This window comes from Melanostigma gelatinosum (assembly GCF_949748355.1).
Source record: "Melanostigma gelatinosum genome assembly, chromosome: 17".
NCBI lineage: Eukaryota > Metazoa > Chordata > Actinopteri > Perciformes > Zoarcidae > Melanostigma > Melanostigma gelatinosum.
The window spans coordinates 5,709,047-5,769,994 of NC_136650.1; the positions used below are offsets into that span (position 1 = coordinate 5,709,047).

Consider the following 60,948-nt stretch of genomic DNA (forward strand, 5'->3'; position numbering starts at 1 on the left):
TTTGTTTAAAAGATGGTCTCCTATAAACTACACGCATCTGGAGACGAAACAACCGTAGAATCCTTCACGTATTGTGCTCATGTAATATATCCATATTTGCGGTCACATCTCACCTCTGTAATCTTCTGAAGTTTCATCCGATCCGCCTGCAAAAAGGCCTGAGATCAAGTCCACATGTGAATGTGAAGACATGTCCACATCTGTCTGCATCCTCAGTCATATTGTCTGATAGAAGTTTGTCTCCAGTCTCATCAACAGCTGGGCTACACGTCTTGTTGCAGTTTGAGTCTTAACTGCAACTTAGTGTCCATCATTACTGTTTATATGTCGTTTTCTTTTCTCTTCAAGTTCATGAAATAAGCTGCTTCCGGTCTTTCCAGCAGCATCAGCGTCTCCACATTGAGAGAGGCGCATTTTACGCACGTGGCACAGCGGCGGCATCTTTATCAATGAATCACCTGACACAACAACAGGACGAGGAGGATCTAAAGCGTCCTTCAGAAAGAAAATAAAACAACTTAGTTTTACCTGCTTAATAAAATGTTCTTCTGTCGAGATCATTGCTTTAATGCTTTAATGTCTTGAAGGTATTTGCATCAGAGACCTCATATTCACCATGTCCACACTGAACACACCCTCTCATAACCTTTACGTTAAATATCACGTTATGTCAACAGTAACAATGAAGATCGTCACGTTTGTTTGTCCAGGAGTCCTGGCTGGTTCATGGGTGTGAGGGGAAATAATGAAGCTGTGTACAGGAATGTAATCCCTGCTCCCATTCAGGTTCTATCTGCATCTCAAATACTCGCTGGTGCTGTAAAAACACGTGTTCAGTCAGTCTGCACACGAACTGACTGAACAAAGGAATAAAGGAGCATGTCAGAGGTACATTCTTCTTCTTCTTTTCAATTGTTTAAAGTGGTAGATGATGCAGGTTTTTACATCATGTATCTGTCAGGGTAACTTGTAGCTGAGAGGGTTATTTAAAGCCATGCACCTCAAAATGATGAAAAATAATGGTCCATTTCAAGGTGGGATTCCCCTGTATATCTACTGTGAATGCGTTATAGTTTTACTTGCATTCATGCATTTATCTTTGTGTTGATATCAAGAAATATGTTCAACATTAACAGAACGGAATTTCTAACTTTTCAATCACAATGAATTCACTTAGTAAACATGAGGAGGCCTTATGAATGTCTCAGCGGCCTTATTTACTCATTTCTCCCGTCGTGGTGACTGTACTCACTGCTGGAGGACCGTAAGCTGAGCGAGCACAAGGTGAATCTGCATCTCATATTGTAGTGAGGTTATTGGCTGCATGTACTAACTCTCCATTTTCATTTTTTTAAAGACACGAAATTTGAAAATATAGTTTTGTAACAGGAATCATCTCAATCATATTTCTAAGTATGTTGTCAAACATTTGTTGTTTTAATATCTTTATTCAGACGTATTGAAAAAAACAAAACACATTTGAATACCTGACACAGAAAAACAAGAACACAACAAATGACAAAAGACATGTTTGTGTCGTGTACCTGCTGCTTGTATCAGTAGTTTACTGACAGATCCTCTCCAGTATTCACAAGTCATTTAGAGCGTTTGCCTTCTTTATATAACAGCAGGATGTCTTATGCAACACACAGGATATCAAAATGAGACGCATATGTTTTCTATGAAACGTATTACTATCAATGTCATGAAAGAGTCACCTCACCAGACATTATGTTTCTTTACAATCAACCTTATTTTCAGACATTAAATTAATAAATGGCTGCGGGGGGTTGGAGAGGAACGTGCAGCACAATCTGTTTACAAAAGTCATCTTAATCAAATGCTGCCTTTTTGCAGATCAGAGAGCCAGGTACGCCAGCGCTGCTGAAACTCATTACAAACTACAGAACCCCTGATTACAGCTGTGCTCCATGCAGGTATGAGAGGGGCCTTTTCTTTCTAACAACATGAGTAAAGAATCGATTTGTTTGCGATATTATTTATTCATCTCTTTGTGTTCATCTCTTCACATGCACATTGTTTACTTTTAAGCATTCCTTTGCTTCTATAATAACAAGACAAAATCAATCACAGTGACGTTAACTTTATAGTACAGACACTGACGCAGAGGTTCCCAGTAATTGGAAAATCAAAAGCAAACAGGTGTGATGTGTGACCGTGGGGTTATATTAAAGAGAAATAGGAGGAAATGAGCGACTTGTTCGAATCCCTTTCCCTGCGGACATGGACTCTAGTAGGAGGGAATCTGCTGAAAACTACGAATGAGAATGTGATGAGCTCGACCTCCTTTCTTTGCCCGTCACCCTTTTTGTCTTTGGAGACATAATGGTTCTTTAAACGCTGCATTATTATTTACATGTACCCTCGTGATCTCTGGTATGGCGCCAACCTACAGTGTGTACCCAGCCTACACCACAAACAATCAGAGTCTGAGCTCACCATGCTCCCATATGGGAAGAGAATGGTGCATTTTGTGTTCGTCATGGCTGTGATGAATTGGCTCAACGGGTAAAATGATTGAATGCATAGGTTTGAGATTGAACAGGTGATTCTTTTGTAAATCTGTCTGTGCTTTGTTTTCCAAAAATGGCTTGTGCTGCGTACTTTCCATGCTTAACCCATGATCCACCTCTGACCCCAAACATATGGTCGATGCTTTGTTGTAGAAAAGCAATGACATTGAACGCTATACATTTGAAAAAGTATGTTTTTGTCTGCCGATCTGAGTCACACTGATGTTGGTGGACGGCATCCTTCTGCGCAGCCCCCCGCTGTCTCTCACGGGACAAGTGCTCGCCACCCGGCACCAGAATACCTGCTTGTAGGAGTTCCGGAAGTTCTCAGACAGGAAAGCGTAGATGATGGGGTTGACGGAGGAGTTGCTGTAGGCCAAGCAGTGAGCCACCATCCTGAAGACGAAGGAGGCCTGGTTCAGGGGGAAGGAGCCGAACTCCACCCACAGGTGGACGACGTGGTGAGGCAACCAGGACAGACAGAAGACCACGACCACCACCAGGACCGTCTGGGCAGTCTGCGGAGGTAAGGATTGGTTGTTGTCATGTTATCGCATGTTACTGTAACAGGACAGTCTGTGGAGGCGGAGCAACACCAGATCACCGCGTCAGCATTTAATCCTAGTCGACATTTTGAGTGAAATTGTCATAATTAGCACATGAATTCTTAAGTTTTTATGAGGTCACAGTGACCTTTGACCTTCCTCCAACAAATTCAAATCACTTCATCCGTGAGTCTATGTGAACAGTTTTTATTTTTTTGATTTGTGAGTCCCTGAAATGTCAAAAGGTAGTAAAAACTGCCCATCGCAGTTTCTCAGAATCAAAGGTTACAACTGTCCAAAACCTGAAGATATTTCATTTACTCTCATAATATGAGACAATAAAGAAGCAAATCCTCATATTTGAGAAGCTCTAGACAGCAAATTCCAGGCATTATTTAAATTAAACTATCGAAACAAAACAATTAAAATAGTTTGAGACTAATTTCGGTTCTATATTCTAAGCCTATTATGTGTGGCTATTGCCCCCCTGTGAGCATTGTGCTCACTTTCCTTCCGAGCATCCCTTGAGAGACACAGACCTGGTCCATCACTAAACCATCAGCCATCAGGGAAACATGCCCACATTCCCTGTACCCACGTTTCCAGTCACAACATTCTAATATAACACGATGAACACATAAATCAGCTCCCACCAACCTTCTTTTTAGACTTCTCTGATTTTTTGGAGACATTCTTCAGCTTTTTATGCAAATAGTTTAAAACCTGCAACAACAAAAGTATCATTAAAGATAAACGTTTTATCTTTCATTCATTTAAAAATATTTACTGTAAATCATCAATCAACGCAGCACCAGAGTTGAGTACAGATCACGTTTCATTTCTCAATTACAAACCACTGCAGCTGAAAGTCAATATTTTTACATTAAAAAAATGAATTGTATGGAGATTGAAGCCACAATGTTTGCATCGTGTTTAACTTTGCAGTCATGCTTGCTCTAAACTGTGCAATCTCTCTGTAATTGTACGCGCACACGGACCCGTGCGCACCCACCTTTGCATAGCAGACCGATATCAAAGTGAGAGGCAGGACGTATCCGAAAACAAAGGTGCACATCACGTAGACTTTCCTCTGGTGGTCCGGCCAGACCTCCCAGCAGAAGGTGTTGTTGTCCTCCCTCTCCACGATGCTCTGGTAGTGCGCAACGGGCGCAGCCATGGCCAGGGACAGGATCCAGATGAGCACCACCCCGAGAACGGCGTGCCTCCCGACCCGGATCGACGAGGACTTCCTGGCGTGGACGATGGCCACGTAGCGGTCCACGGACATCGCCGACAGCGTGAAAATGCTGACCAGCATGGACACGGTGAAGAAGTAGTGGATGAACTTGCAGATGAACGCTCCCAGCACCCACGTGGGCAGCATGTAGATGGTGGACTGGAAGGGGACGCAGAAGAGGAGGTAGGACAGGTCCGCCACGCTCAGGTTGAGGATGAAGATGTTGGTGGTGCTCCTCGGCTGTCCCGGTTTGCTGCGCGCCAGCACCGTGATCACCATGGTGTTCCCGAGCACGCCGAGGATGAAAATAAGTGCAAATATCAGAAGAGAAATAAAGTTATCCACACCCATCTCCAAAACGGGTTTAGCTGGCAGCCGCAGAGTGTTGGTGTTGAAAGGCTGACTTTGGTTCTCCACCTGCAGCTCCATCTTTTTTCTTCTTCACTCTTTTTTCCCCGCTAGTGAAGAGAAGTTACATGTTGATGCGCTGAAGCTCAGGTTTGGAATTTCTCCTGAACAAAGGCTGGATGGAAACTCATGCGCGTGCAGGCTACCTCCCCTGCCTTCCTTAGCAACGTCACCATGCCGCGCGCAACACATCGCGCCAATACCTTTCCACTGTTCCCAGTGAGATGGGAACAAACAGAAACTCTCGTACACGCTGTTTTAAACCATCATCAAGCACTCAGTGTTACTTTATCCAAACAAGTGCATCAACACATGTTGACGGCTGATATTCAGGAATGTGTTACCAACCGTAACGTTCACATTCAGATATTATTGCTATTATTTTATTCATTTTAGAGTATATGAAAAGTGACAATGTCTTCTGCAATATTAGCAAAACAGATTAATTCATTGTATTCCACATTACATGACAGTTATCACATGCACATTATTTTACACAAAAAATGTTCAGAATTCAAGTGTGTGCGTTAAGTGTGCCTTTGTATGATTTAATATGACTAACTTTTTCTGCAGTGTAATTAATCTGCCTACATTCAACAGAATACTTTTTTACTTTTCCCAAAGGGTTCACTTCAGTCTTTACTATAATAAAACCTCTTAAAGGGCCAGTGTGTAGGTTTTGGAGGCATCTAGCGGAGAGGTTGCAGATTGCACACAACCAAAGCTCCCACGTGCCAAACGTGTATTAGAAAGCAGATGAAGCACGAGGGGCCCTATACAGAGCCAGATGTTTATACAGAGTTACGTGATAATCCATCCAGTAGTTGTTAAGATGTGTTGACTGGCCAGCCGGCCGACAGAACAACATCGTCATCCCTAAAGCGATGCCACTAGCATGGCTCAAAGTGCAAAATGAAAGTGGATAAGCTCTTTAATTTCCTGAAATATTTAAGAACATTTTGATAATTATAATACTTCTAGAATGTCCCTTTTCTTAAGGGTTGAATACTATCAGTGAACGTGCTCGTGACTTCGCTAGGAAATACTTTGTAATTTTTCTCAATTTCATCGATCATCCTCAGCCTTCAGCCTGCGCGATTGATCCGCTCTGACCAGGTCTGGGAACAGATTTAATTATCATTATGCAAGCGTGCGAGTTTTTCAGGTGAACCAATGCTGAGAGATCCGTGCGGGGATAACCATCTGACGACAGCGATGATGCACATGCTATGTAATGTGAGAGCAGAGGCTGATGTTATCTTGGGTTCCACTTGTCCTCAGGCGATTGCACACGTTTGGAAGATGTTATTGTACACGTGTGTGGTTCATTTGCTGGTGTTGATCAGGTGAATTAAACACAGATGCAGTACTCTTTCAAAAACCTATAGTGAAGATGATGACGGTAATGATCCGGTGATGGGTTTTTTGAGCTGAACCTTGATAGCAGCCATTATATCACTGACCTATTATACTTTGGGGAGCATGGCTGTTGTTTTGTAATTGGTGCTGAAGCAGCCTGAAGTTTCCATGGCGACTCTGTACTCCAATCGACCAAGATGTTATCCATCTCTCTGCTGGGCAGAAGAAAGGCCGAAGCCTTGAGACAGCATCCAATTTTTTCAAGAAACATATAATTTATCGTGACAATGTCATATTTTTATTTTAGGAAATATCTGTCCGTGGTGCTGAATTATTTCAGCTCATCTGTCGTCAGCTCAGATCACAAAATCGCAGCTGCATGTCAGGGGCACCAGCACGCAGAACGCTTTTTAGCATAGGGCAGCATGTTGCACTGCATCACGTTTTCTCCACTGAAACGGTCCTAGAGGGCATCATGTTTAAGCTACCGTAAGGGCATCCAAGAAGGCACTTTGTGATGGTTTTCTCCACTGGAAAGGAACTATCAAGGGCACTTTATCATGTTTAACCAATAGGGGCATCCAAAAGGGCACGTCATCCTGTTTTCTCTACTGGAAGGGAACTATCGAGGGCACTTTCTCATGTTTTATCAACTGTAGGGGCATCCAAGAAGGCACTTTGTCATATTTTTCTCCACTGGAAGAGCAGCCCCAGAGGAAACTTCATCATTTTAATGTAACACAAAGGCGTCCAAGAGGGCAGTTTTGTTGCGTTTCTTTGTAGCATGAGAGCAACTGCAAGTTTTTGCTTTCTAAAAATGTCTGAAGAATAACTTCTTTACTGTTTTTAGTCTTACTACAATTCATCATACTTAATATTTACTGAATATTATACTTTCTTCCTGTAAATCAAGTGTTTTTTAATTAACTTCTTCAATACACATAAAGACACGATACGACAGAAGAACAGTGAAGAACAAATAGAACAAATGAGGGCAGAGTCCCTGGGAGTAGAGACTGAACCCATTTAGCAAAATCAGGCTTATTTTATCCAATGTTGACTGATGACTGATGTTATCCAACGAGAAAACAAAGAACCTTCCTGGTTTGAATGAAGGAAAGCACCTGCTACACTTTAAAACTTCCAACAATAATTCTCGTTCATTAGTCTCGTTTTGTTTAGCAACACTACATTATTTTCTGAATATTGTCATCAAACGGCACCTTGGGAGTGTTGCACATATTGAGATTTTGTTCCCTGTGAAGAGATCCACTTTTGTCGCGACAGAATAAGACACGAGGCAGAGAAGAAGTCCCCAAATAAACCAGTGAAGCAGACGAATGAAGTCTTAAAGGGCAGAATCACGAGGCTCTCAATTTGTGTTTCAGCTTGAGTACACGGTGATATTATGATGTCACACTACAGTGTCTCTGCATCGTCTCCCGCCTCTGTGATCTTCGGTAGAAACTTATAAGAGGATAAGCTGCTTTGGACCCTGCTGCTCAGACCTGTTGTTACCAAGACACTGAGCCGTGAGAGGAGACCACAGCAACAGCACATCCATTTACGCCAATAATTTGAAATGGACTCGCTCTGTCTGCTAAAAAGCCGGGAGCCTCGGATGGCTATTTGGGTGATTTAGCGCTGTCACACAGTGTTTGTTCTGTTCTGCTTTGGTCAGCCGTACAAAAAGTATGTCTTCAGATAATGATGGTCGTTTGAGTTTCGGGGAAATGCAGAGGGTGATGACATCACTTAAAGTCTGACACTACAAAGACTATTTTCAAAATATTACACATTTTTCATTTTAATTTACTGGTTATTTTTCATATTGAGGCATTTGTAATGAATACATTGAATTTATTTCTCAAATGTATTATGATAATACAAGACGACCTTCTTTTTACAAGATCTCACTCTCTCTCTCTCTGTATATATATATATATATATATATATATATATATATATATATATATATATATATATATATATATATATATGAGAAAGTATCAGAAATCAGAGGAGAGGTAACAAAATAAAACAGAAAACACTGAGCATGTATTATCTAAATATTAAATAAAACAGTGAGCAGGGCAGATATGACAATATCATATTATTAAAATGCTGCATTTTAATTTAATGGTGGAGGTGGAACATATTTGAAGTACTTTATGTAGGATAGGTTATTTAACATGATAAAGTACAGTTTCACATCTTATAAATTGATTGTATGTTTTGTCTGTAAAATCTTAATCTGTAAAGTAAATAACTGATAGATCTCAGATAAATGTCGAGTAACAATGACAATATTTCCCTCTGCAGATGTCATGGAGTAGAAGTATGACGTGGCATGAAATGGAAATACGTAAGTAAAGTAGAAGTACCTTAAAAAAAATGGTATACTTCAGTAAATGTACTGAGTTACTTTCAACCACTGGACAATCTGCTGTCAAGACAAATCTCGCCAAGCATTTATATTTGACACTGTAAGTCAGAGAGACGTTGATTACCATCGAGTCGAGTCAACACAGTGCCAGTGCTTTTAATTGCATGCTTTTGAAGTGAGTATTAAACCATCAGGCACAGTTCCTCGCACCAGCAGCAGAGGGAGTGAGGGAGGTTTGCCTCCACACTCCAGTCATTGCAACGGCCATTCATCTTCCCAAAGTGCAGTGACGGGCATGCATTTTATACCTGGGCCTTCATTGCTGTGCTGCAGCTGAAACACCTCATTATGACGCCACAGCTACGGTTATTATCTGTTTTGTGTAAAAATGAAGCTCAACACCTATAAATACACTAACTGCAGAGTGCAGATACATGAATACGCAGAGAGTGCGTCTCCTCTCTGCTCTGACTGCAGCTGGGACTGCTGCACGAGGCTGCTGTGAGAGTAGCCGCCTGTGAGTGCTTTGGGGCGGCAGAGCGGCAGCACCCGCTGCTCGTTCACGACAGTAAAACCCTCATGGCGACTTTTTTTGTCAAAAGCTACTAGCGACAAATCTAGCGACTTCTTGCTTCGAGCAAGCACTCACAAGCGGCTACTCTCACAGTAGCCTCGCAGGAGCAGTCCCAGCTGCAGTTAGAGAAGAGTGGCGACACACTCTCTGCGTATTCATGTATCTGCTCGTGTATTTATAGGTGTTGAGCTTCACTTTTAGACAAAACAAATAACCGTAGCATCATAATGAGGTGTTTCAGCTGCAGGACAGCAGTGAAGGCCCAGGTATCAAATGCACAGCCCATCACTGACTTCACATGAGTCTAGAAAATCATCGCCAGCACAGTGAGTTGAAAATATTGCAAAATTGTGTTATTACAGAAACAATGAGACCGCACTTCGTTTCAGAGCATGCCAATCTCACGGATCTGTTCAAATGAACCAGACATGAAAATGATCTTGCAGTGAGTGTGTATGTGACTGGGGTTTAGATAGTGGCTGCAGTGGAGTGAGCAGGTGAGAGAAATGAACTGACGAGGTGGGAGTGACTGGCAGGTGCGCTGAATAAACTGATTTTGGTGAGAGATGGAAAAAACAGGATAATGGTGGCAGAGCTGTGACAGTTAGTCTACTTCTGTGAATCATCTTGTTGTATTCAGTGACTTTGGTTGCCCACCAACACGTTGCAGTCAGCGGGGTTGTACCACGAGGATGCGGTCGGCCTCCAATCCCGGGAGAGATTTACTGTTTTCACATATGACAGGAAGCTGTGATATTTAAGCCATCATGGCCACAAAGATTTACTTAACATCCCCCCTGCGGCACCTACTGTCTGCGGGTGCACCAGGTGCAAAAGTGTGGCCATTTTTTAGACCCAGCGCAGGAGATTTGTGAGAACACATCTGTGTGTCAGGATCCAGGATTCCCCTGTCTGTTGTGGTGGGCCATGTGCTCTGTTTGTCCTCTGCCTTCAGACACCTCCCAGGGCCGCACCCTTAATCGTGCACGGCTGAGGACACTCAAGCTGATCACCTCCTGCAGCCTGACACACCAGACTCAGGGCCCCTTAATGAGTAGCCTGCCACTATATAAACTCTGGTCCTGCAGTCTGGGAGTGTCAGGTCGTACCGTCTTCAACCCGCTGAAACCCTGTGGATTACACTCCACGGCTCTGCCCTCCTTGTGTTTGTGGATGCGCTCCGCCGCTCTGCTCTTGTTGTGGTCTACGGATTACACTCTGTCGACTCCAGTATCGAGCCACGGGACTTCACGCCGTCAACTCACCAGCCCTCCAGTGTCGAGCCACGGGACTCACACCATCGATCTGTCAACTCTCCAGTGTCGAGCCACGGGACATCACACTGTCGATCTGCCACTCGGGTGTCGGACCACGGGCTCCACACCTGCACCCACCTGTCTATAAATAAAGCCTGTTTAACATTCACTTCTGTCTCCTGTGGTCTTGCGTTTGGGTCCTATCTGTGAACTCCCGTGACACTGTGGATCTGATGAATAGGAAGCAGTGGCTGTCGGGTGATAATCAAAGGACGCTGTGAACTACTGTATGCATGAGAAAATCTCATTTGCACATTATTTCACAGGTGTGAGGCAGAAGACTGAGGAAAGAGATTTGATGATGAGTTGACTACACACATTTTGATGCACCAGAGACACGTAAAATTATCTTTTAGGAATTAGTGCCAATTGATAAAATAAGTCTTTAGTTTATAGACGCTAAATTTAATCAGCAGAGAATATCTATGATTGCGGAATTGGCTCAATGCGGCTCTCAACATGGTGACGGCTGTGCCTTTAATTTGCCGCTAATGGTGCAAACAATGAGAGAAAGAGAGAAGGAGCTGAGAGTGTTTATCTGGAGGGGAACTGGAGGAAAAGAAGAATTTATCTCAATAAACTATCTATGTCAAAATGACATATTATATTATAGAGAAAATGATGATCATTTTTCAGATGCCCTGCAAAGATCACGGACTATGAAAACCATAATTCCCCAAAAGACCTGAAATTACATCCATTCATAGTGTGTCATGCTTTTCTTTGCCAAATCTGATGGTGAAGTGAAAATCTCAAGGTGAATGCAAATAATTGGAATTGGAAAATGCCTAAAAGAAAAGCAAATTGATTAAAGATCATCATTGTCGAACTTCTCTTCTTTTCTGACATTTAACATCAGAAGAAGTCTCCTGTTTGCATCATTCCCTCGTTTACAGCAGCTGGCCCTCCGTTTGAAGCCAGAGAGAATGATATTGTTGAGATGCTAAACAAATGATAGCATTATGCCCGAGCGCTGTGCGGCGGCTCCTGCCAAGTGTTGATGGAATCGCTTGGCTTCTGACCACCAAGACATTTGCATTGAGTTGTTTACCGGCCAAAAGGCTTCGCTGTGAGGACGCACTGTGGGAAAAGAAAACCATTCACAACTTAGGGCTGATCCTATTAGTTCAAACAATGGGAATTTTCTGAGACAATAGAGACACAAAATGCGTCAGAAAATCAGCAGCACATCAAGTTTTAAAGGCTTTAAAGGCAATCGTTCTTTGTTTTATCGAACACAAAAGGTAAAGTTAGATACAATGATGTTGGAGGAAGTGAGACTTTTCTTGGCCTGAGCATCCAATGAATGGTGACATCAGCTCCCGAGCGTCATAGTCATGTTGTCATCTATAGACGGCAGGGGCTGGATGTGATAGGAAGAGGTCATCCAGGGTGACAAAGACACACAGCAACACAAAGGCCTTTCACTCAAAGCCAGTTAGTTGACCGTGGTTTCACATAGAATCCTGCTTTTACCTTGAGTCACTATCAATACGTGCTGGATTTGAGAAGAATAAGCAATTCGACACTTCAACAATCAACTTGTGTAAGAACGTCTGATCTTCTCTACAGACTTCAAGGCTATAAAGCTTTTATGAGACAGATCTTCAGTGACAAAAAATCTGTCAATGAGTGACGGAAAACAATCCTTTGTTGTTGTTTAACGGCAGCTTTTATGGTCAGACTGATTCATTCTGACTGAAAAACAAGTTTGACGCATTTCAACACTTTTGACATATCGTCAAGTCAGCATGAAAGGAGTCTAAAGCCATGCTAGCGGCTCTGTGTAGTTGTACTTCGAGCTAAATGCTAAAGTCAACACGCTAACATGCTGACAATGACAATGCTAACATGCTGTTAACAGGTTTTCTGTGTTCCGTGTAGTTTTGCATGTTAGCATCCTAACATTTGCCTGCTAAACAGCACTACACATTAAAGTCCAGTTCACACTACACAACTTTAGCACGTGTTCAGTTTGGAGACCAGACATACACATCAAGGATTCCTCCTGTCACCGGTCAGTCATGTAGCGTGAAAACCACAACAACTTCAAGACTCCCGACGACAGCGCAGCAAGGTCATTAGTTGGTCATTAGGTTATAAACCAAAGCATTGAATGAAGCACAATTTCGACCTCATGACACGATGTAAAGTTAAGAGATCAACAAAGTTGTGGGGGATATGAACGTTGGCAAATTTCATGGCAATTCATCCAATATCTATCGACGCATTTCACTCAAAAACACAGATATCAACCTCACGGTGGCGCTAGAAAAGTCGGAACATCTCCAAAGCCTCTGTGATTCTTCATCTGGGCACCATAAATGTCCGTAGCAAGTTTTATGCAAATCCATCCCGTAGATGTAGAGATATTTGACATGATAAGTGAAAATAATCTGCTCGTGGCGCTGGAGAAACAGTCTGGGGTTCTCCAAAGTTGATAAGATCCATTCTCAGGGCACAATGAATATATGTGCAGAGCTTCATGGCAATCTATCTAATAGCTATCGTCACCTTTCGTGCAAGACCAGAAGTTTTAACTTCATAGTGCCGTTAGAAAAGTCATAACATCACCAAACCCTCTGTGATTCTTCATCTGGGCACCATGAATGTCAGTGCCATGTTTTATCCTAATCCGTTGTGTAGATATTGAGATATTTGACAAGGTATGTGAAAACCGACCTGCTTGTGGCGCTGGAGAAAGAGTCTCTAAAGTTGATAAGATCCATCCTCTGGCGATCATGAATATATCTAAAGAGTTTCATAGCAACCCATCCAATTAATGTTGAGACATTTCAATTTGGACCAAAGTGGTGACCAACACGCATCTGCATCTCTACAGTAGAAACGCTAGTTGCTAGTTTTAAATCAGGTCATTAAAAGAGTTTTAATCAATTCACTAACACGGACCACAACAATAACAGGATGAGTTTCGAGAGTTTTTATTGCGTAATGGAATGATAGTTAGGTTTAGGAAGCAGAAGGGGTCGAGTGATGAAGGGATGTAGGGTAGGGGTAGAGGGATGAAGGGATGTAGGGTTAGGGTAGAGGTAGAGGGATGTAGGGATGTAGGGTAAGGGTAGAGGGATGTAGGGTAGGGGTAGGGGTAGAGAGATGAAGGGATGTAGGGTAGAGGGATGAAGGGATGTAGGGTAGAGGGATGAAGGTATGTAGGGTAGGGATCGAGGTAGAGAGATGAAAGGAGGTAGGGATAGAGGTAGAGGGATGAAGGGAAGTGATGGAGGACAGTTGGTGTCCGGCGGCTGGTGGGAACGGAGACTGTTGAGTGGGGCCATCTCTGGGGAGCTCCGGCGGTGCAGAGTCCCCTGTCATTCCTGTAATACTGCAAGAGAGAAAAAATAGGAAAACAAAAAATGGGGTTGGGGGGAGGGATGAGAGAACGGAGTCGAAGAGGAAGTGAACAGGTGCGTTGAGCTTAAATGCTTGTGCAGGGGAAATGAGCGTGGTCCCGTTCCTGAACTAAGTTGATGAAACTAAATTTACTGGAAAAGCCCAAACTGTGTGTGCACATGTGATGGAACAGAGGAGGGCTTTCTTTCTCCCTCTCCCTCCAGCAGCAGATAGATATTCAGCTGCCTTTCTGAGTGGGCGTCTTTGGTCTAGATCGACATTCCTGCCAGGGTTCAAGGATATCTCCCGTTTGTGTCCCACAGCTCTATGGCAATGGCCACTATTGTTTGCCCCGCGCTCGGCCTCAGCCTTCCAGCCCCGGGGACAAATCCAAGACTCTTCTGGACGCAAGGGCACAAGCAGCGTGGTCAGCCCACTCTCTGCATTCCTGTACCCTACCTCTGTCAGGACCCGTGGGTGCTGCGCAGACGCTCGGCCCTGCGGGACGAACAGATGGAGCACTGTGTGCGAGGCAGAGTGGACAAACATGGCCCCCCTCTGAGTCCATCCCCATTTGAATGTGTTTGTACAGGAAACTATGCAACTATGATGCCTCCATAGACTTCAATGATATTGTAAGAAATTTGAGCGTAGAACTGTGTGTTTAGAAGTTATAATAAAAGTGTTTAATGATTCATATTTAAGAATTCATAATTGGTCATAATCATAAGTGTTTTGGAAATGCATAATTAAGATAAGCATAAAGTGTTTTAGGATTGGTAGCTAGAAGTAGAATTTGAGACATGAAGCTTATGCCAAAGTTGCAAAGTCTTATCTATTATATGGAATGTTTATCATAGAGGGATTAAACAATAACTGACAGTCATTGAATGTGTTAGAGAACTCAGGGACAGACAGACAGGAGAATACACTCCTGGAAGTTAGCCAATAGGAATTGGGATAAACGGAAGGGGAGGAGTTTCGAACGGCTATGAGGGCGGGGATAGGAAGTGTTTTTCTCTGTCTCTTTTAGCGTGTGGTTCCCAGGGACGGCTCACGGCTGTGTCTCATGGGACCAGAGGAGAGTTTTTTCCAAAGTGGGTTAATATTGTAATATTTCATAGGAGTAATATACTCCATTGTATAACTGTAATTGTACTTGCATCAGTGGGATTAAATTCCTTTTAATTGTAAACCAGTTTTGGTAGATTTATTATCGCAGCGCGTCCACTGTGAACGGCAGCCGGACACGTGCTCTGGCCTCCTCGCTGTGGAACAGACTCAAACTTCCACAATATGGGCACTCGTGTTTAGATGAAAGCTTCCCCCGCTTTCATATTAAGGATCGAGTTTCTCCCTTTTTACGAGGACTTTCTTTTACGAGGACTTTCTTCTGAATTATCCGGTTTCAGAGGAAATGATGTGGCTTTTAACAAACTGGAATGCAACCACTAATATCAGCTCATAATAAATGCACTTATAAGAAACCCATCTTCATGTGAAGGGAGAGAAATGTCCATCTCCTCTGCCCCGTGTAGACATCAGCAGGGAGGACTGGAAAAGAGAGAAACCACGATTAGACCCTACCAGCATTATCCTGCAATGAAGCTTGGTGACACCGCGGCACGAGCACGATATTGTCCAATTTCTATCTCATTCCGAGGGTTTAGCGCACGCGGTCGGCCTCCCTCTGTGAGAGTCCATAAGCCGGTCAAGTATTACTCGTTATGTGTCTCACGTTGTACGGCCGTTCACGCGCTTCATCCAAAGAAACAAACAGTCTGTCGGTCAGGAATCTAGTCTCCGCACACCCTGTTTTATAGAGAAGGCATGCCGCGTGTTTTCATTTAAATTGAGTATTTTGGGGACTGATATTTCCTGAGTTTATTTCAGTCCAATACACCTCTGACTGCTTGGTTGCCACTCAAATGCAGTCAAAACTTAAATCACTTTTTTCAGTTTGTCATTGTTATTTTTTTCTCTTCTTATTTTGCTCATCTGGATTTTTGCTTCATTATAAAAGCAGCAGGATATGAGAATGAAAACTAATTTCCGAAATTCTGCAGCTGCTCTTCTAAAGTGCTGCTTTCATGTGTCATATGAACTGTTAAATGAAAACAGATCCATCTGTTTGCCACACAGTTTTGTTTTGGATTGCTACAAGTTACTTTCTGACTTGAAATAAGAATCAGCCACAACAACAAGTCGTCTGTTTCCGAAATATTAATATTCGATGCTGCATGGGTGTTTTCTGACACAACTCACCGTGCAACAGATCCCGCTTTGTTCGCTGGCTGCCGCGGCCACTGCGGGCGAACCAACACACCCAGGACCTCATGTAGTGATGAAATGTGGTACAATGGCAAATCAACGCTTAAGCTACACAGTCTAACATTAAAGGATCATTCGAAATCAAAATCTGACAAACCTACTTGATGTTGGACACAGTGGTGTACAAAACAGTCTTCGCTCAAGGTCCTCTCACTCACTTCTTTGTTCAGTTGCAAATGGCCATTTTGATTCTGAAACCCCTCCAAAATACAACATTAGGACACGATTACCTAAAGGAACACCAGAGAAAAGAAGTCCATGCTGTGATTTGGTATCAAAACCTTTCCTTCTGTAAGAATTGTTTGTTTCGACAATTGGATGGAGAACACTTCAGTTCTGGAAGCTGCTCAGAAACCCCAAACATCCTCTGAATCCACTGGTTCTCTAGTTTGTGGTTGTGAAGTTTCTTGAGGCTGTGGTTATCCTGGAGGTCACAACAGGTCATTTGTATCCCTTCGTGCCGGCATCCGTCCATGCCTTTTTTTTATTTTAATTTTTTTTAAATGACGAAAAGACAATGAAGTCTAAGCTTTGCAGTCATACCCAATTTATGCAATTTCTTGTCTGTTGGTATTATCATAAAGTAGGCATGTCCGTAAAGGGAAGATTCATGGGTATCCAGAGAATACCCACCACCATGTAGCATAGCTTTGGAGAGTTATTTAGCCTTTTTTCCCGACAAGCTAGCGTGACATGGTTGGTACCAACATTGACCTGCTAGCCTCTTAAAGACAGCAATGTCGGGCCGGCGGCCCCGGGTCTCAGAGGGTAGGCCGTTGCATTCCAGTTTGGTAAAATCTTTTAAAAATGTTAAGTTAGATATTTCACCTGTAAAGCTCCATTAGCCATAAACCTCTGTCATAGCTGGAACTGTTTGGATTTTAATGGTTTCAACATGAAAACACAAACATTTAGAAAATCCAAACATGCAAAGTCACCACGACTTTATTGTATCAGACACAGATACTCGGCCCGTGTCCACAGGTTTCCACACAAGAAGCTTTTCTTGTCTTCTGGCCTCTCCTTATGTTAAACTGGGTGACTGTACATCCAATTTAAACACCATCCATTGAGAGGATATATGAGGCTGATTCAACAATGGCCCCACAGAGTTGCGGCGCTGCTTTGCATCAGGGTGTGAGTGCAGACTCAGAGATAACCCTTGTTGTCCCTGAGGCCGGGGTGAAGCAGATGGGGGGGGGGAACAATGGCCCTGGCCCATGCGGAGGGCGGCAGTGACTGACACAGCCACTGAAGCCCCGAAGAATGCCTGGAGCCGAGCCAGAGCCATGGACCTCACTGGCTCAGCAGCATCCCCCCCCCCCCCCCCCCCACCACCACCACCACACCTGACCCTCCTCATGTCCCATGGTGCCCTGCGACCGGAGGGGGCGACGCCTTCAAAGACGGCCCCCGGCACGTCAGAGGACCAGCGAGCCACCCTGAAGGAGCAGCAGAGCCGAGTGTTTGGCACTGTGGGCTGAGGACCGGCTTGGAAGAGGACTACTGAGTAGACAGAGACAGGACGACCCGACCCAACCTCAGCAACCACCGGCATGGCGACGGCAAGCACCTCAGGGCTCGGCAGGAAAAAGAAGAACCCTGGTCTCATGGATCAGATTACAAAGTTCTTTGGAGGAGACAAAAAGAAAAGGAGCAAGGTGAGCGGCCATGCATCTGATGGTTCTGGGTGTTTCTTCTTCCAGAACTTCTCTGTTTCTTAAAACTTTAACTTAATGTCAGAGCCTCATTGCACTGCAATGCTGCGCTGTATTGTACTTGTTTTTGCTAGTTTGTTAGTAATTCAAGAGTGAATCATTTATTTTGGCCCATATAGTCATCCACAATATTCATGAATTAGGAAAAGCAATGAAAAAATACATATCTAAAGATTATCCACTGGGTTTGTAGACATTTAAGCAGTAGGGAAATAAATGTTCACAATCCATTAAGAAATAGACACAAAACAAATCTAAATCAGGGTTTGCAGTACATCTCTTATCTCCTTCAGCTCGACTCCAAAGCTTCCAGGAGACTTTTAATACAACTCAATGAAAGATGTTGACAGTACTTGCTTGAAGGGCGAAGAGCCCTGATGGCTCACTGACCAGACGCTCCTTAATTGACATTTGTATCGGTGATTGCCTGATCTTGGGCCTGTGTTTTAATATAGAGGCAGAAGTCAACCAGGCCTGCACTATATTTAGTGAGAAAGATGAAAAATGTATTCATGTTCAGAGCAGTTTTTTTTTTTTATGGCTGGAAGATTTATTTCCTTTTGCCAACCGAGCTCACCTGTGCTGTTGTCTTGTTCTCTTCCAATTTGTAAGTAAACGTACACAGTACACTACGTTAAAGAAATAATGCAGTTTGTAATGTCAGCCTGGCCCTGAGCTGCAAATAGAGAAAAAAACCTCTTTCAACTTGAAGACTGGACTCTGTGATGGGAGGGGCCCAGACCTCATGCAGCACCGCACTCCTTTTCATCTGACATCCAAGTGTCTCCGGTGTTGTGGATTTGTTGCGCGCTTATTGTCTGAGCTTGGATCCTTTCCCTCATATGGTGCAGGCTTTCTTTCCTGCACCAAAATGAAGCCACAAAGATGGGTATCTATGAAAGGTATCTCGTTAGGCTGAAACTGAACATAGCAAAACAAATACACGGGAATTAGAGGAAGAGACATTCATGTATTTGTTTGTGAGACTGCACAGAGACAGATGTGTGAGACTGTTCTGGAGGTTGTGTGTCAGCCAGCTACGAACTGATGGACCTGATATCACACGATAGTCGACTACTCTCCTTCACTCTGTAAACCTTTCGTACTTTTTCCTTCTAGTATTTGAATTGCCTCTAATTGATTCAATTTGCAGATCTCCTGTCATCTCACATGATCGCAATCCTGTTTTTCTGTATATCGTGAGATGTGAAATTGCTATAATTACTGTAATTATAACATTAGGAGGTACGGTGCACCCGGTACCGATTTATGGCAAGATGACTGACGTCTTTTCAAGCTCACGCCACACTACTCCCTCATGATTCATAAAAGAATACTTGACAATGCTGTTGAGTATACATGGCGCTTAAAAGTCGAGATGAAATGAAAAATGCCTATTTTGACCCTTTTAGATCACATCCCCAGGGCAATTTCTTTGTAATTTCATCATCTTTCACTTCTAAATAAATAAAAAAATATGACGTACGCTTACGTAACAAGTGAGGTGTGCTTGGATCCACAGTCCTCTGTCGCTCCGTATCACACAAGAGTCTAATCACGCCTACTTTTTAACGCTCCAATCAAATGCACAGGATTTGATTTAAATCCCTCATGTAATTGTACACCGCTCAAATATTCTGTTTCGCTTTGATTTTGTTACCAAACTGATGCAGTTACTTGACCTCTGTTGATCCCCACAGGGTTCGTTCCGGGGTCACCTGGCCACCTCACCCCAGCAATCCTCCGCTCGCCGCCGGACCAATGAAAATGCTGTGGTGCATTTCTTCAGGAGCTTTGTGAGTTTCTTTGATTAAATGGTTTCATGTTGTACATGCAGTCAGCTTTGTTGCGCCACGCTAACATCCTCGCGTTTAGTCAAATTTAGTATTCAGTTTTAAGATGTTCATGTATTACTCTGAGACTGCTATGCATTCTCAGAGGCATTTTCCTCCAACTTCTACCGCACGAGTGTTTTCTTTTAACTTACTTTGGCTCAGACTCTTGGCATCAATCACGCGGCAGCGTTTTCAAAGCTAAACTGCTCCCTCACTGATTACATAGCTGCAGGACTCCTTCATTTACATACTGATGAAGATGAAAAATAAGAACAGGAAGTGGGGGAAGTTTCAATCAGTCACTCTGTTGTTGTTGCTTGGTGTCTCTCAGGTGTCCTCTCCTCGTCCTAAATCCAGGGTGAGTCTCATTTTCTTCACAACATCTGTTCTGTTGATGATTCCAGAGGTGCAGGGTGAAGATGCAGAGATGCATTGATCATTCACTTGATCATGACTTTCCTTCTCTGTTTTGCTCACCATCATATTTCTCAACATCCAATTTCAACTGCATTTTTTGAATGACGTTTTGTTTTCAGCATTTTATTCGATATCCACTTTGGGTTTCATTGGATACCTTTGAGCCATCATGTGTGAGAGTTTATAACTTCAGCACCACCCAGTGGGAGCATCACATTAGATGTCACACAGCATCGCAAGCCCGCCCCCGAGTGGATCCGACCCGAACACACTTCAGACAACAAATGAACTTGTGCACTAATGCTCACCGCCATTGTCGTGTCAAAAACTCATGGCATCAAAATCATTTATGCTCGTGGTGCAGTGAGATAAATGGCAATGGCAGCATGCTAACATGTTCACAATGACACTGCTAACATGCTGGTGTTCAGCAAGTTCACAATCTTGTGTGTTAGCATGCTAACATTTGCTAATGAGCACTAAATCCTATAGCCTAACACTGTTATCACAATTACAGCGAGTGATTGGAACGTCATCAGTTTATCTTTGACATAAACCAAAGTATTGGACAAACTGAAATGTTGACCAGATGACGGCGCTAGAAGGAGTTTCCAGGGATCACTGAACTCATCGGGATTCATCCTGTCGGGAAAATTAACTTTAAATGTAAAGACATTTACACACTACGGGGCGGGACGAATAAACTACACAAAAACGAGAAATAATGGTTTGCAAATATTTCGCATCAAAACTATTTATGAACGCACGGCTGCAAAACACTTGAAACCAAGTGTACAAAAGTACAGTAAAATAAGTAAAAGTTGACTTATTTAACTTACTGTTACCGTGTTACGTGTGTTACGTGACTTACGTAGCACTTGTTTGAATCAAAACCACGACCTTTTCTCAACCCTAACCAAGTAATTTTGTTTCCAAAACCTAAAGTCGTTTTGTTTCAATCCACAACTCTTTTCAATCCACACTTTTGGTTGGTGCAGTTTGGCCCGTCTGCAGCACTAGAATGGTAGTATTAGCCACTGGTTCACTTCACCCTGTTGGTGACACGAAATAAAAAGTCAGGAGGCTTTCATCCTCCGGGGACCATGAATGTCTTTACCAAATTTCATTTACAATACATTCCAGTTGTTGAGGTATTTCACACTGCTAGCGTGGCAAAAAGTTCGACACACTCTTAAGTTGTAGATGGAGGGGAGCGTTAGGGGGGACGTCACTCTTTCTGTGCAACCACTCACGCTTCATTTTAAGGGGTCACAAACCAAAATGTTGGGGACCACTGGGGTCGACTCCAGAGCGAGTTGGCTAAATGTATTTAAAAAAGAAAAGAAAGTGTCAACCAGTGATCACCCATCTTTTACTCTAATATACCACCACATCGCTGCTAATCTTGCCATTTAATATCTTTCACTGGATGATTCTCAGATGAGGCGGACGCAGGTTCCACTACAGTCCGCTCACTGTATCTCATCTCATCATGTCACTGTCTGTTTCTTTTTCATGTCCAGTGGAGAGACGTCCTGGGCTTGGTACGTCAAAACTTCCCTTCTCGAATCGAACAAAAGCCCCATTTCTGACCTCACCTCTTTGTGTGTGTGTGTGTGATTGTGTAGGCGCGCAATGATCCCATTTCAGTCCGTCTGTAGAGAGCTCTTTGTCTGCAGCGCACCCGTTAACTAACCTCCACGCTCGTCCTGTCTCTCTCCCCACTGTGTGCTTTTTCCTCCTTGGAGAGAAATATCTTTGAAAGCCGAGCGCATCGATTCAAGACGTGTACAAAAAAAGCTGAAGGCCAATCTCACTCTTGACGGTTGCCGCGGGAAAATCCCTCTCATTCGGTTGATCAGTCAAAGAGAGTATTGGCTCGTTGGTAAATTCATGACGTTGCAATAAATTCTTCTTTGCTTCAATCCAGAGCGAATCGCTGCTTCTGGATGACTTTGAAACTGCTCGACTATTTATGAACCACAACCGGTAAACATTTTCTCTCAGGACCTCTTGGCCTGCATCCTCCTCCTCCTCCTCCTCCTCCTCCCTCACGCCTCTATTTCTCTGTAACACCTCCACCCCCTCTGTGCCAAGAGATGACTCACCGATCCATCTGTTGTGGCTTCCCACCTTCTTTGTGTCCTCCCATCTGTCAGGCGACCCTGGGACAGCCATGTCATATGTGTGTGTGTGATTGGACGGTGATTAAGGACCCGTGTCCTCTGTGTGGGTCAGTTCAACGCTGACCTCACCTCGTCCTTGTCGTCCATTTTCTTTCCCCCCTGAAGGTTGCCGTTATCCGAGTCTAGTTCCTGTCACGTCTTCCTGTCCCCCCCCCCCCCCCCGCTCCACGACTCGAACATATTATTCAATAGCAGATGGAAGAACAGGGACCACTGAGTCTTTTCTTCATTTTTGAAAATTTGTGGATATATGTTTTTTTTAGTTCAACAGCAATAATTGTGCCCCCTGTAAGATTCTTAGCCTTTGGTCAAACAGTAGTGGGACGTCTCCGATTGCTCTGATGAGACAAAATGTGTCCCATCTTGAAAGAGAAGAAGGCCATCAGTGTAAAGTGAATTAAAACGTCCGGTTAATTAAAGGTTACGCAATGACAGAGCAGCAAACGTGCTTTCAGGCCCTGCTTCCAGGTCTCCACCCGTGCTTACAGAGCATCTTTTTCTAGGCCTCGTCACCGCGTCCCGAGAGCGCAAAGTCGCCGGTCAGGAGACGCAAAGACCAAAGCACACTGTCCAAGATCTTCAACCTGGTGAGCTTACTGCATGTTCGCCGCCCCTTGTTTCACTCAAATATACTTCCTGTTTCTACCTGTAAGACTGGGCTTCATAAAACACTGTTTCCTGTCTGTGTTTGCCCTAAAATGCAACAGTGATGCTCTCACCAGAAACCAGTGAGTAATGAATAACTACAGTATAATGATTCACCATTTCAGTTTCATTCATCAGCACGCGTTCACAGCAGCCTGTCATCATAATAAACTAACCAGCTTAAGGTGCGGCATTTCTCATTTTCTCAGTGACACCGACACATAAACCCAGATATTGCATTTCTCACACAACTGTTCATTCATTTCTGCAAATACCCTCCACTTCGACTTATGTGAGGGGTTCATTTTCAGTGTGGATGATCTCCTAGAAATCCCAATAAATGTGAAGTACTCGACAATCAAATCTCTCGTGATGTTTCCACACAGCTCTAAGTGAAAATGACTTCTCTTATCGATGCTCTTATAGAATGCTCTTATAGATGCCATCTTTAGGGATGGAAAACACACTTTTCTCTCAGCCACCTCACCCTCCTCCTCCTCCTCCTCCTCCCCTTCCTTCTTCTCTCCAGGGAGAAACCAAGTCCCGTCCACCCCCAAAACGCTGGAGCACCATCTTCTGAGCTCTCCGCCGAGGACCAGGCCGCAGATCCGACGCCGACGGGACAAGATGAAGGAGGGGTCCAAGCGGCGGACTCACAACCTCAAGAAATGCTAACCCACTAACACAAACCCTCCTGTGTGTTTCGACGGTGACATTGACAGAGTGTAAAAAAAATCCACACTCCAGGGTTTGCAAGTGGTCACCAGGCCTGTCTCTGTTCTAATCCTACTTCCACGGATATAGCTCGTCTCGCTGTTTAGAAGAGGTTTGGTCATGCTTTTAGTAAAACACCCCCCATCCCTACATATCTTGGTCCGATGGTGCTCGTGTCCAGCTGTCCCCGGCAGATGTTTGCTTTTTCTATTTGTCTCCCGTCGCGTGCGTTTTGTAGACGAGTGGCACTTTTGTGTGTCTCGCTGCTTTCTAGAAACCCGACTCACACCCCAAATTCCACACGTGAAACCCGAAGCGGAGAGTGGTCTGTTTGTGCTCGAGTGGAACGTTTGTCGCAAAGCATTTGAAAACACAACTGGAAACCTGCAGTGTATGAACTCTAATATGATCTGTATTTGTTTCATTGTGCCTTAGTGTAATTAATGAAGATGTACAGTATACAGTCATTCCAAAAACAAATGAATAAAAATGCCCTTTTGAAATGCACTGTTCCTTAACCAAAGAATGCTCTCTTTTCTATACTGTAACTTTTGCATGGATCTCGTTTATTGTGAGTTATCTGGTTGCATCTTAAATTAGGTTTGAGGTTTTAACGACAGACACCAGTTGGTTTTATCTGATGGTCAGACAGTAAGTGGTTCAAAGGTTGAAGGCAGAAGCACCCGAGGTGGAAGGAGTACTGAATGTTGAATTAAAATGTTCTGACGCGTAGGTTCATTTTGTTCTTGATAAATGACATCGCCACTCTCATTTGTACATGCTCTGTTTGTATGTTCACTTTAACGGGATGGTCAGTACTGTAAAGGTGTTGTTGTTTTCTGCTGATGTGGTGTTGGAGTGTTATGTTTCCTTTGTTCAGCCTAACTAAAAATAAACATGTTACGTCTTCTCTCAGCTATTAAATGTTTTGAAATCTGACAATTTTGCTGTCTTCATTGGATCATACTTACATTTGTTTCCCTTTTTACGGATCTGTTAAGCCAAAATAGAATGAGACACATTTACTGTATGTCTCATTCACTTTTAGTTAGCCTTGGCTGGACACAGAAGACGATTAGCTGAGCTTAGCATTAAGAATACAAACACTGGACAAATCTGCCTACCAGCAACTCACCAAGTATCACGTTAGTAACTTGTTTGTTAGCCGTACAATAACCAAAGTGTAAAAACTAAGACTTGTCGTTGTGCAGGGGGGCTGTGTGCCAAAGTGGAGCCAGGCCCGCTGTCTTTATGCTAAGCTAGCCTAACCCACTGGCTCCAGCCCTTTTATACCGCACAGGCTTGAGGTGTGTCAAGCTTCTCTTAGCAAGAATTTCCCAAAATGTTGAACTATTCCTTTAAAGTTGCAAAGTTAAAAATCTTGACAGAATTTAATTTTCAAACATCCCAAAAAATGAGCAAACAACATGAACAGAATGCGAAGATGTTACAGTCAAGGACGTCAATGTATTGTGTTGCATGAGCATGCTAACCAGTTAGCCCCGGCCCGTCTTGTAATACCACTTGCACCTTGAGAGGCGATAGTGAGTCGCTGTAGAGTCCAACATGTCCTCAGTCCAACATGAGGGGACGAAGAAGTAGAGTTGCCCAGAGGGCTTGTCATTAGTACATCCGTGGTCCAAGTATGTTTCGACAGTTTATTCCGATAAATCCAAAGTGGCAAAAATGAGAAAACAGTTCGCACCCTCGCCTTGTCTTCCCGCTTTAGAATTTCCCCCCATTTTCTTGAACTGATGACTGTACATTTAGTGTATGGACCCATTAGTATTAGAGGTGAAATGCTTTAACATTTCAAGAAATACTCAGTTCGACCCTATAAATCACATGTGTCAAACTCAAGGCCCGCGGGCCGAATCCGGCCCGCCATGTCATTTTATGTGGCCCGCGAATCCGCCAGCAAAAAAAAAAGAAAGAAAAAAACTATTTTTTTTTGTTTTTGGAAAAATAATTAAAAGTTAGACTTGATAATAAGTATCCCCATGGTCGAAATTATGAGATAGAAAGTTGAAGTGATGAGACAGCATGTTGTCTGTGTACCGACATTAAAACTATCATAACAGGTGGACAGGAGAGGCAACAGCCCGAAAAGAGGTTTTCCAACGATTGAAAAAGATCGACAAATAATCCCAAAATGTCCACGAAGAGAACAATTGATGCAGAGGGAAGAAAATGTAATGAAAGATGGGAAAGCGAATACATGTTTGTGCTTCAAGGAGAAAAACGTGTCTGTCTTCTGTGTTATGAGGCGTGTCGGTGATGAAGGCTACAATTCACGTCGGCAATTTGACACCAAACACGGAGCTAAATTTAGCCTCCAAGAAAAACATCAAACTGTCCAAGAATTAAAAGGCAGACTGCAATCACAGCAGAATATATTTACACAGCTACAGCCCAGTGCATGCTGAAGGTATGTGAGCAGAGCTCCGACCAGATACAGACTTTTACAAATGTCAGTTTGTGAAGAAACACCATCGCAGACCGAGTTCATGAACTAGCAGCAATCTAACAACACAGCTAGCTGAGAGACGAGCAGGTACTTGTGTTTCTAATGAACTGTTGATGAAAGCACAGACAACACGGATACATCATCTATCATGTTCATCAGACCTGACTCTCAGTGAGCAGCTCTTGGATGTAGCTGCATGCACAGGACGACGACAGGGAGGAACATTATTGATGCAGAGAGGTGACACAAACAGCTTTGAACAAAGTTATTGGAATAACTTGTGTTTGATATTTGTCTTTGTTATTTTCTTTAATAGTTTGATCTCTGATAGAGTAATGTGGGTTTCTTAACCCTAAATTAAAATGATTTATGTTATAATAACAGAAATGTGTTTAAATATCATTTTTCATTTATATAACTGCATGTACAATATTTTTACACTTGAACAAACAATCATCAAATGCAGAGAGAGTTATTTAACAATAAGTTAGTTATACAGTCTTACAGTTACAACCGGCCCTTTGAGGGCGACCGTGATGCTGATGTGGCCCAGAGTGAAATGAGTTTGACACCCCTGATCTAAATGGTACCTTGATGTTTGTAACCATGACAGCAGAGACTGCAACCGGCTTCAAGGTTTACTGGGCAGCTGAATAACTGAAGAGGGAAACAGAAAGTGTATATGTATCAGCCCCAAACTCAACCCACGATGACTGAACACTCACACACACTCTCGAAAAATCCCCTGGAGGCCAAGCATCCACCTCAGACGGTAATCCCTGTATCAAGGTGTTGTACGAACTTGATACAGCTGTACATTTTGTCCTGCAGTAACACCGAACAAGGATGATGCTCAGAGGTGTCATCATTAGACATAATGCTGAGATCGAACTTTTCGAGGACATCTGCCCCTAAGATCACAATTAGCAAGGAGCTCCATCTGCCCTGCATGCAGTGTTCCTGCGATAATTGGCTCAGTGGCACGAAACCCGCATCACACCGGCAATCTCTCTGTATTTGACGCATTTTAGCATTCACAGCAACAACTAAATATACCGCGAGGCTTCGAGTACGGGTTGCCCCTGCACTGACTCTGGTCACAGAGCCGTCTAGTCGGAACAAATGTATTAAAGCTTTCTTACTTACTTTGATAGAAACAATGTCAACTATCGGTTGTGTAATTCCTCATTCTGTGTCATAATTTAACTGGCTACATATGGAGTGCATTACACTATGTAATACACTTGTTCCTCATGATACAGTTGCTCTTTGGTGATGGTCACAACCTCATGTTTGCCATTGACGGGATTATCTAGATTCTGAGGGCTGCTAAATGCACCCGATTACATTAAATGAGTCCCATTCACTGGCTCGTCATCTTTCAGCGTCTCTGGGTCTTCAATGGAATTAATGGAGGATGCTTCCTTCAAACACAGTGAGGAGCTTTTGTACAGTTTGATCACAGGAAAGGGATTCTGTAGCGTTGAGCAAGAGAGACCTCTGGTGCTTCACCGTCGTGCTGCAAAGGAACCGTTCTGAAATGAGCCAGACTGTTCTAGAATGAGCCACAGTACTTTAGAATAACTTTTGGTATTGTAGAATAGGCCTCACTGATAATAACCAGCAGTGCTCTAAAATCAGCCCCAAGCTCTAAAAGAAATGTCAATGTCCTTGAATAACCCACATTGAGCCTTAGATTTTCTTCCTTTATATTGTTTGAAGACATCAACATGTCGCAGAAATTCTTTTTATGCCCTTGTATTTATTTTCTAATTCAGATCAATGCCAAGTTATTTATGTGCAAAATTCATGGCCCAAGAGGTACATTTACAACACAGATGTACAGTTTACAGCATCACTTAACAAGAACTGAGGCTATGTGGCACTGCACAAATTAAAAAGGGCCACTTGATAAAAGCACAGGATTGTTCCTTTTTGTCATCGTGTGTATTTGTGCGCACACAGTTTACACGTTCACGTTTAATTTCCGCCAAAGCTCTCACTCGCCTCCTCTTTAAAAACATGACTACCGGCGTCCAAGTTTTGCGACTGAGTTCTGAGCTCGTCCACAATCCCAGACACGCTGCCCAGGAGGCCACGCATCCCGTCCTCCATCTCCCTGCCAAAATCCACCTCCTCGACTTTCACCTGTCCTCCCGTCGCGAGAAAAGCCTCGCCGTCCTCAAATCTGTAACCGAAGCTGTCATCGACGGCCGCTGCAGGTGCGCTCTCGTTGTTGCCGTTGGCTGAGGAGCTGGAGGCGAGTCTCTCGCATCGGACCTGATGCCTGAGGAAGCTGTCCCTCCAAATGACTTTCTTCCCACACAGGCCACACTCGTAGGGCCGCAGCCCTCCGTGAGTCTTAAGGTGCTTGGTCAGATGGTGCTTCATCTTGAAGGACTTTGTGCAAACAGGACAGCCGAAGGGCCGTAGGTTGAGGTGCTGCATCTTCACGTGCCGGTCACGCATGCTCTTCAGGGTGTAGGCTTTGCCGCAGTGGCAGAAGTGGACTTTGCCCGTGTAGGGGGCGCCGGCGAGGGACACCGAGGAGGACGAAGACGGCGTCGGGGGCGAAGAGGGCGGTGGAAATGCAGCAGACGATGGAGACAGGAGGCGGCTTGAGGTGGGGGTCGACGAGCTACCCTGTCCCGCGCTGGTGGAGGGCCAACTCACCTCTGACCCCGCCATGGTGAAGTCGGGGGACACGGGCACTAAAGGCCTCTGGGAAACCTGTCCCGTGCCATCTTGGATCTCGTCATATGTGCCTCGGCTAAACGTCCCTTCCGTGAAACATTCAAAGTCTGCGTCCTCCTGCTCGTCACCTTCATCCTCGTCTTTACTGCAGCTGCCGGCCCCTCCGTCCTGAGGCCTCTGCTCTTGTTGAGACCAGGGACCCGTCTGCCACTGTGGCCGGGCTGAGACGGGACAGGCGGGGCCCGGAACAGCTGTTTGGCAAGCATGACTGCCGGTCAGGTCTGAGGAGGGGTCTCTTCCTGCCAAAGTTCTCTGCACTTTGTCCTTGATCTCCTCCACACTCGCCTTCCCTGTGGCTTGTCCTACACCCTCATCTGAAACAGGGCGGAAGTCTGCAGAATAAATATAAATACAAGATCAAAGCCACACACAGCACAAGGAGAAGTAACACGTGTAACGCACATAGGAACAGACACACTATATGGCTGTGTATCTCATCTCAATACCTTTTTAGGTGACACTGGCCTAAATGTGCCTGTCATCATCAAAATCTCTAAACCAATGCCGAAATAATTTCACATTTCTACCACACAAGTGACCTAGTTTGAGGAAGTGACCCTCTTTCCTGCGGCGAAATTCCTCTTAGGTAAATAACTATATATGTATGTTAGAATTATATGTGGTTGAAGTGAAATGAGGTCTTTGAATCCTACCGCAGTGCCCCAGTTGTGCAAAGCCCCCCTTCTTCTGCACCGCTGCTTCTCCGACTCCCTCGTCTGCCTCCATCTCTCTTTTCTCCTTCCTCCTCTTCTCTTGCGTCTCATCACTGTCCCCGCTCTCTCTATTCTTATCAAGCAGCCTGTCGCTGCCCGGCGGCACTCCCCGCTGTTGCAACCTGACCTTCTGCTTTAACGCCTCGCCACTGGGGAACCCCCTGTGGTACCGGCCATTGTAGCCCAGTCCATCGTGAGCAAAGTGGCCGGTTTTGGTGGGACCTGATACCCACGCCTCCTCGTAGTTGGCGTAATCACCCTCCGCATAGCCAGCCAGGGTATCCAGTTGGGAGTCGGCCGAGTGCTGGGCCGACGGGGGCCGTGGTCGCCCCCATCTGGGGAACTGCTGCGGACGTCTCCACGTGGCTAAGGGGGGCAGGGCATCCGGCTTCCTCTCCTTCCTTCTTCCCTCCCTTTCCAGGTACAAGCAGTCGGTGCTGCTTGGGGACTGCTGGCGGGACGCGGTGCCGGGGTGAGCTGCGGCAGCGGCGGCGGCCTCCCCAGGGCTGACTTCTGCTGGGGGCCGGGGCCTCTTCAGGATCTCCGTGCATTTGTCCACGATGTGCCACATCTGGAGGAAACTGGCCACGGTGACGTAGTTCACGATGTCATCGTGCACGATGCTCAGCTGGCCCGTGTAGGCCGAGCTCAGCACACTCTCGAAGGCCACAGGGTCCATAACCGAGGGGAGGGAAACAGTCGTAACATTCTTCAGCAACACCTGTCGAGAGACAGCAGAGAAGACGTACCGACTTTTGAAATATTGGGGCTGAGTGAAAGCATCGACAACCTTATTGTAAATGAATGAACCTGGCCCACCTGGTCGTGGAAGTAAGGCGAGGATGCAGCGAGCACACAGCGGTGGGCCCTGAACACTTGCCCCTGCACCTGGATGGAGAGGTCACACAGTCTTCCTTCCTCTCGCTGCCGGTTCAGATTGTCCAAGACGGCAGCACGGGCACCGGGGAAGCACACCTGGACAGTCAAACCAGCTGGAGCAGCAGAAGCACTGCAGGTGGCATCCATGGTCTCACAAAACTAGAGAGAAGAATAACACTGTACAAAGTGCAAATCGATTATTTCCAATATTTTGTCTCAATGCAGTATTTCAGGGTGCATCTATTCTAGTTTTTATGGTTACTTATCTATACATCTGTTCTTGCACTTCTCTTTGCTGCTGTTACACCTTTCTTGCATGTGGTATGTTTATCTTCAGTGTTTATTTTTGTTGGGTATATTTTGAGGAATGTGTCCTTTGTATCGAGGAACGTTTAAATTACAATCTGTGTTGATGACCACAATGTATGATTTAAAATATGCCGTGGAGTGATTTTATTTATTGATCAGAAAACATTTACAATACAAGTACATGCACAGCATGTTACTAAAGACAACAGGACAACACAAAAGACAGGCATTGAAGGCAGATCCAAGACAGAACTCAACTAAATGGAAAACAATAGCAGTGACATCGACATTTAAACTACAATAAACTGAGTTTCTTCATTGAGGTGAATGTATTTTATCTCGACAGCAATTACATTCCCACAGAGCTGAAATAATTAGTCAACGAATCAATTAGTTGATCAAGAGAAAGTTCTTCTGAAACTATTTTAATGATGGACTAATTGCATTTTCAAGCAAATATAAAACTAAACTGACTGGATTCAGCCTCGCAGAAGTGAATATTTACTGCTTTAGATTGTCTTGTATGAAAGTATGTTGAATCTTTTTGTTATTTGGACAAAACGAGTATCATCAAATTGATGGTTTTCCCAAGTAACACTAACAATACCTAAACATATTCAGCTCACTGTCAAACAAACACAATGCTTTAATTGTGAACTAAAGCATTTTAAAAACGTTTTCATTACTTGTCAATCGACCGTGTAGCTAACGTTTAACATAATTGATCGATCGTTTGAGCCCCGTCCTCAGATGGGCAGGCTGTCGATAAAGATATTGATTTGTGATCAGAAATAGAGGAGCTTCCACCTGATGATCACTACCACATATACTGTTAGCTCGCTAATGTTAGCTACTGAGAGCTCTCACATGGTCCGTCACATAAACGGTTGTCGTTAAAAAGCACTATTACTAACATGTGGTCTGGTCACGGTGTGCATTCGCTCATGTCTGCGTTAGCATGTAAAGTGAGCTGACCAGCATTGGTTAGCTCACACGTTAGCTAGCTAGCAGTTAACGTTAGCTTAGTTACTTTACCTTTGATATGTCGGTATGTCGAACTTTTTTTACTTTTACAGAGAGCGTCGCTGGCTATTTGCAGCACAACATTATTACTCGCGAAAGACACAAAATGACGTTAACGTCGCTCGTTTGTGTAAAAAATAAAAACAAGCTCGTAAATGCTAACAGCAGCTTGCCCGTAGGCGTAACTGATGCTAGCTGGTTGACAAAACAGCATCGGCACTCCTCACACACAACGTGAGTGGGTGTTTGGTGTTAGAGTTGAATTGTTGTGAAATGCCATCACACTGGTCAGCAGCTAAAACCCGCGCTTCAGCTGCATTATTATCTAATTATTATAAAGGCTGAACCCACAACTGCACGGGTAGTTATTGACTGATGCGGCGTTAAATGACCATGTTGACAGAGAGATTAAACATTAGCATAATTAACCCCGCCCACTGGAGCTCAGTTAAAGGGCCAGTTCACCCTAACCAGCAACCACCCCAACTGTTAAAGCCCTTTGTTGCTCATTAAACGCACTATAAACGCTCAGTGAAGCGCCTGCGGTGGCCCCTCGGACAGAGCTAAACTAGGTTCAGTATAAAAACAGCGGGGCATAAGCTCAAACAGTCGTCACATACTGGTTGTGCTCAGCCACGCACGGACTTTGTTGGTTTTTTACCGCAGTGCATCTGCAGCTTCCTGGGATCAGCGACAGAGGTGCCGCTGTGGCGCAGGGAGAAAGGCGCACCGTTAACAGGCACAGGACGCATCTAATAGATTAGCTTCTCTCTTTTATGGGAGGGCTCGCGTCTTTTCATGCACCACATGCAGTTTTATCCGCAATGCATGCAGGAGCGAAGCATCTCTTCTACGAGCGCGGGGGTCAGTAGATAGGCAAAAATACAAAGTGTCTCCGTCGTTCAGCTGCCATCGCAGGGGAGGACAGGATTTTTTTCTTCTTCTTCTTCTTCTTCTTCTCCGAGGAGACGACTCGAGGAGAGGATGCCTCTATTTCAGGACAGTAGGCTCTGATTTCGGTGATCCGATTAAGGATAAGAATTGGCCATTAGATCGGTCTGTATTTATAGGCCTTTTGGTAGCGCGTAGCCTGTAAAAGGTAGATCACAGAGCATGCAAAGCCATTATATATGCACTGGCGTGTGAGTGTATTCCAGTCAGTAGTTTGCGTGTGGCACATTATATAAACACACCTAATCTGTGTGCATACCCTGCAGTTGTGCAAACACAAGAGAAGCAGAGCATGTGGCCCCAGGCAGGTCTAATGGTTGCTCTGTGCAGCTCACGTTAAGACCTCAGGGGAAAATAAGACAATCAAATCTCAGGCTGTTGATCTGGGTAAACACAGAGTCAGATATCCGGATTGTTTCATATGCTGCTGGATAATTAAAAGCAGAAAGGAAACCACCACTGGAATGCACCAGTTATAGAGAGACAGTAGGGGGCTGTGTCTGAAGGATCAATAATTTGTTGGCAAAAACAAAAATTCTGCAGCCAATATTGTGTAACTGTTGCTGGCTTTACAATGCATGTTTAGCTGATGCAGTAACTGCCTCCGTTCAACAACAACAAAATCTGAGGTCAGTTTACGAGTGTCCTGACAATCATCTGAATTTCCAACAAGTCTTTTGGAGCTCCACACAAGGAGTGCTGCTGTTAAAGTTGGTACTTTTTCTGAGGCTCCTCGTCACATAAAACAGCTCCTCCAACATCCGGTTGACATGGCAGTATCAAACCTCCTGCTCCTTGCTCTCCTCTGCAGCATGTTTGGTGAGTTGAGCCGATTACCTGTGGCCTTCGTGATGTGTTGCTGCATCGTGTTGTAGCCAAAGTAGTGAGTGTTTGTCCCTTCTTTGTTTTTGCAGCATACTGCCGTGGGGCCTGTGCAGAGCCGGACTCTGACACGGAGGCGGTCGCGGGCAAGGGCTTCAAACTGGGCTGCCTCTCCTGCAAGAGGAGGAGTGAGGTGACGGGGACCGCCACCGTCCAATGGTACTTCAGGGGGAAAGGAGAGGCCGACTTTTATCACGTGAGTGTGCAAATCATCCGCCGAAGAATTTCGTAGTCTGGTGTCGGCACAAAATCGAACTGACGCAGCACATTGTGGAGTAGAGGAAGTATTTGTCCTTCCAACAGAGTTTAAGTTGTGCGAGCATCCTTAAAATCCCACTTGTCCTCGGCCCCTTTCCTTAAGACAAAGGCTTTTTATATATGCATGCATATACAGTCCACACCCAAGCTTCCCCCTCTCACACACACACACGCCCTCCATCGCATCATAGCGCCCAGTGCCGAGGTCATGATGAGAGTCAGAGGCAGTCGATCGTTGGATGTTACACCACAGGGATCATTAAAGCTCCAGAGATGACACGCGGCTGCGTTGACCTCGTCCTCTGTTTGCCACCGGAGTGCATAGCTGCGCTGATGTCGCTTCATATATAAATCCATGGTTGTTGTCCAACAAAATATATCATCAAGCTTGAGGATCTGGATTTTTGTGACCTTTTTTTTGTCTTAATGCTCCTTTATGTGGCAACAAAACACATGTGTATAATGTATCAATATAGATAGATACATAAAGACAGATACGGAAGAAAGTAAGGAAATGACACTGAAAAACTATTATATATATATATATATATATATATATATATATAGTGCATTACAATACCCAAAGGCCTCATATATGTATTTATATGTCACAGCAGCATTTCTGACTAACCCCGATGTCTCTGTGGACCAGATCTACACATACAACGAGGGGGGCCCAACCATCGAGAGCGACAACTTCATGGATCGCGTGGATTGGAACGGAAGTAAGAGGAGCCCCGACATCCAAGACGCGTCCATATACCTGCTCAACGTCACCTTCAACGACTCGGGCACCTACCAATGCTTCTTCAACCGCATCCTCTTCTACGACAACTACGAGTACAGCACCACCGTCAACAAGGTGGTCCACCTCACCGTGGTCGCTAAAGGTAGGCCGTCAGCTGTCAGCGCTCTACTGGACGACGGTTTGGTCTGCGGTATGAGAGCAGATTGCATCACCAGCAGGATATCTGTGTGCAATGCCCTCGATCCCGTCTCTGCACCACAAGCAGGAAACATCGTGTGTTTGTCTGATTTCATGATTTCCTGGCTTCCATGTGTGCAGCCACCAGAGGGACGGCGTCCATCGTGTCCGAGGTCATGATGTACGTGACCATCATTGGCCTGCAGGTCTGGCTCCTCATAGAGATGATATACTGCTACAAGAAAATATCAGCAGCCGGGGAAGAAGCATTACGAGAAGCAGCGTAAGTGTTTTTTTCACTGCGTCCATCTGTGTGCACATATCAAACGCACACGCATGTGAAAACCTTGTAACTCCAGTTTTGGCGATTTTAGTTCTATTGAAGGATTTTACAGTGCTTTTTTAAAATAGATTTTGGTATAGATGAGGCGATTCTTTCTTTGAGTAATGCAAATGACTTTACCCAAACATTTGTGGTCAAGCTAAACCCTTACACGCAATTGTCAGTTCTTGAAAAGCAGACACTTTGGAGATACAAGGTTTTTATCCAAATAACATTATATAAGTATGTGTGTTGTTGAGCCCAAACAAAGTGCTGGATTTTTAAGGCAAATGCCTGCATAGATATTTAAGAGTCAAAAAAAATCCAGTTACGATATATCACGACATAAACACAAAACATAAGCAAATGTTTTTTTGAAGCTAAGGTAGGCCTACTGAGCGCTTCAGTTTACTCTTAGCTATGTAATGGAAGCACTGTTAAATGAAATCAAATATATCTTAAGCACTTCCATACTGCAATATATTCTTACTTAGTGGCCAGCATGTATGCTGATCCTGATATATCGGTCGGGCTCTAAAGCGTGCAAAGCTTGAAACAACACACAACTGGAGTAAGACCCGGCTATATGAGCATTTAAGACGCTGACATCTTGGCCCCAAAATCACTTAATTCCAATAGAACCACCGTGATCTGTAAATTTACTCTCAGGGTCGATGTAAATCTCCTCCATTTTTTCGTGAAGACTTTGATTTTGTGGACGTTAACTTGCAAAATTTGCGTGAACAGGGTCGGAGAGGAAGTTTTGCTGGCGTATTAGCTTAACAGAGTGCTGTAGGAATACACGCTTAAACGTCAATGGGTTTTTTGAATGAGCTTTTGGTAAGTTGCCTGAAATAAGGTCTGTGGTTAACACAAGCTTCAGCGATTTTAACATTTTTAAAGGTTTTATGTGTCTTTAAAAATGGCAGTTGCTAACAAGTGGCTAAATGAGAACAAAACGGCATTACGCCGTTGAGTACACCTTCACAGTATCATTGCGCGCACTCATGCAACCCTGGTGTAGTTCTTTTAGCCCATCTTCAGCTTTTTGACAAGAGAACCAGTGCGATGCTAACTTCCTGGTTGGCCCACAACCCATCCAAGCAGCACTCCAGCTTTACTTTTCTTTAACCCTCAGTCTGTCTATTCCACGAAAGAGTAATGGTTTGTTGACAGTTTTGAGGAGTCGATGGTACAAATATGTCTCTTGAGTACGTGTTCATTTATTGTCCTGTTAGCGGGTGAGCTAACGAGATAACCGACATCTTGCTTAACTGACAGCTAGCAAGCTTGTTGGCAGGAATTTTTTTTGTTTTTTTTCACCACTTCAATAACTTCGGTGAATGAAATCCAAAATAATAATAATATTGACAGAAAAATAGAAAAAAGCTTGATGAGTTATTGTTTGTGACTAGCAGTAGTGATTTGCTAGCTTGTTAGCAGTTAGCTCACCTTTTAGCGGCAAGCTTTGAAGGAAATATTTCTTTCTGGTGTGACTGGGCCTTTACTCTAAAAACTAACTCCATAACTTGCTAATATGTTCAAAATAACAATAAATGAGGCTTTGAAAAGTGTGTATTTCCCCATGAATACTGCCATATGTTATTCATGCTGTATTGCTGAAGTCACACTTATAATTTGAAACTTTTACCTTGTTTCATCCTCTCTTTGATTCATGTTCCTCTCCTCTACTTTATACCCGTTATCTTCCAGCACTTATTTTGAAGATTATCAATGTTTCCATCTTGTTTGTGTCTTATTACTTGTGTGTCTCTTTGTCTCACGCTCCCTCTGTCTATTTGTCATGTTTCTGTCTTGTCCGTCCCATCCTGTCATCCTCCTCCCTAGTAAAAACCAAAACCTTCCTCCTGTAAGTCAAAAAAAGGAACAGAAATCTGTCATAGCTGTGATATTTTTTTGTTTTTTGCATTTTTCACCCAATTCACTGTGCTAAAATTAAAAGTTTGACCTTGTTTCATAACAGTGTTTTTTCTCATTTTCCTCTTAGAAATGCTGAGTATTTAGCGATAGCCTCGGAAGGTAAAGATAACTGTGCAGGGGTGCAGGTCGGAGAATAGCACAGGTATGTTTGTGAAAGTGCATGTCAGCAGTATTATTCCCAGATACACAGAGTCCAATTCTTTCTAGAGCTGGGCATCAAACCCACTTACTTTTTCTTCAATCAGTTCAACAGTTTTGTGATTTAACTAATAATTTTGCCTATTTTAGACAGTATAGACGATGTTGGACATACGCCCGTTTGCTATTTGTGCCGAGCGTAAAACTAGACTGATGTTTAATTTTGACACTTCTGTATTTTAACACATAAAGCCAACAAGAGTTAACGTGTTAATTTGTGAACTTTGGCGTGATGCTAGGCAGATTTTACATTTGGACAGAGCCAGGCTAGATGTTCACTCTGTTTGCAGCCTTTATGCTAAGCTAAGCTAACACGTTGCTGGGCTCAGCTTCAGATTGACTGTACAGTGAATATATCTGAAGAGACCTCTTGGCTAGATTAGAAGTTAAATAAATTGATATGTCTTATATTTCACCAAAACCCTAGATTCCGAGCTTGTATTTTAAAGTGAATACCCAGCTTTTGATGTTTATTTCAGAGGTTCTAGTGTTTATTAATGGTCTGGATTTCCTGTAAACGGTGGTTTTGAATCAGTGCCATTAAATCCATTAATGTATATTGTCTTTATCTTCAGGCTTCTTGCGTGGACTGAAAACATCCTTCCACCCTCTGACCTGCATGTGGACAACTTGGGGAGGAAACTCCTCTTCATATCAAGCCTCTATTTTACCTTTTCCTTGACAAAACTCACACATGGATATGATGTACAAAGAGAGCATGGTACCAGCACTGTATATAGTCTTCTGCGCCACAAATGCATGTTCAGCACTTATTTCGAGAAACCCATTATGCATTAATGAGCCACATTGTCAACAGCATATATGGTCCATACAGTATTTCTTTAAGTATATGCAGTCACACATAAACGTCAGCGGTACTATGGGCGTCTCTTGGACTCCACGAGGATGATTGTCGAAGAAAGCTTTATACTAAATCATCGCCACCTCATGTATAAATAATGCGACACACACAACATGTATGGAAATTTAATAAAATATAAATAGAATTTGATGGACTACGATAGTTTCCAGTTGCTAGTTGTACATTCAATGGAATCTTACGATGTACTAATAAAAACTGAAAAAGTACACGTGATGCAGAAGTCTTCTTTTCTTCAGAGGGTTGAAATGGAAATAATAACGCAGACAACCGCCATTCATCTTTTTGTTTGTTTTTAATTTCATGTCGCTGAAGCAACCACCGCGTTAAAGCTTTGTGCTTTGAACAAAACAATCCTCCAGAGAGTTAATAAAGCTCTATCGTAAGCGCCATATTGGATTTATAGCCGTCACCATACACTCAATATGAACCGATCAAATTCCCAACATTTATTGGATTTATTTCCAAAGGTTAGACTGATAGACTGATACCACTCTCATGTCAGTGCGTTTACTACAGAGCTGGAGTTAGAGGAAATCACGAGGGAACATGTGCAACTACAAACAGTTATTTTTACATTTCTGTTTGCATATAAATAAAAGCAAACAAGCTACGTGTGAGCTTTAGAAGTTCTGGTACGCTTCCAGAGCCAGGCTAGCCATTTACACCCGTTTCCAGTCTTTATGCTAAGCTACGCTATAGCCGTCAGAGCGGTATCGATCTTCTCATCCAAATCATGAAAGAAAAAGGAAAAAGGTGGATGAGAATTATTTCCCCCACAGTGTTTATAGGAGACACTCTTCCTCCCATTGACCCCTCGGTGCATCGTCCCCTACAGTTGTAACACACAGTCCAGGCCGGGGTACTGAGGCAGGTTGAGCTGGTACTTCCTCTCCAGGCCCGGTGGCACAAACCGGCCTCCCAGGAAGTGGTACCGTCCCCTGAACAAGCTGGCAGACTTCTTGGGAGCAGTGAGAGAGATGAGCATGTCGGGCTGCAGTCCATCTGCGCTGCCCTGCTCCACATCCCAACCTTAAAAAAGTATGAACAATAAAACAAACAGGAAGTCAAAATCCAGTATATATATTCTACATTGGTCACACACACATGAATGATCATGTAAAATCAAACCCTTTCCACCACTGCCAACTACAACTATGTCCTGTAATGTATTTTAATATAATTAACTAGAAACTCTTTCGTGGGACATCCATATTCTCCAGTGAGTGAGGACTGACCTGAGGGGATGTCGATGCTGGCGACGGGGGCGGTCGTCTTCTTCAGCACGTCCAGGATGGAACCAAAAGGCTCTCGCACCGCCCCCTTGAAGCTGAAGCCGAAGATGGCGTCTATCACCAGGTTGTAAGCCTCGTCGATCACTGCAGCCTGAGAATTCATGGTTTTTTTAAATTGTTTTCTATTTTATTTATGTTGCAGATGTGTAACTGTGGAAGCATAAGTAAATGACTCTGCATCATTAGTTACCAAGAATATAATTGACTGCGTTGTCCGTTGCAATGCAATCTCCAACCCTAATTCCCCCACAGGGATCAATAAGGCTTCCTCTACTCGGAACTGCAGCCTCATTTAGCTACAGCTAACGATGTGTAATAGAGTAGCCGCATAGCGTGATATAAAATGCACACTCATGAACACAATGAGCAGGAGGAATTGTCTTCGCCCCCCTGTGGATAGCACTGACTGCATTATTGATTAACGGCAAACAAACCTCAGGCATCTCAGTCAGGAAGGGGATCTCCATCTTCTGGCACTGCGTGGTCAGGCCCTGGAACAGAGGCTTGTTTGGCCTCTTCGGGTACAGGATGGTGGGCTCGTAACCCTGCAGGAGGAAAGATTTGTTTTCATCGTTTGAAATTTGACCAAGCAAAGTTATTTACCACCCTGCACAGACGGGTTTGTAAAAATCCAATGCTGATTGGTTCAAAGCTGCCACTAAGGATTTGACTGTCCTTAAATGGTGTTTAAGCACAACTTAACCGCCTGAAGTCAGAATCTTGCCAAAGGATTGAATCCAATCCAATCAGTCTGTTTTAAAGCTACTACCAGGAACTTTAATTTTGTGTTGATTTTGGCGGTCCCTGTGGACAAAACCGGTCGTGTTTCGGAGCACCAGAGTCCCTTTAAAAAACTCAAATTATACTGCAGCAGGGGTCTGACAGTCGGACAGTCAAGAGGGGGAATTCTTTCCACTCAAAAACGCACATTTTAGAAGCTTATCGTATGTATTGTTTAAAAAAACCATCTGCAACTTATGCAAAATAACTAGTAGCTATCACTGTTATTTAACTGTACTGGAGTAGAAGTACAAAATACCCTAAAATATTAACACAATAACTCAAAGGTTCTTGAGGAACTGTACTTTGTTAATTTCCACCACTGCTGCAGAGTATCTTACTGTCACTCAAGTGAAGGCCACTCACAAAGAGTTTAAGATGTCGTGCACAGACCAGACCGTCGCCTCCGTTGTTCCCAGGTCCACAAATCACCAGCAGAGAAGGTCTGGCCTTCACCAGGGAGGTGATTGGATAAGCCTGTCGGAGAAAGAAAAAAAACACAGAACATATCTATCCTCCACAACTGGTACTGGACAAGGAAAAGAGGATTTTCTTTACAGCAACTTCTGAAGAGAAATGCTTCGAGTGAGTAATCTCATTTAGACGCATCCATGTACTGTAAACCTGGTGTATTTAATATTTCAAAATAAGAGCCCTGATTGACGTCTCACCCTAGCGATGGCCGTGGCACAGCTGAGTCCAGCCAGCTCCATCAGCTGGTCCACGCTGAAGCCGTACTCACTGAAGAGCTCCTCATCAATGTGCTGGGCCTCCTCCTGCCTGTGTGGAGCATCAACAGGTCAGTGTGGACAGTCTATGTATACACGCATATATATATATATATACACTCTGTAAATATTTTTGCTGCTCTGAATAAAAGATGTAAAACTTCACCAGAGATATTTGATGGTCTTGGCCATGGTGGATGCTGGTCTGCTAGTGAAACAGTCCTTCTTGCGGTTGTTAGCTGCAGCGGACAGCGGACATGTCCCTGTCTGAGCGAGGACCGCCGCGGCCCTTGAGGTCACCAGGAAGCCGATCCCAAGCAGAGCCCGCGCACTCAACATCCAGGTGGATCCTAACTGCTGGGACAGACGAGACCTCAGTGATCTACCCTGAACTGAAGGAAGCTAGTCCCCACATCGAACCCATGACTTCACCAGCAGATAGAAGTGAACTGTGGAGCCTATTAGACAAGAAACATTTACACGAAACGAGGCCTGCAGGCTATGATCTGTCTGGATGTACATTTTTTCCCCCACTTATGAAAGCCCTGCTGCTCGGGCTGCTGACACCGCTGCCTCCTACACATCCTACCTTGCTGGCTTCTATTTTGCTTTGCTCCCTCCATACACCTGCAAGGCCATGCACTCACAGTCCCCGAAGGGTAATTAAGTCGATCGTCCCGGTGCTCTCAGCTCAATATGATACACAGGAAGAGACGGGACAAAGAGCCTCGATACCCGAGCACATTCTATTTTACTACGCAAAGTCTGGACTTGAAATCAGGGCTGAGTGATCCAGCAGAGTCATACTGCAATGAAGTGATCGTGGCCAAGTACAGTAGGACACCTAACACCCGACTGAACACTTGTGATCTATCATTCTGTTGATTATGATTCTGTTGATTTTCACATTTGGGAAGCTGGAGAGCAGGGCATTTTTTACATGAGAAAGGGCAGATTATCGACATTTCTGTAAATCAACAAGACTTTTTTACTACCAATATTTATATTATTAATATAAAGAGTGACAAATTAACAATTCAGTTGTTTTAATTTCCACCATAAAAAAAGAAAAACACTCAAAAAATCTCCAATTCTGCCACAAAATGTAGTGAACACTGAGAACTAGTTTCACCTTATAACATGGAGCTCTATTTGAATACTGCAACATAAACTTGATTACTTCTTGATAAGTTCATATCATATCATACACGCCATGCTGACATTATGTTACGCGTGTATGTCTGTTGTACACTGTGTACGTGGTAACTTTAGCAGCAAGCAACTAGCGTTTGCTAACTAGCTAGCCCTTGACGGACATGACAGGAAGAGTCAAGTATGTTTATTATAGACGTTTGTTTAGTTACAGTTCATAAACGAAAGAAAGCATCAATAAATATGAAGTTGTTGGTCTACTGGCTGTTGAGTTGTTGTATGTTGCTAGCTAACGTTTAGCTCGAGCTTGACTTTGTCAGCGTTCATGACAAATTATCGATGACACTCACCAAATGCTAGCAAGCCGTTCTTTAGAATAACTTCACATGCACGTGTTCTCAACTTACAGATCAGTAGTTTACAGATAAAAATGCAGTGCAACAACACTTGCAGCCCAACAGTGTCTCCCACTTCCGGGTTTTAAATAATGTAAACACTGCTCTAATTTCAAAATAAAAGTCCGATCAGGAAGAAAGCATGTACCAGGTAGGGTATTGTTGAGTGTTGTTTTAAGCATGGCCAGGAGTGGAAGCAGAATATACATATTCATTTGAAGTAAAAGTAGAAATTCTACCTCTATGCACAGAGGTAAAAGTCCGGATTACTTGCTACTTGGGTGAAAGTGCATATGAGTTTTTTTGTTTTGTTTTGTTTTGTTTAAAATCAGTAGGCTACTCATCACACATAATGACCCCTTTCCGAGTCTTGTATTGTTATATAACGTATTTTTGGGAGATTTCTTATTATTGGACGATTCAAACTAAAAATAAATCACATAGAGTTAACCCCACAATTAAAACAGCCTGCCCAACCTAATATTTCTGTACTATAGTAAGACAGTGCAAATACTGCAAGTACTTCGTCGATCACATCATTATCGAGACAAGACAAATTCTGAAAACATGTTTATTGCTATCAGCAAAACAACACACAACATTCTGCAGACCTGTAACAACTTTACTTTAACTACAGAAGCTAATTCTATTTTCTAAAAATCTAAATAAGTCAACACAAATGAATTTACTGCAACCCTGCTGCATGTTCACAGAGTGTAAATCTACTGTGATATGACTAGCATAAGACAGTGATGATTTGATCTGCCACTGTACTGTTTTCATCATCTTTCATATTCAAGGAAATATTTCATAAGCATGATTATGTACATTATAAAAAAGCAGTATAAAGTTGTATTGCATAGAATAATTGAAAATGATTCCAAAGTACATGAACTAAACTTAATAACTACAACAACTAAAGACATAATAACTGAAAACGAATAGAGTTGAAGTGTTTCATCGTGGATCCAGGTGGCTCACATAATTGGACAGTTCTCCATTCTGGCTCCAGTCTAAGAGGAAAGATCGACAAAGTTACTATCAACGAAATCAAAATAAAGGCAGAGAAGTTGTCAATTACAACACTTTCAAAGGAAGCCATATGTGTTGCAGTGCCCACCTTGCGAGGGGTGCTGGCGCTGAACACGTAGGAGTGCGGCAGTAGACCCTCGGAGATCCCTCCGCTGCGGAAGGAGCGAGAGGCCGAGCTCACGGAGCAGCTGCCGCCGGATTTGTCTGAAGGAAGTCCGCAGGAGCCGCAGACCACTGTCCGGCTCCGCAGGTTGTACTCGCTGTCTCCACAGGTGCTGTGAGCCACCTGCTGAGATCGGGCGTTAATATCCGAGCGTTTCACGAGAACACATTCTGTAGGCATCTTTGATTGCTGGCCTCAAAAGATTGTTTTATTTTGAAAGGAGCACTGGGGGATATCTTCAGGGGATGCAGAATGCTTCACTAAACTCTAAAGCTGACACAACAAATTAAACAATAAGCTGATGAACATACAATTATATCAGCAACTATTTTGATAATAGAGGAGAATAATATTCCCTGATTGTAACTTCTTCAATGTGAAGATTTGTGTTTGTGTTTTGTATTTATTGAAAGCACATTTATCTTTGTGTTTTGGACGACTATAAAACAAGCTTTTTTGGCTGTGAATGGGCATTTTTCCAAATTTTCTTACAATTTATAGACAAAACGATGACTTAGTTAATTCAGAAAATAATCTATATATTACCGTATAATAATAATGTATTTACCAAAAAAATATTTTTATGCTTAAAATATGGTCTTTGTTCCACTCTATCTGACCATAGAATGGGTAAAGAAATCAACATTGCATTACAGATGTTCAGGTTGTTTATATGTCTCTGCATCATGTCAGTGCACAAGGCCAATTTCCAATATTAAAATGATTTTACTTTACTAGCCCGCCCTGATCTATTGTTCCACCCCAAGATTGTTTAGAAGTGTTAAAATAGCTAATTTAATATTTCCAGGATGCTGAAGATCACAGTTTAGTGTTCTCAAGGTGTTGTTGGTCTAATTCAAAGTGCACCAGCTCCATTTATCATCAAAATTAAGCATCTGGTGAATATCTGCGGTATGCGTAGTATTTGTGATCAATACAATTGCTCTCACCATGTCGTCATCTTCTTCTTCAAACTGTGTGCGTGTGACCTTCCTCATTGCCATTTCCTGGAGGAAAAAGCTCAGTGTATAATACAACTAAATAGAACTTAAGGTTCAAATAAAGTACCACAAGTCTGATGGGGAATTTATAATACCTCTCCGTTGGCGCTGATCAGGGTGGTCTGGAACAGGTCTCCGGTGCCCCAGGAGGGCTGGGTCTTCCACACCAGGTCAGAGGGAGGATTGTGGGTTCCGCCAGCACCAGAGGACCAGATCTGTCAGCCGTGGTAAAGGTATAATAGGGTGAATTATCTGTCACTGTGTTCGTCGCTGTTCTTGACTTGTGATTGTGCTGAGTAAAGGTGCTGCTTACCGTGACCCTCTGGCCGGCCTTAAGAGTGAATTTTACCGGGAACTTGAAGATGATCGGAGCACCGGACCCCACCTGCCGCTTCACCTGCCAGTTCCCCAAATTCTGATCCTGGTGGGTTGCATAAAAAGTCAGCGTGTCACATCCTCCGAGTCCTCCGAGTGCTATTCTCCAAGTCTAATTCGGCCTCCAATGGCAATGTCAGGAAAGTGCTCTAATTGACCAAACACACAGTGTTCAACTGTGACAGTAAAAATCTTTAGTTTCCAGCACTTAAATCATCCCAGCATCTCACCTCATCTGATTTGTTGCCGAGTTTGACATATTTCCCATCCAGGTCCACCTCGTCCACAGTGACCCGCCCGCTGGCTGAGGCCTGTTGGGCGATGCGAGTGCGAGCAACAGTTCCACCAGCGATGCTCGAGGCCTCGCTGTCGGTGTCGTTGGGGCGGTGCCTCTTGGCAGGAGAGCTCTGAGCGCTGTAGTGCACAGAGCGAGAGGTAGCTCCTGAGGTAGAGGAGCGACTCCCTGTCATTTTGGCGGGCGGGGGGCTGGGGGAGAGACGCAGCCTACAAGGACAAACACAAAAGTGTGAGAGGCGGAGAAGATGTCTAACTCTGTAGCACAGAGGAAAGGCAAGACTCTTATTTTGTCAGATAAACTCATTGCGAGTGGCCAACGTACCTTTGCTCCTCTCCCTCCAGCAGCTTGCTGTACGCACATATCTCCATATCCAGAGCCAGCTTGACGTCCAGGAGCTCCTGGTACTCATCCAGCTGCTGCTGCATTTGCTGTCTCATCTCGGTCATCTCTCTGTCTTTCTCCCCCAGCAGGCGGCGGGTGGTGTCCCGCTCTCGAGACAGGGCGTCCTCCAGGTCCCTTAGCTTCGCCTCGCGAGCCGCCAGCTGGATCGGACAGAAGGATAACACAGTTATTGTCAGATCAAAATGAACACAGCTTCATTTTGGTTGCCAATGTGGAGGTGCCTTAAACTTGTATTCCTTCTAATGACCAGCATTCTATACAACCAGCGACTCCTCTGGTTGTATAGAAGTCTATGAGAAAATGACTCGTTAACGGTGTTGTCCGGTCTGGGAGTTGTCTGTGTTTTCGTCTTACGACTTTAACTTTTTCACACTGTGTTCTGAGTGTGTTCTGAGTTCATGAAAGTAAATTGTAACATTTTGGTCACTTAAAAATGTGTTATTCAGCTGCTGGTTGTCCTTCGCTCCACCCTCTTGAGTCACTTCTGGTTGCAAAAAAACAAGATGGCGACCGCCAAAATGCAGAACTCAAGGTTTCAAAACGGTTGTCAACAAACCAATGGGTGACGTCACAGTGACTACGCTCACTTCTTATATACAGTCTGTGGCTGGTCATCATGATGCAATGCATTGTGCCGATACAAGCATCTTGCATGAGTCCCAATAAGAACTCTGAATGCGATTTGTGCGAGCTGCTCGTTTCAGGTCACCTGTTTCTGCAGCTGGCTGATCTGACTGGACATGGACTCCAGGCGGATCCGGGTCTGCTGGAGCTCCTCGTGTGCTGCCCCAACCAGGTGGCTGCTCCGGTCCGCTGACTGACGAGCATTTTCCAGCTGACAGAGAGAAACAACGAGGTAGAGCATGACTTCAATCCAAATTGCCAAACATCTCTGCAGTCTGGATCTCATTTCGCTTCATTGGGACCAGTTTGTGGCTTCTCCAAAACAAAAACTGTCCTGCCAAAACAGTGCATTTTTAGTTTTTTATAATGTTTTGACAGGTTACATATATTTTATCTTCCATTGAAGACCACAAAATCGAGTTCAGTTGTTTTTTAAAAACATTTCAACTGTAGTAAAACTGATGGTCTACCTTGGAATTGTAGGTCTTCTCGATCTCATCTTTGTACATTTTGATCTGCAGTTCGTGCTGGCTGCGCATCTCCGTCAGCGCCTCGGACAACTTGCTTTCAAAATCATGCAGCTGGCCATTGTCCACCTCAACCATGCGAGACTCATGGCGCCGCTTTGTCTCCCGCAGTTCCTTTTGGACAATCACAAAAGCAATTTCACTCCCGACTACCAATACATGTTAGGTCGATGCTGATGTGAAAGGAAAAAAAAGAAGTCGAGAAAGTTCCTTTTTAACATGATTTATACGTAATAAGAGCTGTTCTCTGGGATTCTGACCTCAGAGTGAAGGTTCCTCGAAAACTCCAGCTCCTCCTTGAGGGTCTGGATGCGATTCTCTCCGTCCACCCTCCTCAGCATCTCATCCTGCAACTGCTTCTTGGCATCGGCCAAACTGGTGTCCAGCTGAGAGAAGCACAACAGGAGCAGAATATTAGTGCGAAGCAGCGTACAAACATTCACAGTGCAGAAATGTGCAGTAAATACAGTTAAGAGGCCAAGAGAAATGAGAGAGTCGTGTTCTTTAATCAGCATGTCCGATCTCCATGAAGCTATGACAGAAAGACTGAAGTCAGCAAAGAAAACCTTCATTTGCTCAAACACCAACACTGAATATTATATATTATTTTTACTCGAGAAAAGTCCTGGGCTTGCTTTCAAAACTCCACTGTAAAAACTCCAAAATAAAGAAAAGCTCGTGGTAAATGCAAGAATAGGGTTGCAAAATGGGCCTCTGATAAGCTATCGCTGATCACCACGAAGTGGAATAAAACAGAGGAGCATGAGGGACAAACAAAGAGCTGGTGAGCTCGTAGGCTAACTAATTGCAGAAAGATTGACCCCAGATGTGTTTCCACGGAGCCACGAGTTGAGCGTGGGTTTGAGTTTACCTTGGCAACCTGCGCCTTCAGGTCCCTGTTTTCCACCTCGAGGCCTCGTTTTTCTCCCAGAGCCGTAGTCAAAGACGCGTCCTTGGAGTTCAGCAGAGCCTCCAAGTCTTTGAGCCTCTGCAACGCTGCGACCAAATCGGACTCCTTTTTGGTGTTCCTGCAAAGACAAAACGAGTCTCAGGCGTTAAGTTCCATCTTACTGGATGTGTTTATGAGTATTGATACAGGACGTCCCACTGAACAAACGTCCATTTTGCTTTGTAACTCAACGGGCCAAGTGGAAACTGAATTACTACAGTTTCCTTCACGCAGTCAAATGAAATAAATGTGAGCTATTTTTGAATTAGGATGTAGCCCGGATAGCAACGGGAAAGACCTCGGTGAGTATGACTCACAGGCCACAATGATCCTCGTCCAGTCCCACGTACGCGCTAGCCACAAACCACAGCCGTTGGTGTTTAGCTGAGACGACGCCATGGCAACGGCTCGGCTTTGCCAAACACACGTCGGCCCCGTCGTCTCAATATTTATGGAAAAATAATGGAGGCAAGAGTGGAGCCCTGTAAACACTGCCACGTATTGTGTGCATAATGATTGCTGTGGTGAAGGAGGGGAAACTGGGGAAAGAGTTAGTCATCGGTGTCTGGATGTGGCAGCATGGGAAGGAGCCCGACGTCTAACTGCAGTGAGCAATGAGGAGGATGCTGAAGCCAGGGAGTGGCCCCGAGGCCTCGCAGGGTGTGGGCAAATAAAAGCATCGGCTATTCAAAGCTAATGAGTAATTGTGTTCTGCTGCTGTGGGCCGCATGATGACATGTTGGACATTCGCAAACACTCTCACTCGCGCTGGGTAAAATCTTTTTTCATAAGTAAAAAGGAATATTAAAAGCTTTAAAAGCTTCTTTAGTCTACTTTAATTGTAAAGACACACATGGGCGCTTCTAAGGGATTCAGGGGCTTTAAGGTGCTGAGACAACCCCTTAAAGCATCCTCCACCCCCTCACCCTAATCCCTGTAATTGACAGTCTGGAGACATTGCTCCTTCATTTGGATTGCGTTGTGCTGCGACCCACCTTGCCTTCAGCTCCTTGTAGTCCTCCCGCAGCTTGCCCAGCTCCAGCTGCAGGCGCGCTCGCTCTTTGGCCACAGAGTCCAGAGTCTTGCGGGCGTCGGCCAGCTCGGCCTCGTAGGCGGCCTTCAGGCCCGACAGCTCCCGGCTGACCTCGGTCTCCGACTCGGTGATGCGCACACGCAGGCCGGCGTTCTCGGTCTCCAGAAAGCGCACCTTGTCGATGTAGGCGGCCAGCCGGTCATTGAGGTTGCACAGGTCGTCCTTCTCCTGAAGCCGGGTGATGCGGTTGGGGGACAGCGGTGAGTTGGCACCTCGGGGGGTGTTTTTGGGTGTTGCCATTTTACTTCTATCTTTCCTGAAACAAAAGACAGGATTACCAGCTCAATTATTCTGAAAGTTTGTTCTTTTCATGCACAATAAATGCACAGGATGTATTTATTCTGATGTATAATGCATCTATTGGCATTGGACTGTACAATGTGCAGGCTATCATTAATACATAGGAGGATGGAGGAAGTTGGCCACACAGTTCTGTCTACAAATCTTCATTCAACATCCACTGTATTCAAATAAATGAAACACATGCCAAATCCTTCCAAGGAGATTTTTACATTGAAGGGAAAGCGGCTCTGTGAGTATGACTGCAAGTTTAGAATTGGAAAAAAACCCTGAAATCTCTTTGAAGTGTGCACGTTTCCAGAAACTCATTTGAGTGCAGACATAAAACGTGCAAAAGACAAAGAGCATAATTGATCAAGAGACATGGGAGGGGTTGTCGACTCCACCCTGAAATTAAATGAAAGTCTCTGCATAAATACTGCCAAAGCTGACAGGACGGTTTACCTTCTTAGTGCCGGTCAGAAGAAGATGAATCTCTGCTCCGAATACTTTCGTTGACTTCTCTGTTAATCGCCTTGTCGTTATTTTGTGATCAGAGTTCCTCCTCTTAGTTCTCCAGCACGGTTCGGTCTGTTACTGCACTGTCTGCAAATACATCTGAGGTTGCCCATATAGGAAAGAATGAGATGGGAGGAGAGAGGTTGGCCTCAAGTTTGGCACTTGGTAGGTGGTTGTTCCTCCCTCTCTCTCTCTCTCTCTCTCTCTCTCTCTCTCTCTCTCTCTCTCTCTATCTCTCTCTCTATGTCTCTCACCCACTGGAATGGGTGTGCAATCTGAATGAATGAGTCACCGGCTCCTCAAAGAAAAGCACAATGCCATGTGATATAAGGGATCATTTTAAAGGTTGAGTTCTATTCATTCGCTGTGTTTGGCTCTAACCAGGCTTCCTTTCTGTATGTTCGAATGAAAAAGACACAGAGCAGCTTCAAACTAAGTTTCCAGAGCCTGAAGCCTGTTTTATGCACAATGATTTGATCAAACGTCCTTATTCTTGAATTAAAACGTCTAAAAGGTCAGTTCAGTTTTCAGGAATATGTTTCTTACATACACTGAGGGGGGGGGGGGGGGGGGGCAATAAGTCCCTAAAGAATTGTCTTGAAAAAGAACAAACAAATGTGCTCTAGCAGACCCATTCAACCCATTGCAAGCTAAGTGACTCACTAGTGAGCCAACAAACAAAAACCTCAAGCTGAAGTTTGGATGAAAGTGACAGGAATGTGCAACTGTAATAACCTGAAGTCCTGTAGTTCACTCAGCGTGAACTACATTCTGCGGCTTCAATGAAGAGGGAGGAGGAACAAGCTGATACAGAATATACTGAGTACAATGGGATAGTGTTTGTTTTTTAAGAAGGGGTTAAATGATGAATTCATTTTTAAGAATGTACTGTAATTATTACACATCTCCATCGGATGATCCAGCGGACCATGGTTGTCTTTTTCTTCTTAACATTCAATACCAGAGGCAGTTTCTTTGAACAATTATCATTTTAAATGTGTCAATGAACGTGTCGGGCCCTGCTGCTGTGAATGTGGAGGTTGTTGAGGGTCAAGGCCTGAGTGTGGGAGACAGTGATTTTTCCTTCATGTTGCATTTGCAGGATTTTTTCAGAACAGAAGAGATGACATCACTCAGTATTTCACATTTCAACAGAATTGTTCCAGCTGATTACATTTTTCTTTCTTTCTTATCACACACTATGTTGTTTTCAACTCTACTTTATAAGGCTGCAATGTTTTTTATTTTATAATATATATATTTTTTTATAAATATATATATTCATACATACTGTACATTATCTGTATATATATACATTAATTTTTCGTCAACATATGTACATACATTGTTTTATATCTACATTTTTTATAAATTATGCATACACATTATTTTGTACATATAAACATCGGACAAAAAGTTCGTAAATGAGTGTTTGGTAGATTATTTATCTGTTGTAACAATGCTTCTTAGCAATACATTTTATACCGTTGGAAAGCCTGTTCAATCCCATTTCTCCAGTCTGGGACCGAACTCCATCCTCCAAGATAACAACGCTCGCCCCCTCAGAGCGGTTCATCAGAGACTACCTCCAGAGTTTGGGATGGAATGGATGGAATGGCCTGCCAACAGTCCTCACCTCAACCCAATTGAACACTTGTGGGATCAGCTTGGGCGTGCTGTTCGTGCCGGAGTGACCAACACAACCACGTTGGCTGACTTGCTACAAATCCTTCTTGAGGAGTGGAATGCCATCCCACAGCAGTGTGTGAGCAGGCTGGTGACCAGCATGAGGAGGAGGAGCCAGGCTGGTGACCAGCATGAGGAGGAGGAGCCAGGCTTGTGACCAGCATGAGGAGGAGGAGCCAGGCTGGTGTCCAGCATGAGGAGGAGGAGCCAGGCTGGTGACCAGCATGAGGAGGAGGAGCCAGGCTGGTGACCAGTATGAGGAGGAGGAGCCAGGCTGGTGACCAGTATGAGGAGGAGGAGCCAGGCTGGTGTGGCTGTGTGTGGTTCTTCCATGCTACTGAGGCTCCTGTTTGTTAAATGAATACATTGTAAAATTGCCAATATGTCTTGTTTCTTCCTTGATACTGATAAGACTTCAATCATCCAATCCACCAAACAAGAGTCAGTAGCAACAGCAGAAGAAGCTGTTTGGCATTGGCAGAGAAGATTTGGCAAATTTGTCATGGGCACAACCCACATACTCAGCTGTGCTGCTCATCCCACAAATGCATGTTCCTGAAAATTGGGGCACCGTTTGAAAGGTAAATAAACAGGCTTTCCAACGGTATGACATGTATTGCCAAGAAGAATTGTTACAACAGAGAAATAATCTACCAAACAGTAATTTCCGAACTTTTTGTTCGATGTTATCCACACACATTCCTTTATTATAATATATTTATGTGGATTATTTTTATACACATATATTTCATACATTCTTTTTATATAAATATATATATCTGCATTTCTTTTTTTAAATATATATATATTTAATTTTCTCTGCTGTATTTTGTGCTGACAGATGAAGATCGCCTCCATCAGCTGAATTTGATGGAGAGGTTGACTCTGACTGCACAAAGTCAACACGATCCTCTATCTGCTCTCAAACTCAACCCGTCTCCTGGTTTTAAAGTAAAAACAGGTACAAGCTGTCGCGACACGACATAAAACCAGTGAACGATGAGACGCCTGTGTGCGCGAGCGGTTGAGGCTCGACGTGGACGATTTCTGTCATGTGGTTTGTGGGAAAACCCGTATTGGATCTCCGCGGTCACCTGGGCAGAGAACCTGAAGAAGAAAAAAAGAAGAAGTGAGCAGAATGTCTGTCAGATCAATGCTGTACAGATGAATACTGCCTGCGTAATATAGTTATGACATTGCCTCAAAACCGCAAGGCAAATAATCCACGCGCGTGGAGGTTTTAACGCGTAAATAAACCGGGAACAAACACGAGACTACAGTTTAACCACTAAACTATTTGAGTCACGTGAATGCTGGGTAACAATATCTGAAATCTCACAAAGCCAAATCAACATTTTCAGTGCAAAAACAAAAACCCCTCAATCATTTATTTTCACATTATAAACGAACAAAATAGTCCACTCCGCATCTTATTGGCCGCATGTCGCAGCCCGCAGCTTTGCGCGGATAAACAGCAGCTGTGCGCCGCGGAGCAAACCAAGGGCGAACACATCACCAGCGAACCGATTCCACAGGAAATGATCTTCCGTCCGTGCACCGTGCAGTTCATCTAATCTACAATAACGAGCTTAACCCCGCCGACCGGAGCACCGTCGCCTCCGCCGTAGCCGCGTGAACACACAGAGTGTTTTTCTGTGCGTGTTGTGTTGTGTTTTCCGCACAGACGACCGCCTCCCCGCTCAGCAGCGGCCTCCATTTTAGCTCCTCGCCCGGCCGCTGCCTCACGTGTCCTGGACTGTCTTCCTCACATGACCCGTGTGTTTGTCCCCGTGATCAGCGCTTCCATCTCCGTAAATCAGTGTCGTTGAATATCAGCGGTTTTTTTTTTGTACACCCACAACAGCCTTCATGGATATGCTGGAGCAGAGTCTGGACAGCTCGGCGAGGTGAGAGGCTGCCGGCCGCTTCCTGCTCAGCCATGGCTCCCTCACACGGCCTAAAATAAACCATGTTTTCCTTCTCTTTGCTAACTCCAGTGCTCCGGTTACGATTCCTGCATGCTCCTTTTAATACGTTTGATGTCTGTGTGTTGTTTTTGGTTGGATCAGAGAGTGCAGCTGGCGGAGATGATGCTCTTCGGCATCCGTAAAGACATTTTTTCAGCAGAAAACTGCTCCGTTTTGCAAATCTGTAACATGCCGATTACTGTTTTATTTACTAGACATTGAATGCACCGCAGCAATTTGTGCCAATATTGTCACGGCGATATTTATTTATTATTAATGCTTTCTTACTGTACGTTAGCTAATGCAACTATTTTTAGGGTTTAATAAAGCTTAACTCTAACTAGGAGGGGCGGTGTTATTAAGAATGTTAGTTTATTGTGAAGTTTGTCTCTCCCTGTGCAGTAAATCAAACTACTTCCGCTTCAGTTTTGATTTATTAGTTTACATTTTCCGCCTTATATTAGAAAACCTTATATCTGTCACGCTTGCACGGCCGTTATGCATCACTTTATTTTGATGTCTTATCCGTTGTCCCCTCTTGTGACCACCTGGGGGCGCTGTTCGCCCACAACTGAGATCTGGATCCACATTCATATAATTATTAATTTCGTTTTCTCTTGTTTTTTTTTAGTCACGAAAAACAGGAAACAGAAGAGGTGGAGTTACAGGAAGGTGGGAGCCTCATTTTCTGCTAAAATAGACCACAAATAATCTGTTTTAATTTCTCGATGTGATGCCGATTCAGGTTCTGCCTCTTTTGAGACACATAAGAACTGAGATCTTGAACCCTTATTGTAAAAGAAAAACATGTCTGCAGTCCTAATCTGCAGACATGTTGCAATCCTCTCACATCTGTGTTGTTGATGCTCTTGCCCTGGGGCAGGTTTGAAACATGTTGCCCTGTGTGTTGCAGGAGAGACGGTGGGGACGGAGGAGCAGACTGCAGTGACCATCACTGGTGTCCCGCAGGCTGCGTTCACTGACCACAATGTTCAGTACCAGTTCCGCACAGAGAACAGTGGAGGACAGGTGAGCACGGAGGACCTGTCTTCTACACAACAATGTGGTTTATATGTTAGTTAGTTTCAGCCCATACATTCAAGAAGTCTCATTCATTTTAAAAGAGCGACGGCAACATCAACACATGTAACGGCTACACCATATAGGCTACAACATCACAACAACCCGGCACTGATTAAAAGTGTTTACTACAAAGTATCACTGAAATGATCCGTGAGTAGGACTTTGTCCCTCGGAGGAATGAGTGGCTCGAACATGACAGACATATGCTACGCTGGATGTTTTGTAGAGCTTTCATATCATGGCACATTTGTGTTAGCTTAACGTGAGCTAGTTAGTGTAGCAGTTGCGTACTCTCCGTTGTGTTTAATTCAGGACACGATATCTTTTGATGGCTCCAACCAGACGTTTATTCATCGGACAGAATATAGCTGGTAAAAGACAGAACAGCTTCAGTGACTCTCATAGACAACGTTGTGGTCACAAGCTCCGGAACACTGTTAAATCAAAAGGGACAAATACTTAAGCTAACTGTGGTTAGCATGTTACTCATGCTAAATCAGTTAAAACTATTTGCTCTAGAAATGATAAATTAAAACAATCATACGAACAAAAAGGGACTTCTAGACATCTCCATCCATCCATCCATCCATCCATCCATCCATACATACATACATACATACATACATACATACATACATACATACATACATACATTGAATGAGATATTTCACAACTGAGCTTGTCACAGGTCAACCTACCATGAAAACAGCTTCAGACTAGTTCATGAAAGCCAGGCGCACCACTAGAGTCTGCAAGCAGCCAGCAGAGGGCGCTGTTACACACAACCCACTTGTCTCCATGGGGAACTAATGATACGTTGTAAATGATATTTAAACAAGGAAATCATATGAAAATGATAAGGATTAGCAATAACTTAAATAATATAGTAATACTAGCAACCAATGGCCAGTGATGGCAAGTGGAATCATTAACTCTGTTACATTAGCTCACTGGCTAACAGCACGAAGTTCCCTTTCATGTTTGCTAACTGTTTATACAACTGTTCATACAACTGTTCATACAACAATTGATACAACTACTACACAATGAATGATTCATATTAACTGTACTCACTATGGAGAGCTGAAGTAAAACCGCAACTCACAGATTCACTTCCGGAAGTAACGTTAAGAAAACCTCGAACAAAATCACATTGACATTTGATATGTGTAGTTCTTCAAAAACCGACCTCTCGCGTGTATTTAATGTCGTTGTTTATTCATTATTTATGCTTTGAAAGAGTGGCCGCACACTTTAAACATGTTTTTCCAGCTGTAAACTAAAGGATATGACTGTACTGTGATGACTCAATGCTGGTGTTAATATTGACACGTCTTACCAAATCTATAAAAAAAGTTCATGCTTTAAAAATAGCTCAACACACCCAAATAGTGTTTAGAATCAGCCCAATACTGAGAGAGTCAACCAGTTGGGACTAATCTATGTCAGAAATGATATATAAATATGAAGAGTGGTGGCGGCCTGTAAAGCCGGCAGTGTGTTTGTTGTTTGCTTCTGTTTTTTCACCCAATAGAATCCATTTAAAAAAGATAAAAAGCGTCGACATTACTCTGCTCTGGCCCCAGGTGACGTACCGCGTGGTTCAGGTGACCGACGAGCAGTTGGAAGCAGCAGCAGCAGCTGATGGGACCGGAGCTGTCAGCGTCGTCTCCACCGCGGCGTTTGCCGGAGCCCCTCAGGCTGTGGCTCAGGTGAGCAAAAAAACCTTCTGAAGTGTAACTTTAGTCTGACTCACACGGTCTGCAAATACTTTACTTGGACAAGAAAGAAAGGAAGGGAGAGCCGAGTGTTGAACTTCACACGAATGTGTTGACATGTAGTACTGTCTATCCGGTCTGTCCCGCTGTGGAAGGACTCAAAGCTTTGGTTCCTTTTTCCAGTTTTGGGCCTCGAACTACAGCAACATTTTTCTATTGGATAATAAAGATAAATGGACTGACTGGATTCAGAACCGCTACGGCAATGTGACACACACAGTCTTACTATATATTCTATTAAGGCTGCAGCTGTCGATTATTTTAGTAATCGAGTATTCTATCGAGTATTCCATCAATTAATCGAGCAATCAGAAAATAAATATGTTTGCCTTATTAAAGAGCAATAGTAAAAAAAAAACAAAGAAGAAAATAAGACTCTTTAAATTAGCAACTAATTGGTTTCCTCAGAAAAATCCCCCTGAATTATTTTGCTTAAATTGCATGGAATAAAACATTTTCTGAAATGCAAACAAATAGATTAAAATAAAATAATCATTTCAAAGTACTTCGTTTCAGTCCTATATTATACGTTGTTTGTTTCCTGTTTGACCGACTTGTCCCTGACTCCACCCTTTTGCCAGGCTGTCATCCAGAACCCTTTCAGTAACGGGGGCAGTCCCGGCGGCGAGACCGTGGGAGGCGAGACGCGCTTCGCTTATTTCCCCGCCGCCACCGTCAGCGATGGCACAGCCGTGTCCGTGCAGGCCGCCTCCGACCCAACGATAGCACAGGCGGGAGGTGAGCAAGCGGCAGTGGCTCCGACACCAAAATCCAAATTCAGAAGTCCAGCCGTCAGTGGAACTTTTATTTAGTCCTCATCTCTGTCTCTTAAAACCCAGGCCAGTTCTACGTGATGATGAGCCCCCCCGAGGTGCTGCAGGCGACGGCCCCTCGCACCATCGCGCCACGCACACACACCTACACTGCGTGAGTATGACACATTCATCCCATCCCTGAAGTTACCAAAAACACTCTCTCTCTCTCTCTCTCTCTCTCTCTCTCCCTCCACGTGTTTGGCCGACTCCCCCCCCCCCCCTTCCTCCTCCCATGTTAATGGCTCGGATGTCCTTTACCTCTTCCTTCCCCTTGCTGGAGTGATTAGTTTTGTCGTTGTGTGTACAAATGAAGATACCTAAAAATACAAAAAGAAAAATCATTTGAAAAAAAATGAAAACCACACTGTGTCCTACTTACCTGCCATCCCCAGAGACCTTGATGAAAGCGAGATGTTGCAGCATGGCGGTTCAAACTGGTGAGAAGAACTTTTCACATACGCCCCCCCCCCCACCCCACCCACTAATCAATCGTTGGCACCTTCCTGTTGTATGTTCACAGGTTTAGTTAACGGGCAGCGTGAGGCTGTTAATATCCTGTGACTGGGTCCCTTTTGCTAAAATTAGCAAACGTATTCTCCCCAAATGGCGTTTTTCCTATTCTGTTGCACTACAACCTGACTTTAAAGTGGATTTTTGTTTGGTTTGTATGTCATGTACCTACACTAAATCCAATTGGTAGCACCAGATGTTATTGAGGGGCTTCCTAGCAAAGGAGGTGGAAACATAACTGAATCCCACAAAGCGTTGTCCCTTCAGAGGACCTGAAGGTTCAGCTGACTGACAGAGACCAGTTCAAGGAGTTCAAAAAACGAGTTTGATGCATCTGACGATAACATTATTCGAAGTCGGGGGTTCTATATTTGGTTAACACTGAAAATCTGCGAATGTATTCATAATTTCACTCTCAAGTTTTGTTGTGCTGTGTCTCAACAGGAAGGTGGAGGGTCCACGGGCGCCCAGAGACGAGAGGCGACGAGCACAGCACAATGAAGGTACGTGGGCGCTGGTGTCACTGCTGAAGTCCTTGTCTGCTTGTGTTTTGTAAAAGCTGCACAGATAATAGTTCCATCTGAAAGTTCTCCGTTTCAAAATGTCTCACACTTTATGTCTAACAGTTTGTTTTTCCGGTTTAAAACCAGCTTCTTTCTTTCTTCACAGTGGAGAGACGGAGAAGAGACAAGATCAACAACTGGATTGTCACACTTTCAAAAATCATCCCCGACTGCAGCATAGACAGCAGAACTGGAGCGGTGAGTGCTGTGCAGGACTCATCCCTCCACACAACGACGCGCTCTAAAAGACCGTAGAATCTGCCAAAGCTTGTGACGTCGTGACAGATTGCTCCCGGCCTGTTTATTGATTGGCTCTAAAGATGAGGGTTTGGAGGACACGGTGCTGGACTGTCTGTGATCTACATTCTCTGCGCTCCAAGTCTTCACCGCGACACATGAACCAGTGATACTTTCTGTGCGTCCTGTCCTTTCATCTGATGCATGCATAAAAGATGCTGAAAGTCAGATTTAAAACAGCCGGTGCAACCACAGCCAATAGTATTCATGGTGGGTGTGTGGCAGTAACCAGAAGTTTGTCTGAGAGAATCTGAAAGGGTTTAGTCACAAGAGGAAAGCTCGGCAAAGATTCTTGTGAGTGACACAATGGTAGGGAAATAAAAGGAAGTGCTGAGTCATATTTAACCCCTTCGATGTGCCGTGTGTCTCAGAGTAAAGGAGGCATCCTGTCCAAAGCGTGCGACTACATCCGAGAGCTGCGCCAGAGCAACCAGCGACTGCAGGATAGTTACAAAGAGGTGGAGCGGGTCGAGATGGACAACGAGCTGCTGAGACAACAGGTGAACCTCCCACTATATATATATATTTATTCATTCATTCCTCATCCAGAGCCTCTCTTTTCTTTCTGTTGTACTTTACGTGAGTGATGACGATGTCATTCTAGTAACTCATGCTGCGTTCAACTCGTATGGGAGTTATTAATTATCAGTTTCAAGCTTGTAAACATCATAGAATGTTTTAATATGAATATAGAATCAGTCTTAATAGAAAGACTTTGAAAAAAGCCAAATGGCTTTAATGAACTCCGTTTGCTTAGACGATGAGCAACAGTCAGAAATCACTTCCAGCGGGTTGTTCTCAGCAGACGGATCGTGTCCCTCGTGGCTGTAGTTAAGTTCTAGCAGCCTGCAAACCTTGTAATTAATCGATTTGTCAGTCGTCTGAAATCGAGGTACAACTCCAGTGAAATGCGATCCCGTCAGCTCCTTGTGACTGCTGCATTATTCATCATAAGCACACCGCCTTCCCCTCCACCGGTCCTCTGGCAGGTCGGCTCACAGAGGAAGAGTCGCCTGGTTAAAGGTCTCTGTCCACTGGAGAAACATAGGACGCCGTATTCTAATGTCGACCAGCATGAATGTTGTTCTGTTGTGTTAACGATTATTGATGTCACCAAATAATACACTAAAGCGGGCAGAGTGGGAGCACATAGGTTTAAGCATTTCTCTCCTTGTTGCGTTTAATGTTGCTCGTGTGTTTCTGACCGGGACAAGAAAATGAATCCCTTCTATTCTGTTCACTTTTCTATTTCTGTCTCCATGCCTCTAATTCGCTCTTCTTTGTCTTTGTTTTTTTTCTAGATTGAGGAACTGAAGAACGACAACGCACTGCTCCGAGCGCAGCTACAGCAGCACGGCGTAGAAGTCAACGGAGATGCGACGCCACAGTGACCGTGGACTTGACAAACGTCACGAGCACGGCGTCGCATCGTCCCGCCCACCTGAACAATGCCAGGGAAGGAAGAACGAGAGACGATTTCCAGCTGAGATTGGACCACACACACAAAAACACGGGAGCAGGGCTTCGAGAAGAGCGCTGGACTCGAGGCCGCCGCCGCCTCCTCCAGCAGTTCGAGGCCCGAACGCTCTGAAATCCGTTTACTGTGTAGCTACATGAACCTCTCGCCTCTGCTTGAAAGGACCTCCGCACAGCACCACCACCAAACTTTCTTTTTACTTTTAAATTATTAACCCGCCACAGAAAAATTTCCTTTTTAAAGATTTCACCTTTTTATCGTACGCCAAACTTCTACTCCTTTCCTTTTTTTTTTATTAATTTTTTTTTTTTATATATATATATATATATATATATATATATATATATATATATATATATATATATATATATATATACTTTTGCTGTGTTTGAAACTACTAAATGTGACTCGAATGATAGCTCTTCTTTGCTTTTTAATTTATTTGTGTTTGAAGAATGTGTGCACAGAAAGAGAAGCTGATTCTACTACTATTTACCCCCCCCCCCCCCCTCCCCCAACAACAAACTCATAATGGGCAAATCAGATATATTTTTCAGTGGATCGCGTGTATATATCGTTGATCTGTGTGCAATTTGAGGTGACTTTACCCTGACACTCCAAGCACCAGGCAGTGCTCCCAAACTCTATAAACATCATCAAAGGTCGCTAAGCAAAACAAAACAAATGTCTGACAGTCAAAGCAGATTTGAAGGCACAGGCGTGCAGCTTATATGTTCAGTGCGAGGCCTTAATAGAAGCCACTGTGAGAATCTCGGCGTTCACATAGCTCAGGTAATTGGCAAAGTGGTTCAGACTCCATGAAGTCTTGACACAGTCTCCATCTCGCTCTGGTGGCCACATCAGGTGCAATGTAAAGACAAATGATGATTTTCAAGGCATTAAAATACAGTTTGTTTGTATATCTGCTTAATAGGTCACTGGTGTAAATGCACTGAAAGAGGTTGGGGTTTTGTTTTGAGACCAGCCTCTGATTGGCTCACTAGTATTGCTGCATTGTCGTGGGTACCTGAGGTGTTTTGTTTTTTTCCACAATCTTCCCTAATCTCTGAACTTTTGGGAACCGTTGCTGCCGACAGAAGAG

The 60,948-nt window shown here is 43.9% G+C and overlaps 7 protein-coding genes across 14 annotated transcripts; 3 read left to right on the forward strand and 4 right to left on the reverse strand.

The window, feature by feature from the left end:
• Positions 1–2,707: 2,707 nt before the first annotated feature.
• galr1a (galanin receptor 1a) lies at positions 2,708–4,745 on the reverse strand (the record flags this gene model as incomplete). Its single annotated transcript, XM_079287747.1, has 3 exons — positions 2,708–3,052; positions 3,737–3,802; positions 4,092–4,745. 3 exons carry the CDS (start codon positions 4,743–4,745, stop codon positions 2,708–2,710), a joined length of 1,065 nt encoding a protein of 354 aa, XP_079143873.1.
• A 12,734-nt stretch (positions 4,746–17,479) lies between these two features.
• Positions 17,480–24,498, forward strand: mbpa (myelin basic protein a). Of its 6 annotated transcripts, XM_079287619.1 has the most exons (8): positions 17,480–17,702; positions 19,460–19,555; positions 19,926–19,952; positions 21,535–21,555; positions 21,942–22,000; positions 22,701–22,784; positions 22,905–22,925; positions 23,372–24,498. In XM_079287619.1, the coding sequence occupies exons 1-8, from the start codon at positions 17,598–17,600 to the stop codon at positions 23,523–23,525; spliced, it is 567 nt and encodes a 188-aa protein (XP_079143745.1). In that variant the 5' UTR covers positions 17,480–17,597; the 3' UTR covers positions 23,526–24,498. The 6 variants fall into 6 exon arrangements, with proteins under 6 accessions (XP_079143745.1, XP_079143746.1, XP_079143749.1 ...); XM_079287620.1 differs by lacking the exon at positions 22,905–22,925; XM_079287623.1 differs by lacking the exon at positions 21,942–22,000 and having other exon boundaries at positions 23,372–23,491.
• Positions 24,499–27,784: 3,286 nt separating this feature from the next.
• Positions 27,785–32,067, reverse strand: zbtb22a (zinc finger and BTB domain containing 22a). Its single transcript, XM_079287526.1, has 4 exons — positions 31,714–32,067; positions 30,310–30,546; positions 29,431–30,211; positions 27,785–29,109 (listed from the first exon to the last, which is right to left on the reverse strand). Exons 2-4 carry the CDS (start codon positions 30,514–30,516, stop codon positions 28,004–28,006), a joined length of 2,094 nt encoding a protein of 697 aa, XP_079143652.1. The 5' UTR covers positions 30,517–30,546; positions 31,714–32,067; the 3' UTR covers positions 27,785–28,003.
• A 192-nt stretch (positions 32,068–32,259) lies between these two features.
• Positions 32,260–38,237, forward strand: scn1bb (sodium channel, voltage-gated, type I, beta b). The gene is made up of 6 exons (XM_079288334.1): positions 32,260–33,471; positions 33,567–33,730; positions 34,445–34,682; positions 34,859–35,000; positions 37,048–37,122; positions 37,754–38,237. The coding sequence occupies exons 1-5, from the start codon at positions 33,423–33,425 to the stop codon at positions 37,115–37,117; spliced, it is 663 nt and encodes a 220-aa protein (XP_079144460.1). The 5' UTR covers positions 32,260–33,422; the 3' UTR covers positions 37,118–37,122; positions 37,754–38,237.
• Positions 38,238–38,365: 128 nt separating this feature from the next.
• naxe (NAD(P)HX epimerase) lies at positions 38,366–42,497 on the reverse strand. 2 transcript variants are annotated; one of them, XM_079288333.1, is made up of 7 exons: positions 42,421–42,484; positions 41,028–41,215; positions 40,805–40,913; positions 40,500–40,610; positions 39,788–39,898; positions 39,297–39,444; positions 38,366–39,090 (listed from the first exon to the last, which is right to left on the reverse strand). In XM_079288333.1, exons 2-7 carry the CDS (start codon positions 41,198–41,200, stop codon positions 38,891–38,893), a joined length of 852 nt encoding a protein of 283 aa, XP_079144459.1. In that variant the 5' UTR covers positions 41,201–41,215; positions 42,421–42,484; the 3' UTR covers positions 38,366–38,890. The 2 variants fall into 2 exon arrangements, with proteins under 2 accessions (XP_079144459.1, XP_079144458.1); XM_079288332.1 differs by having other exon boundaries at positions 38,367–39,090; positions 42,364–42,497.
• A 476-nt stretch (positions 42,498–42,973) lies between these two features.
• LOC306790933 (lamin-A-like) lies at positions 42,974–49,747 on the reverse strand. 2 transcript variants are annotated; one of them, XM_079287487.1, is made up of 13 exons: positions 49,617–49,747; positions 48,775–49,128; positions 47,702–47,858; positions 47,091–47,216; positions 46,774–46,944; positions 46,389–46,514; positions 45,599–45,819; positions 45,210–45,483; positions 44,918–45,025; positions 44,700–44,819; positions 44,554–44,610; positions 43,529–43,726; positions 42,974–43,421 (listed from the first exon to the last, which is right to left on the reverse strand). In XM_079287487.1, the coding sequence occupies exons 2-13, from the start codon at positions 49,110–49,112 to the stop codon at positions 43,386–43,388; spliced, it is 1,932 nt and encodes a 643-aa protein (XP_079143613.1). In that variant the 5' UTR covers positions 49,113–49,128; positions 49,617–49,747; the 3' UTR covers positions 42,974–43,385. The 2 variants fall into 2 exon arrangements, with proteins under 2 accessions (XP_079143613.1, XP_079143612.1); XM_079287486.1 differs by having other exon boundaries at positions 43,529–43,729.
• A 2,878-nt stretch (positions 49,748–52,625) lies between these two features.
• On the forward strand, positions 52,626–60,119 carry usf2 (upstream transcription factor 2, c-fos interacting). Its single transcript, XM_079287489.1, has 11 exons — positions 52,626–53,263; positions 53,955–53,995; positions 54,237–54,352; positions 55,993–56,118; positions 56,766–56,922; positions 57,024–57,111; positions 57,392–57,436; positions 57,954–58,012; positions 58,179–58,270; positions 58,741–58,869; positions 59,671–60,119. Exons 1-11 carry the CDS (start codon positions 53,226–53,228, stop codon positions 59,758–59,760), a joined length of 981 nt encoding a protein of 326 aa, XP_079143615.1. The 5' UTR covers positions 52,626–53,225; the 3' UTR covers positions 59,761–60,119.
• Positions 60,120–60,948: the final 829 nt, after the last annotated feature.

What these genes read in the sequence shown, in the direction of transcription:
- mbpa (XM_079287619.1), top strand. Translation starts at nt 17,598, where the DNA reads ATGGCGACGGCAAGCACCTCAGGGCTCGGCAGGAAAAAGAAGAACCCT. An exon ending in TGCATTTCTTCAGGAGCTTT is followed by an intron (nt 19,556 to 19,925) that starts GTGAGTTTCTTT and finishes GGTGTCTCTCAG; the next exon opens with GTGTCCTCTCCTCGTCCTAA. An exon ending in CTATTTATGAACCACAACCG is followed by an intron (nt 22,001 to 22,700) that starts GTAAACATTTTC and finishes ATCTTTTTCTAG; the next exon opens with GCCTCGTCACCGCGTCCCGA.
- zbtb22a (XM_079287526.1), bottom strand. Translation starts at nt 30,516, where the DNA reads ATGGATGCCACCTGCAGTGCTTCTGCTGCTCCAGCTGGTTTGACTGTC. An exon ending in CGCCTTACTTCCACGACCAG is followed by an intron (nt 30,212 to 30,309) that starts GTGGGCCAGGTT and finishes GTCTCTCGACAG; the next exon opens with GTGTTGCTGAAGAATGTTAC. An exon ending in TGCACAACTGGGGCACTGCG is followed by an intron (nt 29,110 to 29,430) that starts GTAGGATTCAAA and finishes TTTATTCTGCAG; the next exon opens with ACTTCCGCCCTGTTTCAGAT.
- scn1bb (XM_079288334.1), top strand. Translation starts at nt 33,423, where the DNA reads ATGGCAGTATCAAACCTCCTGCTCCTTGCTCTCCTCTGCAGCATGTTT. An exon ending in TCTCCTCTGCAGCATGTTTG is followed by an intron (nt 33,472 to 33,566) that starts GTGAGTTGAGCC and finishes TTGTTTTTGCAG; the next exon opens with CATACTGCCGTGGGGCCTGT. An exon ending in CCTCACCGTGGTCGCTAAAG is followed by an intron (nt 34,683 to 34,858) that starts GTAGGCCGTCAG and finishes CCATGTGTGCAG; the next exon opens with CCACCAGAGGGACGGCGTCC.
- naxe (XM_079288333.1), bottom strand. Translation starts at nt 41,200, where the DNA reads ATGTTGAGTGCGCGGGCTCTGCTTGGGATCGGCTTCCTGGTGACCTCA. An exon ending in GTGCCACGGCCATCGCTAGG is followed by an intron (nt 40,611 to 40,804) that starts GTGAGACGTCAA and finishes TTTCTCCGACAG; the next exon opens with GCTTATCCAATCACCTCCCT. An exon ending in TCCTGACTGAGATGCCTGAG is followed by an intron (nt 39,445 to 39,787) that starts GTTTGTTTGCCG and finishes ATGAATTCTCAG; the next exon opens with GCTGCAGTGATCGACGAGGC.
- LOC306790933 (XM_079287486.1), bottom strand. Translation starts at nt 49,112, where the DNA reads ATGGCAACACCCAAAAACACCCCCCGAGGTGCCAACTCACCGCTGTCC. An exon ending in TCAGCCAGCTGCAGAAACAG is followed by an intron (nt 45,820 to 46,388) that starts GTGACCTGAAAC and finishes TGTCCGATCCAG; the next exon opens with CTGGCGGCTCGCGAGGCGAA. An exon ending in CTGGAGGGAGAGGAGCAAAG is followed by an intron (nt 45,484 to 45,598) that starts GTACGTTGGCCA and finishes TTGTCCTTGTAG; the next exon opens with GCTGCGTCTCTCCCCCAGCC.
- usf2 (XM_079287489.1), top strand. Translation starts at nt 53,226, where the DNA reads ATGGATATGCTGGAGCAGAGTCTGGACAGCTCGGCGAG. An exon ending in AACGATAGCACAGGCGGGAG is followed by an intron (nt 56,923 to 57,023) that starts GTGAGCAAGCGG and finishes CTTAAAACCCAG; the next exon opens with GCCAGTTCTACGTGATGATG. An exon ending in TAGACAGCAGAACTGGAGCG is followed by an intron (nt 58,271 to 58,740) that starts GTGAGTGCTGTG and finishes CGTGTGTCTCAG; the next exon opens with AGTAAAGGAGGCATCCTGTC.